Below are 72,089 nucleotides of genomic sequence, written 5' to 3' on the forward strand. Positions count from 1 at the left end.
AAGCCACTTATCCCAATGGCCTTCGCTTGATGAAATATGATTGACACAAATACATTAATTTTATCTACCTTGTAGGGAAGGTCAATGAGGAAAGGAAGCCTTTTTTTTTAGAGTATTGAGACACGTGATATAGGACCCATGTCAATATGAGACCCAAAACAATGATGCAGCAACTCTAATAACAGTGACACATTGACCGTAATTGAAGAGAAAGGGTTTACATTAGGCTCCCAATGCTCTCCTGGGACAATAGAGATGAGCCATTTCCTCATTCTCACAGTGAGGGGTTCAAACTGTGGTTCAAATTGCTTGGAGGAGAGCAAGCCACCCATAGGTCATGAGGGAAGCTGAGCCATTCACCCCCAATCTGCACTCTGAAGGAAAGAGCGGATTTTAACTACTTGTCCCTTTATAACAACTCCATTGGACTGGCTGGGATATATGCTGAATGGATTAGATAAAGGTATCTTATATCAAAGGATCAACTCAGAGGATGACGAATTGAATAATTATCTTGCACACTGAGCAAAATCACTGAGGTTAAATATGCTAATACTTTTGCGTTATCATTAGTACTGTCATAACTTGTTACTCCCTGTCACTGTCTACCTCCACACCACATATTAAAGGACAATTCCACCACTTTATAATAACCAGTTATTATGCTGTTAGTATATATGCACTACTGTCAGATTTGATACACATTTTTATGTTTGAACATTTTTGATATTCATACCTCGCAATTCCTTCAATCAACTGCAATACACAACAACAAAATATGTGAATGTAAATGGAACTTTTGGCATACTAACTATATCCATACTATGACCGATAAGCATACTACATACTCAATTTACATCACAAATAGTAAGTTAATGCGGTTAGTATGAGTATTCGAACACAGCTATACAGTAGTTACTGGATCTAGTTAGCATACTAGCTAGCACGACTGCTAAATCTGAAATAATAGTGCTTGCAACAATAACAATCTTAAACAACAGTTTTGAGTGTCTATTTAAAAAATGTCCAGATGTTATTAGATGAAGACAACCAGAGCAACATACAGCAGGCAGTTCCAATATGATTAGAAAACTACAGACAGGTTATACAGAATGCTGAAAATGACTGTACATAATTTATTTTATTAGTCATCTCAGTGATCCTATTCGAAAACAGCACTAAACAGCCAATAGACATGAAATCATAAAATTATACAAAAATTGTATATGACATAACTAAATACTTCATAATAACAACCCAAATGTAAAAGTGGTGAAGGTGTCCTTTAAACAGTTATCTCTTATCAATTTACTTCTTATTATAGCACTCCATGACACGTAAAGTGGCATTTTGATGCTGTATGCTGTATTGGGTGGACTTTGTTTAACACAATCTTAAAAGTAGTGCCACATCCTAGTATTGTAAAAACTCAATCTTCTTCCTGACAGGCCATTGATTGTTGTCCGAGACCAACTCATTGGTCAAATCAGCTTCCCAGTTGATTTCCCCAAGCTACAGGCCTGACAACATCATTCAGGAAATGTCCTTACAACGTCAAGACACATTTAGACTCTCATTAGTACATATGCATTACTATGGTGTTGCTTAATTAGGGCTGCAGTAAACAAATACACACTTCTAAATGAAGGCTGCATTCCAGATCTGGTGCTATGCGGTATGCATAGCACCAGATCTGGTGTCACTCTGTATGCAGAGAACGATTGGAAGAAATAAAATGGAGAGATGTGATGTAAAAGGCAATTGAATGTTTTCAAGCATGCAGTTTGCACAATCATTATCACATTGCCTTATATTCAATAATTGTTCATTTGTGATGCCGCTTTAGTTGAATTCCGTTTTATGAAGTTATGAAGGCTCCATAAAAGCATTCATATGGGCTTTATAAGCACAACATAAATGGTCACAAATCTATATGTGTATTTCATGGATTAATAAATGTTAACAAATATTTGGATGGTCATGTCATCTTTATAGAGCATAACACAGCGCACATCCAACCCGGAAGACAGCCGCACCAAGGAAACACCGTGCACTTGGCGACCTGGTTAGCGTGCACTGCACCCGGCCTGCCACAGGAGTCGCTAGTGCGTGATGACACAAGGATATACCTACCAGCCAAACCCTCCCTAGCCCGGACGACGCTAGGCCAATTGTGTGTCGCCCTATGGACCTCCCGGTTGCGGCCGGCTGCGACAGAGCCTGGCCTCGAAACCAGAGTCTCTGGAGGCCCAGCCAGCACTGCAGTGCCCTAGACCACTGCACCACCCGGGAGTCCTAGTGATTACAATTTAACACAATACAGCCACCACCATGGTTGAAACTACAGTATGGGTATGGAGAGTGTGGAGTAGTATTGTGGAGTAACTATGTTGGTGTTGATCCATCCTCAGTTTTCTCCACTCACAGCCATTAAACTCTGTAACTGTTTTTGTTACCATTGGCATCATGGTGAAATCGCTGAGCAGTTTCCTTACTCTCCGGCAACTGAGTTAGGAAGGACGCCTGTATCTTTGTAGTGACTGGGTGTATTTGATACACCATCCAAAGTGTAATAAATAACTTCACCATGCTCAAAGGGATATGCAACACCTTCTTTGCGAGGCATTGGAAACCTCCCTAGTCTTTGTGGTTGAATCTGTGTTTGAAATTGCTCCACTGAGCGATCTGACAGATAATTGAATGTGTGGGGTACGGAGATGAGGTAGCCATTAAAAAATAATGTTAAACACTATTATTGCGCACAGTTTTTCCATGCAACTTATGTGACTTATTAAGCACATTTTTACTCCTGAATGTATTTAAACTTGCCATGACAAAGGGGTTGAACACTTATTGACTCATTTCAGCTTTTATTTTTTCATTAATTAGTGGACATTTTGAAAACATTATTCCACTTTGACGTTATGGGGTATTTTTTATCAGCCAGTGACAAACAAATCTCAATTTAATCCATTTTAAATGCAGGCTGTAGCAGAACAAAATGTGGAAAAAGTCAAGGGGTGTGAATTCTTTGACGGCACTGTAAGTTTCCAAGATGATTGAAGGTAATCGCTCAGTGAGGCTAATACATCAATATGTTGGACAACATTTGATTTTCAATTCCTCTACTGAAGTGGTTCAACGGAATGCTTTCAACTCATCAAACCTTTTATAAAGTAAAATCAATCTTTGGAACAAAATGAAAATGCTTAGATTGAAGTGTAAAAAAATAAAAAAAATAACAGAAAAATACCGAATGTACTATGTAAACAAGTAGCCAGAGATTAAATCAGACAATTGTGGTATAAATGTCACTAGAATAATTGATCATTATTATGAATGGTCACTAGTGCTGATTGAATATATGGTTACAGTAAGTGTAATCTGATCATAACATTACTGATTTAGTATATGGTTACAGTAAGAGTAATCTGATCATAACATTACTGTTTTAGTATATGGTTATAGTAAGAGTAATCTGATCATAACATTACTGATTTAGTATATGGTTACAGTAATAGTAATCTGATCATAACATTACTGTTTTAGTATATGGTTACAGTCAGAGTAATCTGATCATCACATTACTGATTTAGTATATGGTTACAGTAAGAGTAATCTGATCATAACATTACTGTTTTAGTATATGGTTACAGTAATAGTAATCTGATCATAACATTACTGATTTAGTATATGGTTACAGTAATAGTAATCTGATCATAACATTAATGCAATCTTAGTCCGTTCATATACGTATTTCCCTCTGCTGGTTACCGAGTCTTGGGTCAATTTCAATAGCTACGATCATGTAGTCTGTTGCAGAATGCTAGAATGGATGTACTTGTTTTAGAACAGTAAAACAACTTGTACAAGTCTCAAAGTTCAATCAACAGTGCCATCATGATCCAGTTAGAGCTTTGTGCTGCATCTGGCGTTTTTACAGACGCTGCATGCTGACCTGCACAATATATCAAATTACAACGCAATTAGTCTCTCCCTTAAATGTTTACCTCGCTCCCTCTCTCTCTATCCAGAGTTTACTTGATACAGTAATGGTTCAGGAAACAACAGTCACTATCTATCCATTGTGTGTAAACACCTGGATCCCCGGTGTTGCTCACATATCAAAAGAGTCATCATGCCAACATCCTGCCATGTCGCGGTTTCTCACAAGCCTTAATTTCAGAAACAGAAGTCGTGGCGACTTGCACATTTTTAATCAACTCAGGCACAGGACCCAGATGACGAAGGCTCCCTGCTCAACACGCACACGCACACGCACACACACACACACACACACACACACACACACACACACACACACACACACAGACACTTCCTCCAGGAAGCAGGAAGCTTTTTGAGCGAGCGGCGGCTGATGAATGCTGGGATCCTGACAAGCTCAGAGTAATTACCCCTGTCCAATGGTTCCCGGTATGGGGCCCCCATCAGTCTCCATTATGGCCGTGGGTTGTGGCAGTCTTCCATTTTGTTTAGCAAATTAAATGCTTTTCCACCTGACTGCATACGCCGCAGAGCAAAAACGGGTTGAAAGTGGGCTGTGAGAAAGGCTGAGGAGGGTTGAGAAGGGCTCATGTCACCACAGACAGGCAGGGATGAACACGAGAAGCATGAGTAGCACATCTGACAATGCTCACTCCCCTACAGCATTGGATTATTGCTAAAGACCCACATCAAAGGGGAGAGAGGAAGGAGGAAAGGGTGTGATTGGTGTGTATCCATCCAATCAGCGAAAGCCATCATTTTGAAGTGATCTGTGTGAGTGTGTGTGTGAGTGTGTGAGTGTGTGTGTGTGCGTGCGTGTGAGTGTGTGTGTGTGCGTGTGAGTGTGTGTGTGAGTACATATGTGTTGAACGGCACCTGTTGCTTTAGTCAGTCATGAAAAAACTAAAAAAGTTATTTTAAATTGACCCACTTGTTTCTCACATGAACGGGGACAAGCAGGACTACATGTTATTGAGGGAGGCCAAGTGGAAGTCTTAGCCAATTGAGGCTATGTACAGCCTGTCTGGAAAGGACAATTCACTTCATACATTCAGCCAAGGTACTGTATGTACTTTGACACACACTTATGTCTCAGACGAGACTAACGTGTAAAGTACCAGTCAAAAGTTTGGAAACACCTACACATTAAAGGGTTTTTCTTTATTTTTACTATTTTCAACATTGTAGAATAATAGTGAAGACATCAAACCTATGAAATAACACATATGGAATCATGTAGTAACCAAACAAGTGTTAAACAAATCTAAATCTATCTCAACCAGCTTCACCTGGAATTATTAACTCCTCTTGAAGGAGTTCCGACATATGCTGAACACTTGTTGGCTGTTTTTCCTTCACTCTGCAATCCATCTCATCCCAATCTATCTCAATTGGGTTGAGGTCGGGTAATTGTGGAGGCCAGGTCATCTGATGCAGCACTCCATCACTCTCCTTCATGGTCAAATAGCCCTTACACAGCCTGAGGTGTGTTGGGTCATTGTCCTGTGGTAAAACAAATGAAAGCCCCACTAAACGCAAACCAGATGGGATGGGGTATCGCTGCAGAATGCTGTGGTAGACATTTTTGTTAAGTGTGCCTTGAATTCTAAATAAATCACAGACAGTGTCATCAGCAAAGCACCCCCACACCATCACACCTCCTCCTCCATGCTTCAAGGTGGGAACCACACAAGCGGACATCACCCGTTCACCTACTCTGCGTCTCACAAAGACACGGCAGTTGGAACCAAAAATCACACATTTGGACTCATCAGCCTAAAGGACAGATTCCACCGGTCTAATGTCCATTTCTCGTGTTTCTTGGCTCAAGCAAGTCTATTCTGTGTATATTAATATATACACAGTACCAGTCAAAAGTTTGTACACACCTGTCAGGTGGTGGGTGTAGCTGGTGCATGAAGTCAGGTGCAGGAGAGCCGAGATGAGTGAACAAAGCACTTTACTTAAGAAATAGCACAAGTAACCATACCAATGTGGGAACAAATAACGGTTGCCACAAAACACAAGTGAAAACAGCACCCGGACAAAACCAGCCGGAAACGTACCGACCTGAACAATAAACAATCACACAGAAAGACATGGGGGAAACAGAGGGTTAAATACATGACCAGTAATTGGGAAATGAAAACCAGGTGTGTGGGAAACAAAGACAAAACCAATGGAAAATTGGATTGGCGATCGCTAGAAGACCGACGACGTCGACCGCCGAGCGCCGCCCGAAGAGGGAGAGGAACCGACTTCGGCGGAAGTCGTGACAATACCCCCCTTGCCCAATGCCTAGAGTCCAGTATAGATCGACCTGAATAGGCCGGGGTCCCCTCGATGTCCAGAGGTGGGCGGAGGAATCTCCCGCACGTCAGACTCCTGGAGCGGACCAACCACCACCGGCCTGAGGAGAGACACATGGAACGAGGGGTTAATATGATAATCCGGGGGAAGCTGTAACCTGTAACATACCTAATTCAGTCTCCTCAGGACTTTAAATGGCCCCACAAACCACGGACCCAGCTTCCGGCAGGGCAGGCGGAGGGGCAGGTTTCGGGTCGAGAGCCAGACCCGGGGGCCCGGTTCGAACACCGGGGCCTCACTGCGGTGACGGTCTGCGATGTATGTCTGGCGCAGCACGGCCCGCTGAAGGTGAACATGAGCGGCGTCCCATGTCTCCTCCGCGCGGCTGAACCAGTTGTCCACCGCAGGAGCCTCGATCTGGCTCAGTTGCCAAGGCGCCAGAACGGCTGGTACCCCAGTACGCACTGGAAAGGGGAGAGGTTAGTGGAGGAGTGGCGAAGCGAGTTCTGGGCCATCTCTGCCCAGGGCCCGAACACCGCACACTCCCCCGGCCGGTCCTGGCAATAAGACCTCAGAAACTTACCCACATCCTGGTTCACTCTCTCCACCTGCCCGTTACTCTCAGGGTGAAAACCCGAGGTAAGGCTGACCGAGACCCCCAGACCTTACATGAATGCCCTCCAGACCCTCGGCGTGAACTGGGGACCCCGATCAGACACTATATCCTCAGGCACCCCGTAGTGCCGGAAGACGTGTGTAAACAAGGCATCCGCAGTCTGTAGGGCCGTAGGGAGACCGGGCAAAGGGAGGAGACGACAGGACGATCCACAACGACCAGGATCGTGGTGTTACCCTGTGAGGGAGGAAGATCGGTCAGGAAATCTACCGACAGGTGTGACCACGGCCGTTGTGGAACGGGTAAGGGTTGTAAACTTACATCTAGGCAGGTGCCTAGGAGCCTTGCACTGGGGGCACACCGAGCAGGAGGAAACATAAACCCTCACGTCCTTAGCCAAAGTGGGCCACCAGTACTTCCCACTAAGACAGCGCACCGTCCGACCGATACCAGGATGACCAGAGGAGGGTGACGTGTGGGCCCAAGACGTGCGGGCTCCTGTCTCAGCCTCCAGTATTTATGCTGCAGTAGTTTATGTGTCGGGGGGCTAGGGTCAGTTTGTTATATCTGGAGTACTTCTCCTGTCCTATTCGGTGTCCTGTGTGAATTTAAGTGTGCTCTCTCTAATTCTCTCTTTCTTTCTCTCTCTCGGAGGACCTGAGCCCTAGGACCATGCCTCGGGACTACCTGACATGATGACTCCTTGCTGTCCCCAGTCCACCTGGCCGTGCTGTTCAACTGTTCTGCCTTATTATTATTGGACCATGCTGGTCATTTATGAACATTTGAACATATTGGCCATGTTCTGTTATAATCTCTACCCGGCACAGCCAGAAGAGGACTGGCCACCCCACATAGCCTGGTTCCTCTCTAGGTTTCTTCCTAGGTTTTGGCCTTTCTAGGGAGTTTTTCCTAGCCACCCTGCATCTACACCTGCATTGCTTGCTGTTTGGGGTTTTAGGCTGGGTTTCTGTACAGCACTTTGAGATATCAGCTGATGTACGAAGGGCTATATAAATAAATTTGGTTTGATTTGATTTAAACAACTCCCGGTCCCCCACATTCTAGTTCCGCTCCACCGGGCTGAGTTTCTTCGAGAAGAAAGCACAGGGGCGGAGCTTCGGTGGCGTGCCTGATCGCTAAGAGAGTACGGCTCCTATCCCAGCCTCGGACGCGTCAACCTCCACTATGAACGCCAAAGAAGGATCCGGAGGGGCCAGCACGGGAGCCGAGATGAACAGAGCCCTTAGGTGACCAAAAGCCCTGTCCGCCTCAGCCGACCACTGCAAATGTACAGGACCCCTCTTCAGCAGTGAGGTAATGGTAACAACCACCTGACCAAAACCCAGAATAAACCTCCGGTAATAATTGGCAAACCCCAAAAACTGCTGCACCTCCTTTACCGTGGTGGGAGTCGGCCAATTACGTACGGCTGAAATGCGGTCATTCTTCATCTCCACCATGGGGTGGAAATGCGGTACCCTAGGATGGAGACGGCCTACAGGAAGAATAGGCATTTCTCAGGCTTGACGTACAGGTCATGCTCCAACAATCGTCCAAGCACCCTGCGCACCAAGAACACGTGTAGCGGAGTATATCAGAACGTCATCAATACACCACTACACCCTGCCCGTACAGGTCCCTGAAAATCTTGTCTACAAAGGCTTGGAAAACTGATGGAGCACTCAGCAACCCGTACGGCATGACGAGATACTCATAATGCCATGAGGTGGTACTGAACGCCGTCTTCCACTTGCATCCCTCCTGGATACGCACCAGGTTGTACTCGCTCCTGAGATCTAGTTTCGTGAAGAAGCGCGCCCCGTGCATTGACTCAATCGATGAGAAGTAGCGGGTAACTGTACCTCACCGTGATATGATTTAGACCTCGATAGTCAATACACAGGCGCAGACCTCCCTCCTTCTACTTCACAAAAAAGAAACTCGAGGAGGCAGGTGAAGTGGAAGACCGAATGTACCCCTGGCGCAGGGATTCGGAGACATATGTCTCCATAGCCGCCGTTTCTGCTTGTGATAGGGGATACACCTGACTCTTGGGAAGTGCAGCGTCTACCAGGAGATTTATCGCACAATCCCCCTGTCGATGGGGTGGTAATTGAATCGCCTTCTTCTTACAGAAGGCGAGAGCCAAATCGGCATATTCAGGGAGAATGCGCACGGTGGAGACCTGTTCTGGACTTTCCACCGTAGTATCACGAACGGAAACCCATAAACACCTCGAATGGACAGGTCCACCAGCTGATCGAAAGTGCGGTGTGGTGTCCCTGCAGGCCAACTCCCGACGGATGTCCTCGCGCAAACTGCAACGATAGTGGTCGATCAGGGCCCTGTCGTTCCATCCCACGACAGCGGCCAGGATCCGGAAGTCTTGAGCGAACTCCTGGGTGCTCCTCATCCCCTGCCTCAGATGTACGAGACGTTCACCCGCCACTCTACCCTCCAGATGAAATCTTTGAAGTGGTCCAGCGCCTCATCTCCTTCTCCCTACATGGCATTGGCCCACTCCAGGGCTCTTCCTGAGAGTCATGAGATGAGGGCGGACACCCTCTCTCGGTCCAAAGGCGCCGGGTGGACGGTTGCTAGCACCAACGACATCAACCACCCGAGCCACGGCCTGTTCATCCCGCTATCATCCAGAAGGCGAGGTCAGTACAGGTGCATCAAAGCTGGGACCGAGAGACTGAAAAATAACTTCTATCTCAAGGCCATCGGACTGTTAAATAGCCATCACTAATTGGCCTCCACCCAGTACGCTGCCCTGTACATAGTCACTGAGACGAGCTGGCTACCACAAGGTTACTCAGCCCTGCACTTTAGAGGCTGCTGCCCTATTTACATCTACATGGAACCATTGATCACTTTAATAATGGAACACTGGTCACTTTAATAATGTTTACATACTTTTTTGCTAATTTCATATGAATACAGTGCATTCGGGAAATATTCAGAACCCTTGACTTTTTCCACATTTTGTTACATTACAGCCTTATTCTAAAATCGATTAAATATATTTTTTTCCCTCATCAGTCTACAGTCGTGGACAAAAGGTTTGGAAAATGACACAAATATGAATTTTCACAAAGTCTGCTGCCTCAGTTTGTATGATGGCAATTTGCATATACTCCAGAATGATATGAAGAGTGATCAGATGAATTGCAATGAATTGCAAAGTCCCTCTTTGCCATGTAAATTAACTGAATCCCCCCAAAAACATTTCCACTGCATTTCAGCCCTGCCACAAAAGGACCAGCTGACATCATGTCAGTGATTTTCTCGTTAACACAGGTGTGAGTGTTGATGAGGACAAGGCTGGAGGTCACTCTGTCATGCTGATTGAGTTCAAATAACAGACTGGAAGCTTCAAAAGGAGGGTGGTGCTTGGAATCATTGTTCTTCCTCTGTCAACCATGGTTACCTGCAAGGAAACACGTGCCGTCATCATTGCTTTGCACAAAAAGGGTTTCACAGGCAAGGATATTGCTGACAGTAAGATTGCACCTAAATAAAGTATTTATTGAATCATCAAGAATTTCAAGGAGAGCGGTTCAATTGTTATGAAGAAGGCTTCAGGCCTACAGTTGATTCAGCTGCAGGATCGGGTCACCACCAGTACAGAGCTTGCTCAGGAATGGCAGTAGGCAGCTGTGAATGCATCTGCACACACAGTGAGGTGAAGACTTTTGGAGGATGGCCTGGTGTCAAGAAGGGCATCAAAGAAGCCACTTTTCTCCAGGAACAACATCAGGAACAGAATTACATTCTGCAAAAGGTACAGGGATTAGAGGACTGGAGTAATGTCATTTTCTCTGATGAATCCCCGTTCCGCTTGTTTGGGGCATCCGGAAAAAAAGCTTGTCCGGAGAAGCCAAGGTGAGCTCTACCATCAGTCCCGTGTCATGCCAACAGTAAAGCATCCTGAGTCCATTCATGTGTGGGGTTGCTTCTCAGCCAAGGGAGTGGGCTCACTCACAATTTTGCCAAAGAACACAGCCACGAATAAAGAATGGTACCAACACATCCTCAGAGAGCAACTTCTCCCAACCATCCAGGAACAGTTTGGTGACGAACAATGCCTTTTCCAGCATGATGGAGCACCTTGTCATAAGGCAAAAGTGATAACTAAGTGGCTCAGGGAACAAAACATCAATATTTTGGGTCCATTGCCAGGAAACTCCCCAGATCTTAATCCCATTGAGAACTTGTGGTCAATCTTCAAGAGGCGGGTGGACAAACAAAACCGAACAAATTCTGACAAACTCCAAGCATTGATTATGCAAGAATGGGCTGCCATCAGTCAGTATGTGGCCCAGAAGTTAATTTACAGCATGCCAGGGCAGATTGCAGAGGACTTGAAAAAGAAGGGTCAACAGTGCACTCTTTGCATCAACTTCATGTAATTGTCAATAAAAGCCTTTGACACTTATGAAATGCTTGTAATTATGCATCAGTATTCCATAGTAACATCTGACAAAAATATCGAAAGACACTGAAGCAGCAAACTTTGTGGAAATTAATGTTTGTGTCATTCTCAAAACTTTTGGCCACGACGGTACACACAGTACCCCGTCAATGACAAAGCAAGAAAAGGTTTTTAGACAGTTTTGCAAATGTATTAAAAATAACAAAACAGAAATATATTTGTTATGAGACTCAAAATTGAACTCAGGTTTATCATTTTTCAGTTGATCATCCTTGAGATGTTTCTATAACATGATTGGAGTCAACCTGTGGTAAATTCAATTGATTGGACATGATTTGGAAAGGCACACACGTCTCTATAAGATCCCACAGTTGACAGTGCATGTCAGAGCAAAAACCAAGCCATGTGGTCGAAGGAATAGTTAAGGGAGGGCTTTGGTAATGGAGGTGACCAAGAACCTGGTGGTCACTCTGACAGAGCTCCAGAGTTCCTCTGTGAGAACGGAGAACCTTACAGAAGGACAAGCATTTCTGCAGCACTCCACCAATCAGGCCTTTATGGTATAGTGGCCAGATGGAAGCCACTCCTCAGTAAAAGGCACATAAAAGCCCTCTTGGGGTTTACCAAAAGGCACCTAAAGACTCTTAGACCATGAGAAATAAGATTCTTTGATCTGATGAAACCAAGATTGAACTCTTTGGCCTGAATGCCAAGCATCACATCTGTAGGAAACTGGCACCATCATGGTGGCAGCATCATGCTGTGGGGATGTTTTTCAGCTTCAGGGGACTGGGAGACTAGTCAGGATCGAGGCAACGATAAACAGAGCAAAGTACAGAGAGATCCTTGATGAAAACATTCTACAGAGCGCTCAGGACCTCAGACTGGGGTGAAGGTTCACCTTCCAACAGGACAATGACCCTAAGCACACAGCCAAGACAACGCAGGAGTGGCTTCAGGACAAGTCTCTGAATATCCTTGAGTGGCCCAGCCAGAGCCTGGACTTGAACCTGATCTAACATCTCTGGATCGATCTGAAAATAGCTGTGAAGCGACGCTCACCATGCAACCTGACAGAGCTTGAGAGGATCTGCAGAGAAGAAAGGAAGAAACTCCCCAAATACAGGTGTGCCAAGCTTGTCGCATCATACCCAAGAAGACTTGAGGATGTAATCACTGCCAAAGGTGCTTCAATAAAGTACTGAGTAAAGGGTCTGCATACTTGTGTAAATATGACATTTCAGCTTTTCATTATTTATTAATTTGTAAAAAAATGTCTAACAACACAACTATACTTTGACATCATGGGGTATTATGTGCAGACCAATGACACAAACAGACGGAAACACAGCAAAATGTGGGAAAAGTCAAGGGGTGTGAATACTTTCTGAATACACTATAACTGTGTATTCACACTGTTATTATTATGTAAGTCTTATAACTAATTATTTTTACGTAATCCACCTAAATGTCAATAAAACACTTGCAAAGAAACCATGACATATTCTTACAGCAATAGAGAACAATAAAAAACACAACACAACAGGTCTACTCCACGGTAGTGCAGTTGTGGGCGACACTCTAACCAATATGTACAGTACAGAATGTGGTCAACCATATAGCATGCAGAGCCTGGGGACATGTTAGTCATGTTGTCCTTCCCCCCACTTCCCACAGTCCCCACACTTGCCACTGTATTCCACCCCAACTACGACCTTGGTTCCTTCCTCCCTACTCTTGATCCCCTCCATCCCTGAGCCGTTGTCCTTCATTGCACAAATACAGGTCATGTCTCACAGCCCAGTGCTCTGCGTGTCGCAGCTAAACCCAGGTGCGGGATGTGTACAGCCCCCCCTAGCAGTGCTTCTCTCACTGCTCTAATAATTTTGTGGACAGATCAAGGGCAGAACTCAGTCACTGCTCACTGTCAGGCAGGACAAGTGAGTTCATGCATGCCAAAAAAATACTCCCCAAAATGTACATTTTGGAAAATGTCTCACACGATCTTAGAATGTGTTTCTTCCACTGTTAAATTTTGATGCAGACACAATACTTGTGCTAACATTCTGCCAAATGTTTTGATAAATGTGTCACACGCTTCTCACTTATTGTGTAATCCTGCCTTTGATGTCTACATACAAATTCAGTTTATATGCCATATATCTTATTTTCACAATCTCTCACCTATAATATGCGTTGAAATTACATGTTAATGTTTGTTTTTCTTGGTCTGCGTTGTTGCAATTTCAATGTTCTCTCTCCAAACAGGGGAGCAAGCACAAGTTTGTTTATTTCTAATAATAAGACTCATTGACAAGAGTAAGGATCAGAGGGACTCTGCTGGTCTCAGCTGTTAAATGAGGTCCTCTGACACTAGACTTGTGGACCCTTAGTATTGACAAAAATATCTTCCTTCAGGCATTGTGGCTCCATGAGTGGAGTCACTAATAATTCAGTCCGTGGTCCCTTCTTAGCTCACTGAAACATAGCAGATTTACACTGACAGCAAGGCTAGGCAATGTGAAACAATTATGGATTAGTCATTAAGGGTTAGAGTTCAGATACGTTTATTATTTTTTTAATTGAACCTTTATTTATCCATGTGTGTCAATTAAGTCAACTAAGAAGAAATTCCTTTTTTACAATGACGTTCTGAACATTGCATGCAGAAATCACGTACAGCATTAATTGATGTGAGATTTTGGGTTAAGTTTTACTGCAGTTGTTCAAGTACTCTGATCAAGAGAAAAGGAATCACCATGGAATGTTCAACAAAAGATTTTCAGTGACAGATACAATTTCTTCTTCTGCAAATAGATCTTTGGTTACCTAGCAACACTACCTATCGACAGATAGACCTAACCCAGATAGACCTAACCCGGCCTTGGGCCGCACTTCATGTTCCCAGCACATAATATAACATCTCAGAACATTTCCTGGGGAATCATGTTCAGGTCTTTATCTTCTTCATTATCTGAAAGTGAATCATGTGACTCAAACCAACATAACCGGTCGGAATCGAAACCGCCCTCAAAGGTTTACCTGACATCTGAGCTTTGTCTTGATTGTCCAATAACTTTAACATTGGAAAGTGTCAAACTACATGTGGATCACTTGTCCTTTTCAGATAACGATATTTTAGACCATTAGACATAGGACAGAAAATGACTGAAGAGCATTGGGCTTCACATTGTGTGATGGTGGGCTCTGAAAGTCCCTTTCCAATTATGCAAATGGTGGCAGGTCTCTCAATCAGATGCCTTCCATTTCTCACAGCTATAGCTGATTGTTAGTTGAGGCCCAACATTTATTTCACAGGCTTTCATGAATTAAGTGAAATTAATCTGGGTCTCTGGTTCCAGGCAAGCATGCTAAACACAATCCCAAAAGCTATATTTGTGGACAGTGGTGTGTATTCATGGGGCCAAGGGAAGACAGTCTTCCCCCCCAAAATTGACAAAGACATTTTTTTTATCTTCCAACTCTTTGTGTTCCGCAATTTTCCTTCAATTCGCAAGAGGCTGAATGTTTCTCTCCGGAGAAAGCATCCTAGCAAGCAAAACTGCACATCCCCGTATGTGTAGCCCATCTATCTAATGCTGTCTGGTCAAAAAAATAAAGACATTTTTGCCACCCATTGCATTGAATGCAAGGGACTCCAGTGAGCATTTGGCCTCCCTCGATAAAAAAAAACAATAAAATAATAGCCAATCATCGTTGAGCTAAACTGAGTGAACTATGAATGGTCCTGGCGCACCAAAAGAAAGTGTAAATGGAAGCCAGTTTGCATTTGGCTTCACACCAATAACATCACAGAGAGCAAAACATAATTTCCAGAAATGTTTTTAATTGCTGCATCTCGTTATGTTGTCGTCATCGGTGGCTAGCTAGCTACATTTTTCGCTTTCATAAATTAGCCATGGATGGAGATATAGATTTGGTCTTGGTTTTACTTAATTCTCTGTACTGGCCAATGATAACGGTAAATCTGATCCAACCATAAATTCATACATTGTGCCCCTGGCCTGAGAGGATGGAAGTTCAATATGTAGCTAGATATGTAGGCTAATGTTAACTAGTTGGCTAATCGTTGCCCATGAAAGGAAGTTAGGCTAGCGAGCAAGCATTTTAGCCAGGTAGCCTAGAACAACAACAAGTAAAAGCTTGTAGTGTATGACAGAGTCATAGACAGTTTCGTCAACATGAAAGAGGAGGATGGCATTTTTTTCTATAAGAAGGGTGAGTCAGCATGTCATTACTACGTGCATGAACGCGCACACACACACACCCACACACACACACACACACACACAGAGAGAGAGAGAAATCAGGACCATGGACAGCCACAACATGTTTAAAACCTGTTGAGGATCTTGAGTCCCAATTGGGAACCAGCCCTCCCACCGTCAGCTGGAATGTGGCGCATGGAACGCAAAAATATTCTTAAAAATATTTAACCTCCACACATTAACAAGTCCAATAGCTCAAATGAAAGATAAACAACTTGTTTATCTAGCCAGCAAGTCAGATTTCTAAAATGTTTTACGGCAAAACATAGCACATATTTATGTCAAACCACCACCGAAGACACACCGAAGACCAAGCTAATTTCCATAGCCAAATTCAACAAAATATGCAATCACCAAACGCAGGATTAAAATAAAAATAATTTCACTAACCTTTTGAAATCTTCATCAGATGACAGTAATATAACATGTTACACAGTACATTTATGTTTTTTTCAATAATATGCTATATATATCCATAAATCTGTTTACAATGACGGCATGTTCAAAAAAATGCTACTCAAATGTCCGGAGAAATGACGATAGCTCCGCCATATGCCGTCAGCTAACATGGAATACACAACATAAACTTAGACTAAATATGCATGTTCTACATATATATAGAAAGATACACTTCTTCTAAATGCAATCGCTGTGTTACATTTATTTTTAACGTTACAGATTTCGTTCACTAGGCTATAATATGAGTCGGCGCTCAGGAATTAGCATTTTGGCTCCTCTACTTCGGAGTCCACAGAAACCCATAATAAACACATAAATATTCCCTTACCTTTGCTGTTCTTCCATCAGAAGACCTGGAAGGGTTTATACTTACCAAAAACAGCTTTAGTTTGGAAGTCTGTGTCTTTCGGTGATCAAACACGACACATTTCGGTTGAAATGCAGCCAAAAAGTCAAGTGGGTGCGCACCAAAACGTCGAAATTACATATTATATGTCGACTAAACTTGTCAAACTATGTTCAGAACACAGCGTTAGCATGTTATCTAGCTTCACAGCAATTCTCAGGACGATCAGAAACACACGCGTCGTTTAATCAATCTTGGAACAAAGACATCACCCGAGCAGAACGCGCATGAGAGTAACCTGTTTTCTCGCGTGACCGAAAGGTTTCGCCCGCCAAAACCCTCGTGAGCGTGCGATTCTCACAATGAGAAGCCCCATTGAAAGCAGACATCGCGCTGAAGAGATAGAAACTGTTCCCAGGACTGTAAGTGCTTGGGAAGGGTGGGGGCGATGACGTCAAAGTTGGGCCAACTTTTATGATGACAAGAGAGAGTTTGGGAGAATGAGTGCGCTGAGAGTTCTGCTTTACATAGAGACATAATTTAAACGGTTTTAGAAGCTTTAGAGTGTTTTCTATTCAATAATAATTTTTATATGCATATATTAGCAATTTTTGACAGATTTTTTTTTCTGTTTACTATGGGCACGCAATCACCCCAAAGGGGGCAGTAATCAGCCCTATCTTTAACAGGTTTTAACTTAGGTTAATTGGAATAAATAGTTGGCGTTTTTTAATTGTCACTATTAGACTAAGCAGAGGTAATTTGATGATGTTGAAATGTTGAAATTGAAATCATGCTGGAAGAGTGGAGGCAGCTCCTGTTTTCTTTGCAACTTGCAGTTACTCTCCGTGGTTCTAAATCAATAGTTGTTCAGTAACCCGAAAATGTCAGAAACATGACCCATGCAGCAGGTCATGTAACTGTTTGTTACATGAAATATGCGTTGAGGACTTCACCAGACAGAGGTTACTCTCCGGTTTCGTACTGAAACAAAGGTTGAATTTATTCTGCCACTGTATCTACTTACTGTCTCGGCCTTAGGCCTATATATAACGGTGGCAAGGCATCTGAACAAACAGGTTATAAAGAAAATAACGCAATTATCACAACTCATAGGTTTTAAATGGCTTATTTCTAAGTGATTTTACCCAAACACCGCTACTTTGCAGTGCACTTATCAAAGATGGCACCACTACCCCGTTCTTAGGGAAGCACATCCCTTTTCTTTCATTCATTGAGGAGAGCTCCTCACTTGCCCGCTCCCTGGCTCCATTCATGAGATCAGATCGTAAAAGTTCAGATGATAATCGTCTCCTGGATCCTCAAATCAATCAAAATTACCATATCGCTGAGGCTTCATCTAGGAGACTGACGCTCCTTTTTCAAGGGCTCGGAGACATACCCTGCCGGGTTTCCATGGATACAGCTATTTTCTTATGGGATGATTGGCATGAAGGGGAATCATTATCCATGTAGACCTTATGCAATTATAAACTGGGGTAGAGAAAACAAAAGTAGTTACATATACCCCCCCCCCCACCTGCTGCTCTCTCTCATGCTCTCAGCAAACAACTTTGATACCCCCCAGAGCAAAGACAGGTGAGCCACAAATAATAACACTGGAGTGAATTTGAGCTCATGGTGAAAAATTATTCGCTGGCCTTTGTCAGTGTCTTTGTACTGCACAGATACATAATAAACACAATTGTGTGTGTGTGTGTGTGTGTGTGTGCCAGTCATATCAGTCACAAACTCATAGCTCTGATGGAAATACTGAACATGATTTTGGCTCTTTTGTTGTAATCTAACACATTTTGATTGCAAATCCCTGTTGGACACAACGATGTATATAAACCCTGGATTGCAGAATCTATGTATTGGTCATTCAAAGTCTTTGAAGCCACCAGTCGGCCATATTGGCCCTCCCTGGTAGAAGCAGTCCTCCATAGGAATGAATTGAATTCTACAGTATTTCAATTAAATGTTTCAAGGACACAATTACATGTATTTCATTCTTTTTTTTGTTGTAGTGGGAACAGTAACATTAGTAATCTAAAAAAAATTGACTTCAGGGAAAACATTTCTATATTTTTTTATTTGTATGTTTAGTTCACATAATATAATTACAAATTATGCATTAAGGTGTCTGTAATAGAATAAGCGTGGCAAAAACCAATGTAGACATCAATGAATGCATTTCTATAGCTTCAAAAATATTATTTTAAACGGTGGGGGAGTGCCAAGATGGAGGCATGGTGGCTTCAACACTGAGCCCGCTAGTAGTCATCTAATGTATATATTAATCATTGGTTGGGCCCCAAAATCACCATACCAATTGTTTTTAAATAAAATAATGAACAACAAACAAATAATCATTCCTATTCCCTTTCCCCTGGGCAGGCTGCAATCCTGTTTTCTATTACACTGTAATCGAGAAATAATGTGGCGAAAGAAAGAAATTATAGCAATTTCTTCACAGATACAAGTATTACTCATTGCAGGGCATTTGCATCAGAACATTTGATAATGAGAACAAATGTAGAATATGAACTTATTCTCCATAGGTAGATGACTGTCATATAACGTAAAACAATTACTCTTTGAAGTCTCTGAAAGAACTAATGTAACCCCTGGGAAGGCAATAAAGAACCTTTCATTTAAAGCACATCAGTCTTTATAATTTGCTTTTCATCTGGGGAAAAAGTCAATAACCATTCAAACACATCCACAAGTTGTACATTGAGTCACAAAAATCAAGTTTAATGCTACTTTGCACATAAAATATAGATCATAAGAGATCATTGTATTACACTGGTACAATATACAGTTGAAGTCGGAAGTTTACATACACCTTAGCCAAATACATTTAAACTCAGTATTTCACAATTCCTGACATTTAATCCTAGTAAAAATGCCCTGTATAAGGACAGTTAGGATCACCATTTTATTTTAAGAATGTGAGATTTATTTCAGATTTGATTTCTTTCATCACATTCCCAGTGGGTCTGAAGTTTACCTACACTCAATTAGTATTTGCTAGCATTGCCTGTAAATTGTTTAACTTGGGTAAAATGTTTCAGGTAGCTTTCCACAAGATTCCCACCAAAAGTGGGTGAATTTTGGCCCATTCCTACTGTCAGAGCTGGTGTAACTGAATCAGGTTTGTAAGCCTCCTTGCTCGTGCACGCTTTTTCAGTTCTGCCCACAAATAGGATTGACGTCAGAACTTTGTGATGGCCACTCCAATACTTTGACTTTGTTGTCCTTAAACCATTTTGCCACAAATGTGGAAGTATACTTGGGGTCATTGTCCACTTGGAAGGCCCATTTGCGACCAAGCTTTAACTTCCTGACTGATGTCTTGAGATGTTGCTTCAATATATCCACATAATTTCCCTCCCACATGATGCCATCTATTTTGTGAAGTGCACCAGTCCCTCCTGCAGCAAAGCACCACCACAACATGATGCTGCCACCCCCATGCTTCCCCCATGCTTCATGGTTGGGTTGGTGTTCTTATTTTTCCTCCAAACACAACAATGGTCATTATGGCCAAACAGTTCTATTTTTGTTTCATCAGACCAGAGGACATTTCTCTAAAAAGTACAATCTTTGTCCCCATGTGCAGTTGCAAACCGTATTCAGGCTATTTTAATGGAGGTTTTGGAGCAGTGGCTTTTTCCTTGCTGAGCGGCCTTTCAGGTTATGTCGATATATAGAACTCGTTATTCCTGTGGATATAGATACTTTTGTGCCTATTTCCTCCAGCATCTTCACAAGTTAATTTGCTGTTGTTCTGGGATTGATTTGCACTTTTCGCATCAAAGTACGTTCATCTCCAGGAGACAGAACGCATCTCCTTCCTGAGCGGTATGACAGCTGCTTGGTCCCATGGTGTTGATACTTGCCTACTATTGTTTGCACAGATGAACGTGGTACCTTCAGGCGTTTGGAAATTGCTCCCAGGGATGAACCAGACTTGTGGAGGTCTACAATGTTTTTTTCTGAGGTCTTGGCTGATTTCTTTTGATTTTCCCATGATGTCAAGCAAAGAGGCACTGAGTTTGAAGGTAGGCCTTGAAAGACATCCACAGGTACACCTCCAATTGACAAAAATGTTGTCAATTAGCCTACCAGAAGCTTCTAAAGCCATGACATCATTTTCTGGAATGTTCCTAGCTGTTTAAAGGCACAGTCAACTTAGTGTATGTAAACTTCTGACCGCCTGGAATTGTTATGAAGTGAATTATAAGTGAAATAATCTGTCTGTAAACAATTGTTTGAAAAATTACTTGTGTCATGCACAAAGTAGATGTCATAACCAACTTGCCAAAACTATAGTTTGTTAACATGAAATTTGTGGAGTGGTTAAAAAAACGAGTTTTAATGACTCCAACCTAAGCTTATGTCCTAAACTTCTGACTTCATCTGTATATACAGAAGTATGTGGACACTTGTCTGTCCTCGGTTGCAACTCTCACTACCAAGTTCCAAACTGCTTCTGGAAGCAACGTCAGCACTTTAAGTGTTTGCAGGAACTTAATGAAATGGGTTTCCATGGCTCCACACACCTAAGATCACCATGTGCAAGTTTGATGGAGGAGGAATAATGGTTCGGGCTACCCCCCTTACTTCCAATGAAGGGACATCTTAACGCTACAGCATACAATTACATTTCACAGTGATTCCAACCATGTGGAAGGCCCTTTCCTGTTTTAGCATGACAATGCCCCCATGCACAATATGAGGTCCATTACAGAAATGGTTTGTCGAGATCGGTATGGAATAACTTGACTGGCATGCACAGAGCCCTGATCTCAACCCCATCGAACACCAACTGTGAGCCAGGCCTAATCGCCCAACATTAGTGCCCAACCTCATTAATGCTCTTGTGGCTGAATGGAAGCAAGTCCTCGTCGCAATTTATGTTTGTTTTTTTTTACCTGTTTTAACTAGGCAAGTCTTAAGAACAGATTCTTATTTTAAATGACGGCCTCGGCACAGTGGGTTAACTGCCTTGTTCAGGGGCAGAACAACACATTTTTACCTTGGCAGCTCAGGGATTCGCTCTTGCAACCTTTTGGTTACTAGTCCCAACGCTCTAACCACTTGGGTACATGCCGCATTGTTCCAACATCTCGTGGAAAGCCTTCCCAGAAGAATGGAGGCTGTTGTAACAGCAAAGGGGGGACCAACTACATGTTAATGCCCATGACCTTCGAATGAGATGTTCGACGAGCAGGTGTCCACATACATTTTGCTCATGTATTGTATATATGATTGTGGTGAAGCATCAGCCATTGGCCACTGAAGTTGTTCATGTAACAAGAGGAACTAGGAATAACATACCCCCTTTGTTACAGAAGCCATCAAATGCTCTGATCTGGCAACTGGAGGGCTACTGGGTTTACATCCTCAAGACATTCCCCTACCGTTGGGCCCTTGAGCATGGCCCTTAACCCCACAACAAGCTCTACATCCAGGAGAACTGCACTGCAGCCTAACCCTGTGCTCATCTCAAATGTGATGTGTCTTGTCTGGTGGGTGTGGGGTTGAAAGTGGAGCAGAAGAGACATATCCATTGTTTGATGTAACATGTGTTGTATTGTAATGCACCACATCAGATCAATGTTTAATCTTTCCTGTTTCATCCACTTTCTTGCGCCTGTACATGTGTATAGTCTAATTGTTTGATTATAATGTATGCCTGTGTCTGTGCTGCTCCTGGAGGGTATATATCTAATTATGTGTCTGCTCACACAATACCTTCTTAATTATCCCTCAGGGGATTAATATAGCCAGTATTGAATTCATTTTTAATAATTCATTGTTATTCTGTAATGCACTTCCAACAAGGATTGCGTAAGCTGGTTTGAGAAACTAGTGTAGGATGAGACGCTTCAGAATTCACGTGATGTGCACTACGATGGTCAGCCGCTCTCTGACTGTATACATTTTGCACTGGAGTTTAGGAAAGGTATGAATCACTGAAGATATAATTTGTACAAAGTGAACCTGGTTATCCCTTCCTATACCTTTCTAGTCAACACGAGAGAATGCTATGTTTAAATTGCTGTTCCATAAAAGCCTCAATATGCTGGTTTATTCATGTTTAAGTTGCTAGCTAAATCACCACACTCAAATGAGGATGCCTTACTATTCAGTATCTGAATTAACAAAAATGGCAAGAATATTCCTTTAACAATGGATAGGAGAATTTTCCTAACCAGGCCTCACCAAATAACCAAAATTGTAAGAATAGTCTTGTAACAATGTAGACATTAACCCCCCCCCCCTCCACTGACAAAACAGATCTATTTATTTTAATAATAGGAACAGCCCTGGATTTATACACTGGCCCTTAGTGTGGGACTGCCAAGTCTAGCCCTCAGTGCTCTGTCACAGAGAGAGATGAGCAGCATTCAGAATAACACCTTGTTTGGCAGGGCTAAACAAATAATGCCATTAGCCTCCACAGTTTTAAGAGAGTGGTAATGAGATGCTGGTATTGCACCACACACATGCATCACCACAGGCAGCAGAGTACACAGGATGTACTACACACACACACACACACACACGCACAAACACATGCACACACACACACAGACACACACACACACACACAAACACATGCACACACACAAATACATGCACAAATGCATTTGCACACACATACACATAAATTCACCCCTGCCCCCTCTCCCTCACACACACACACAACACACCAGGACAGGTCAACTGTTGCTATATATTATAATGTGATTACAGGGCTAGCTCCAGCATTGGACTGTAACTTAGACTTCTCATTATGCTCTCCTGAATAATGCAGGCTGCCCTGGCGAGATCTGATGCTTGAATTATGAATGGCCTCTCCTCTAGAGTCTTCGCCTGCTTTCCCCTGGGGCTCCTCTCTTCCCTGCTAAGGTCGGCTATCCGAGAGACCGAGACCTATCCGAGATATTAGAAGGCCAGCGATCAGTGAGAGAGGTCAAATTTTTATTTACTGTCTTGACTGTTTTACTAGAAGGACAGTGAGTTGGTGACGAAGGAGTTGGTCAGAGTTAATTAAACAAGCCTAGAAAATGGCGGCCATGAAAAGTTAATTAGGGAAGTAATGAAAGATGACGAGGAGGTGGGCTGGTCGCTGGTACAGTGTGTGAGAAGATAATGATGAAAAGTTGATTCATCTTCGGTCAGAAGCCACAGATATTGAGATGATCTGGTCTAAGCTGGTTTACAAACACAACAGCATTTGTCTAAAGCTCAACTGGTCTCAGATTACAAAAGCAACAGTGGGTTTCTTATAAAGGGTGCACAAACATAGTGCTAGATCAAATGCAGTGATGCAGCCCTATAATTATTATGAGAGCGTAAGTAGACAAATTGTAGCTGGTTCCATATTTGGCATAGCATTACTTACAAAAGCATTTTAAACCAAAAAGAATGAATCATACAAAATACTTAACTGTCAGCATAGCATATAATCATCTATCCCCCATCCACTGTACAAACAACTTCCTCTATGAGTCAAATATTTCAATACACAATGGTACCCACAGTTAGTGTCCCTGCCTTGGAGAAACCCCAAGGTTTACTGCCAGCCAAGTCGATTATTGAATTCAGGTTACTCCCTTCAAAAGGCTCTCTATTTTTTTCCCCCAGTGCCGATTGTGCACCAAAGATCAGTGGCTCTCATTAATAAGGGATTTCACTGTCCTCTTTCATAACAAACTCATTAAATCCCAAAAACCTGCCTTGGCCGTGCACCTACTTATTAGTAAATGAGAGAAAGGGAGAGATGGCGCCAGCTGGGGGTTGGAGAGCAGAGGTGAGCTCCCTGTCAAAGAGTGGAGAGTGATGCCTTTTATATATATATATATATATATATATATATATATATATATATATATATATCCTCTTAAGGATAGGCGGGAAGCAAATGTCTCAACTGGCCAATTGCCAGGGGAAATGCAGAGCGCCAGATTCAAATAAAATGCTGCAAAATTCAAACTTTCATTAAATCACACATGTAAGATACTCAATTAAAGCTACACTCGTTGTGAATCCAGCCAACATGTCAGATTTTTAAAATGCTTTTTGGTGAAAGCATAAGAAACTATTATCTGATAGCCTGCACCAGCAGTGAACAAAGGAGCTAGCATATTACAACCCTGCAGGCGCTACACAAAATGCTGAAATAAAAAAACATGCATTACCTTTGACGAGCTTCTTTTGTTGGCACTCCAATATCTCACATAAACATCACAATTGGTCCTTTTGTTCGATTAATTCCGTCCATATATATCCAAAATGTCCATTCATAAAGCGCGTTTGATCCAGAAAAAAAACAGCTTACAAAAACACAACGTCACTACAAAATATTTCAAAAGTTGCCTATAAACTTTGCCAAAATATTTCAAACTACTTTTGTAATACAATGTTAGGTATTTTTAAACGTTAATAATCGATCAAATTGTAGACGGGGCAATCTGTGTTCAATACAGGAAAGAAAACAAACCAACGCTGCTTTTCACATCTTGCGCAACTCACAAAAGTGTCCCCAGTTCCGAGTTGCCCTACTTCTTCATTGCACAAAGGAATAACCTCAACCAAATTCCAAAGACTGGCGACATCCAATGGAAGCGGTAGGAACTGAAAATAGGTTCCTATAAAATATCCCATGGCAAAGACAATAAAGGGAACAGAGAGGGGGGAATCAAAATCTGAACAGTTAGTCCTCGGGGTTTTGCCTGCTACATAAGTTCTGTTATACTCACAGACATGATTCAAACAGTTTTAGAAACTTCGGAGTGTTTTCTATCCACATCTATGAATAATATGCATATCTTATATTCTTGGCATGAGTAGCAGGAAGTTGAAATTGGGCACGCTATTTATCCAAAAGTGAAAATTCTGCCCCCTAGCTTTAAGAGGGCCTTTTAAAACGTTATCGGAAAGCAAAGGCCCAAGACTCAAAGAAAGGATGATACACAGAGTAGACCATGTTATCGAGCCTGTTGTTGTTGCAGATCTAACATGGCTGATGAAACCTTTCAAGGCAGGGGATAACAATCACGTTATTACCACTGCCATAGTCGTACTGTTCAATCAAACCTTGACAATTGCTTAGTCAGAGATGCTCGCTAAGTTACACTATGCATGTACCCTAAATATTTTGCATTTTGTTTTCACAACGGTGAATGCTATTCTCCTTAACCAAGCTGTGCTAAGGGAATAGGCCAATTACAGTCTTCTAGTGATTTTTTTCTCACACAACCATTGACAAACAGGAAATGACAGACCTCAAGATGTTTACACATCCTGCCATTGGCAAGCTTTTCAACTGACCCTTTCTAAGTTTAGCAACTATTTCCCTCATGCAGTGTTCCTTTGAAAGATACAAAATGAAGAAAAAGCTCACAGCTATTCCTTCAGCATTCGCAAACGCACATTATGACTTCAGGGACTTGTCAAGATAAACTGACACCTGCCTTCTGGCTGACTCAAGTGCTTTGCTTTTTGCATAGTGTCATCTCGTATTTGAGAAAACATCTCTCTTCCTCTTTTTATCTCAATTTAGCTGTCCAGAATCACTTGTTAACACTATAACACAATGCTACTAAAATAGCACCTTAGGGTTGATTGTGTTAGGCCTCTCTATTTGAGAGGGAGAGAGAGGCGATGTCTACTTTCCTTGTGGCATGAACAGTTCAAGCTGCTTCCTAAAAAGCACAATGTGACTGTGTTTGTATATGTGTTTGTCTGTGTAATTGCATGCATAGCTTGTGGGCCATAACTCTCACTCAGTGAAATTAAAAGTGCCATAGTAGATAATAAAAACATGAGACTACGCCAACAAAGAGGCAGGCCTGCTGAGCTAGCTGCTCGTGGTAGAAGTTGCCCTGATGAAAAAAATAAGGGGAAAAATGTGCTGGTGGATTTCTTAACTAAAGTTCTACCCAGGCAATTTTACTAGATATTTGAAAGTGTTTCTAATGGACAGTACATGTAGAGACATGTTCGTAAGCGTGTCGGGCTCCAGATTAAATGGACCCAAATGGATTGCTACTTTTACTTGGTCTGATGATGCAGAAACTTTTAGTATGACTGAACTGGAAGTCAATTTCGGACAAATTTCACATTTGCATGCAGAAAGGTATATTCTTGGAGTGCATTCATGCGTTTGATAGGCTTAGAAGACGAACTGTAGAGGGCTACACCAGCAAGCCAGCTTTGAGGGATTGAGAAACTAGCCTAAGCTCCTTCCTACTCCACCACTTCCACCTCCAACCCAAGCTACATTTTTCAAAGCGAGCGATTGTCTCGACTTGAGACCATTTACACACAAGGTAAATTAGCTGCATTAATTAAGGCTAGTCGTCCCGCTAGCGGGACAACTTCCAGTGACACTGGAGGGTGCGCAATTCAAATAAATAATTGTAAAAATTATGGATATTAAACATTTATGCACATACAAGTGTCTTATTTCAGTTAAAAGCTTACATTTTTGTTAATCTAACTGCACTGTCCGATTTATGGCTTTACAGCGAAAGCATGCCATGGATGACGCCCCACAGGATGACGCCCCACATCAAAATATTTTTCCAACGGCACAGGTTTCATAAATTCACAAATAGCAATGAAATATTCACTTACTTTTTGAAAATCTTTCTATGATTTGTCATCCAAAGGGTCCCAGCTACAACATGTAGTGTCGTTTTGTTAGATAAAATCCTTCTTTATATCCCAAAAAGTCAGTTTAGTTGGCGCCATCGATTTGAGTAATCCATTCGTTCAACATGCGGAGAACGGAATCCAAAAAGCTTCTGCAAACTTTGTTAAAACAAGTCAAAATACATTTCTATTCAATCCTCAGATAGCCAAAAATGTAATTAAACTATAATATTTCATATGGAAAGAAGTATGTTCAATAGGAAAACGATATTAGCAGGTGCGTGTCTTCTTCATCACGCACGCATACACTTATTTCCAATTCTGTGTCCCTGTACTAAAACTCATTATTCTTCCTCGTTTGAGAAGAAACAAGCCTGAAACCTTGAAAAAGACTGCTGACATCCAGTGGATGCCATAGGAATTGCATCTCGGGGGAGCTAGATACAATGTTTACCTACACGTTCCATTGGAAGAGCATTGGCTCTCAAAAAACAATATTCTGGTTGTTTTTTCTTTGAATTTTCTCCTAACATATCTATCGTGTTATAGACTCCTACATTATTTGAACATTTCTACAAAGTTCAGAGTGTTTTCTTTCCAATGGTACCAATTATATGCATATCCTGGCTTCAGGGCCTGAGCAACAGGCAGTTTACTTTGGGCACGTCAGTCAAGTGGAAATTGAGAAAAATAGACCCTATCCTGAAGAAGTTTTAAAAATTAATCGGCTTTGATTCACCAAGACCAAGTCTGGTGGAGTGCAACAATAAATCATTAAAAATGTGAAAGTTGGGGACATGCATTCTTCTAAACCCATAGAATATCAAAATTGTGAACAGCGTGCCTCAAATATGTTAGGTATTTTATGCTTTTCCCTCATGCGGTTAGTGAAGCTTTTATGGCTGCTATTGAGTCTAATAACTATGGCCATTAGAATCAATTGGCAATTTTGTCATACATAATGAATTAACCTCTAATTTGTAAATTCATTTCTGTATGCAAAGCTCATAAACGAGTATTCGGCCATGCCAGTATGCATAAAATGAATTAACATAATCAATGGTTGATTATGACCTTCAACATTAGGCCTATATACAGATTGAGATGCTTTACTTCCTCAGTAAAGCCATGTGTTCCTTGTACATTGATACTGTAAGTAATGTGTAACAATATGTGTGTTTTAGGCTCAAACACATTTCCACAACATCACATACTGAAATTACAGCAAATCCTGCAAGAGATCAGTTGGAATTTAACAAACAGCATGTAAACCATTGGCCCAGAGATGTGTCAGCTGTACAAAAACAGTGTGGAACGGGCACTGAATTGCATTTCCACCATGTGTCTGCCTGGTGTCTTAGTCCAGGCTAATTCCAATCGATAACATTTTTTGGCCAAGAAGCAGCATCTGGGGATTAAGCCAATGCTGGGGTACAAAAGATCGTTATTGTCCAGCTGAAAAATGAGCTGCTAAGTACGAAGGTCTTGTTGATAACTTTAAAACTCAGCTTGAGCAAGCAGGATATACATTGCATCTCTGAGAGACAGGCAGTGAGGTTAGTATAAAAAATTCTCAGTGGAAGAAATAAATGCTGGCGCGGAGGCGAGAGAAGGAAAAGATGAGATCAGTGTTCTTTCAGACCATTATTTATTTATCTATTTATTTAACCTTTATTTAACTAGGCAAGTCAGTTAAGAACACATTCTTATTTACAATGACTGCCTACCAAAAGGTAAAAGACCTTCGGTGGGGAAGGGGGCTGGGAATTAAAAAATTAATTTAAATTAAATTTAAATTACATATAAATATAGGACAAAACACACATCACAGCAAGAGAGACAACACAACATTACATAAAGAGAGACCTAAAGACAACAACATAGCAAGGCAGCAGCACATGACAACACAGCATGGTAGCAACACAACATGACCACAACATGGTAGCAGCACAAAACATGGTACAAACATTATTGGGTACAGACAACAGCACAAAGGGCAAAAAGGTAGAGACAACAATACATCACGCAAAACAGCCACAACTGTCAGTAAGAGTGTCCATTAGGATCCTGTGGCTGCAGGGAACCCCACTGCACATCAGGGAGGAACCAGACATTTTTTATCCTCTCGTCCCATTATGAGCGGAATACAGTGCGACAGCTCATTAATTTTCCGGAAAACTGTCACTCCTTTGAGCCGATGGAACAGAAATATGGAAGGTGGAAACATAAGGTAGACGTTTCCTAGCCCCCTCACATATGACACAGCTTCCTGAAACTCTGAACTTTTCAAAGTCATTGTTTTGACCAAAAAAATACAAATACACCACACAACATCATTAAAATAATGCTGCCCGTTTTATGTGAGAACTTTTCAGTAAATGTTTGGTATTATACTGCAACAACAATGACACTGCTACACTTAAAAATAAAGATCCCCATCCCACCACCTTTAGCAATGCATGTTTAGTAGGGTTGTCAAGCCATTAGCAGACATGCACATGTTTTCTATTTCGGTGTAACTGCCTTCAGTGTCGCCCCAAGTACAAGACTTGATTTGAATAACATAGAATAGGAAAGAAGGTCTGTAAATAAGGAAGTGAGACCGATGTTGGCTTTCGTCTTGAGAAAAAAAAAGATGATGTAAAATAAATTGCACTGCTATAGTTTATGGACATAATTTTCGACATTTAAAGAGGATTCTTTTAAAAACTGCATTCTGTAGTTACTTGCGTTTCAGGGCAACATATCGTCGCTGTCGGATGAGAACCTCTTGTCTCCAAAACAGGAACTTTTTAGGAAATGGAAAGACCATTAACATACATACAATTTAGGAAATTCAGAAGCTGTTTTGAATACATTATCCTGGTTCTAGACTCATGACATGTTCAGAGTACTTTGAAGGTAGTTACTGGTTTAAATACATGAAGAAAAAAATATGTTTCATAAACCTTATGGGGCTGCAGTGCCTTCAGAATGTGTTGACACCCATTGACTTTTTTCAAATGTTGTTGTGTTACAGCCTAAATTTAAAATCGATTAAATTGAGACTGGCCTACACACACAATACTTTATATTTTTTACTTGCTATATTGTATTGATTACTTTCTGAAGGCACTGTACCTTGTACCTCGTATATGCCGTACATACTAGTAGTTACATAACAAGGCACTTTTATCACCAATAAAAATTACAAATAAATGATTTTACCTTTATTTAAGTAGGCCGTAGTAGCGAAGTAATTATAATTTAGCAGATTAACACTGGAGTGATAGATGTGCAAGTAGAAATACTGGTGTGCAAAAGAGCAGAAAAGTAAATAAAATCAATATGGGGGTGAGGCAGGTAGATTGGATGGGCTATTTACAGATGGGCTATGTACAGCTGCAGCGATCGGTTAGCTGCTCAGATAGCTGATGTTTAAAGTTAGTGAGAGAAATATAAGTCTCCAGCTTCAGCAATTTTTGCAATTTGTTCCAGTCATTGGAGAACTGGAATGAAATGCGGCCAAAGGAGGTGTTGGCTTTGGGGATGACCAGTGAGATATACCTGCTGGAGTGTGTGCTATGGGTGGGTGTTGTTATCGTGACCAGTGAGATATACCTGCTGGAGTGTGTGCTATGGGTGGGTGTTGTTATCGTGACCAGTGAGATATACCTGCTGGAGTGTGTGCTATGGGTGGGTGTTGTTATCGTGACCAGTGAGCTGAGATAAGGTGGAGCTTTAAATGCTAAATAATTACTTAAAAAATCATACAATGTGATTTTCTGGGTTTTTGTTTTAGATTCCGTCTCTCACAGTTGAAGTGTACCTATGATTAAACATTTTTTTACAGACCTCTACATGCGTTGTAAGTAGGAAAACCTGCAAAATCGGCAGTGTATCAAATACTTGTTCTCCACTGTATGTGACTCACCACCTGGATTTGGTCTTATGTAGCAAAATTTCTAATGTTTTTTTTTTACATTGGTAAAAACTAGAGACTCAGAGATGTAATATCATACACTGCATTTTTGAGGAACAGTGGGAAAGTAATTCTGCTTTGAAAGTTGATACACTTAAAAACTCACTTTTGAGAAAAGGGCATTTTAGTGTTTCGGTGAGAAGGCTCTTCTTTGTCTACACCCATTCAGCATTGTTCACACCCTCTTAAGCTTTAGCAAGCTTTAGCCCCATCCATATCCTTGCGTTTAGAGTGCACACTTGACGCTCTGGCCGATGATTTGTTTACCCCTGGATAACATGAAAACAGCCTAACCAGCTCTGGTGGCAACAATTTAATTAATTTTTTTTTGCCAACGTTTACTGACACCGGCCACATTCAACAGGTGTTGTACACTTTAGCTTAATAAGACATGTAAAAAGCTACCTAGGTAAACAATTAACCTTGCTAGGTAAACAACATGTAAGATCACGCACATCCCGTCATGCCACCAAACTTTAGCCAGGGAGCCAGCCAGCTAACGCTAGCTAACAGTACACTTTAGCTACAAATGAAACAACTTTCTGTCAACATTAGAAACGTGTAATATCTGAAAATGTACTAATGTCATGTGTGACCTACTTTGTAACTAAATATTTAAGCCCATCATTCCAGCATTGTCTATGTACAGTCCATGTAAATGTGTGAATAAAAAACCCATTCTGTAAACTGTTCCTGGGGATGACCAGCGATCCATGCAAATCCCTCACCCACTCAGTCCATTAATAAGCAACAACTTGTGGCCACATAATCTGAAGAATCTATGTCTTCCATCTCTGCTTCACAGACCAGTGGGGTGAGTGATGTGTGAGGACATGCATGCTAAGCAGTTTCCTACCCAGGCCTACTCCAATACCCCCCACCCGCCCTCCCTCATAAACCCTCTGGCAAGAGAGGTTGAAGGATAAGCCGGGTGAATCTCATTCTAATTAACTGCATGGTAAATAGTGTAAAGTCGCTGGGCTTGGAAGAGTGGGTCCTCCATACTCGTCGTTAGCGTAATGCGGGCTGAGGTCGCCCGTTTGCTCAGTTTACTTTGAACCCATGTTAATGTAACATATCAAAACAAAAGGCCTTGAAGGGCTTGCTCTGTGCTTGTCTCTGCCAAATGTAATTTAGCAAGAGGCCTGAGGGGTGAGGAATGAGGATGAGGGTATCTTGTAGTGAGCCAAGATGTGCTTCTATCTTTCTATCCTCCCACAGTGTTCTGGTGATACTCATATATTCCCCCTAGAAATTCAGTGTCAGCTGATGTTCCACCGTTTGAATTCCCTCCTGATGAGTCAGAAGTCTAGTGTGTTGGTGATGTAACTGGACCTTGAAATGACAGTGTCCCTGAGGGTCCAAAAAGGTCTGGCTATGTTCACCTCTGACCTGATTCTGTGGAGTCGTCTGCCATAATAGTGAGTCACATTAACTGAGTAGGTTTCTTTTAGCTTTAGGAGTATCTTCTGAGTGATTACTGACTCGCTCTGGTCTCCCACGGATTTAGTCCATGCAGAGAGTTATATAATTTACTTATCTTTTAACTGAAGACAATTATTATTCGCCTTTGGGAGTAATTTAAAGGTGTAGTATCCAGCTTCTATTCCATGTCAACACAGTGGACCTAACATTTGTTTTTGTTTTGGCGGATTGGGGGAGAGGGTCCTTGCTAGAGCAACATCAAAGGGTAACATTAATCAATTCAGTGTTTGTTTTTATTTCAGCAATGATTATGTAATTGGTCCACAACCACACAGGGTTGAATACTGTGGTGTGCCCCTTTAATGTCCCTGCACACAAACCTTACGCACATCACATTACATGCTGTATAATCTTCATTTTTCTTCTAGTAATGCTTTCCCAGTCTTTACCTCTATCTGACATGCCCCCCCAATACATCTCACGCTATACAATAATACCTCTCTCTACATTGCGATCCTATTTATCAGGAGAATATTCAATACTTATTTTTAGATCATAAATCACTGGACCAAACATTTCACTAAATAAAACCTTTGGGCAATCATACCAGTTTACAAAAGCCAATACATCTCCTGGATTGCTGTAATTCATGTCAGGAGAGCAATGATTAGATGCACATAATTCAAAACACCCTATCATCAGCAACTATTTCACCAGCCAATATCCGCAAAAGGAACAACACACTACACTTAGCCCGTACGGTAATGCATTACCGGTTACAAGTTCCATTGCAAGAAAACCATTCAAAGTGCTCTCAAATGAAAATAAACATGGAAAAATGAGTGTGGTTTAAAATGAACTCTTGTTGTTGAGATGAGACATAGAGAGGCTAGAGTATACCGGAGTCTATTTTTTGAAATGTTCATATTTTTTCCATCCATTTAGGTGTAACCTAACTTCTGCTGTTTTTCTCTACTGTTATTTTGTCGAAGCCGGAGGTCCAATCCAACCTTTAAAAGGTCAGATAACCCTATTCTCGCTCCAAAGAACAGATTGAGATAATAAACAACATTCCAAAAGCAGGAGGTGCTACTTTGATTGCGTCTCCTGCTCGACACATTGCCCAGTTCTCCACCAGCCTTCTCCAGAGCCTTCCCTAACAGTCCCCCTGGGTGATAGCCAGTCAATTGGTAAATACATAACAACCTGTCAGCCACAGTAAATACAGAATACCTCACTCCATCACTTACATCTCCAGGTGTTCGCCAGATAAATAATTCCCTCCATCACTCACATGCACACTGAAGGTGACTTACAGCTAAAGCTCAAGTAAGCCCCATTCTAACTATACCCAAGAGGGAACTGGCTTATCAATAGCAGACCACAGAATTACATCCCCTTGCTGTTGGCAGGCATCTTCCCGTGTTGCTAGCATGCCCTTGGATAACGTGCAATTGGACTGATCGTGACGGTTAAATTGATCGTTGGTTAAATTCTATCGCTGTGATTGCACCCTGCGCCTAATCTCGCCTGATTTCAATTGATTGTCGGTTCAATTGTAGCACCGTGATTGCTCCCTGCTCCAAGTCTCATCTGATTGTGACTTTTCTTTGTTACAATCGGTCCCCGATTTTGTGATGGAACCCTTCACAGAGAATTCAGGAATTCTAGGAATGTGTAAGTACTAAACTTTTAATAACATACCTGGAGATGTATGCATCTTAAACAACATACCATTTTGTTTGCAATTACAATCATATTATAAATTAGTCAAACAGATACATGTTATGGGTATTTAATCTGGCCTAAAGGTTTTGCTTTTAACACCTTAAAATTGCAATATCATCATCCACCATTAATTAACCATAAGCAGCGACATCTACACAAAGCTCTTACAACTTAGGTCATCTCCCCCACCCCCATGCCAATGAGAACTCCTATTGTCTGTGTCTCTCCACCAACCTAGATGGGTGATTTAATGTTACTACCTAATTCCACACTCCCACCTGCCCCTTGCAGAATTAATGTCCCTTTACTATGAATCTATATTGTCTAGCGCTCTCCATTAGTGGCTAATAGTGTCTTTATTTCATGCTTGGTGACATGTCAGCATCAGATATAATTATGATCATTATCTCCACCTTTTCTTTACTAGGATAGCCTCAGGGCAGAGCAAGGGGTGAGTTCGACATGTATGATGAGCCATAAAAATGGTGGAGAAGGACCAACATAGGTAAATACTTTTGCTTTATGGGGAGAAATGCAGCTCTCTGATTGTCAGATCATGTTTTCATTATGTAAGCCTACAGCGCTGGTTCTCCGGACCTCAAGGTCATAAAATACTGCAGATTGTCATTCTTTCCCTCAAATCAGGGACTGATTCAGGCCTGGGATACCAGGTGGGTGGAATCTATCAACTACCAGTGAAAGACGAAAACCCCAAAAAGAGGAAAGTTGGACTGTAATGAACCATCAAATCACCTATTATTACAAACTACACAAGTTATTACATACTACACAAGTTATTACATACTACATCGAGACAGTACAAATGAATAATGTGCACAGATTTGAATTGGTTCTGTTTAAATCAAATCAAATTGTATGTGTCACATGCACCGAATACAGCACCTTACAGTGAAATGCTTACTTACAAGCCCTTAATAACCTGTTGACGGGTTAGGGTTCCCTTTTGGGAACGACCCCTCCCCCGTTCAGCTGGAACGTGGCGCATGGAACGCAAAAATATTCTTAGAAATATTTAACCTCCACACATTAACAAGTCCAATAGCTCAAATGAAAGATAAACACCTTGTTCATCTAGCCAGCGAGTCAGATTTCTAAAATGTTTTACGGCGAAAACATAGCACATATTTTTGTCAAACCACCACCAAAGACACAGCTAATTTGAATAGCCACGTTGAACAAAATATGCAATCAACAACCGCAGGATTAAAAGAAAAATAATTCACTAACCTTTTGAAAATCTTCATCAGATGACAGTAATAGGACATGTTATACAGTACATTTATGTTTTTTTCAATAATATGCAATTTATATCCATAAATCTCTGTTTACAATGACGCCATGTTCAAAAAATGCTACTCAAATGTCTGGAGAAATGATGATAGCCCCGGCAGATAACGTCAGATAACAAGCAATACACATCATAAACTTTGACTAAATATACATGTTCTACATATAGTTAGAAAGATACACTTCTTCTTAATGCAACCGCTGTGTTACATTTATTTTTAACGTTACAGAATTCGTTCACTAGGCTATAATATGAGACGGCGCTCATAGATTAGCAATATGACTCCGCTATCTTGGAGTCCACAGAAACCCATAATTAACACATAAATATTCCCTTACCTTTGATGTTCTTCGATCAGAAGACGTGGAAGGAGTTATACTTACCAAAAACTGCGTTTGGTTTTCAAGTCTGTGTCTTTAGGTTATCAAACACGACAAATTCCGGTTGAAATGCAGCCAAAATTCTAGTGGATGCGCATCTAAACTTCAAAATTACATATTATATGTCGACTAAACTGGTCAAACTAAGTGCAGAATCAAACTTTAGCATGTTCTAAACGTGCAAAACAATCCTTAGCTCGAACAGACAAACCTACATCGTTTGGTCAATCCTGGAAGAAAGATAGCTCCGGACCCGACGCGCGCATGAAAGTACATGTATTTTTGCGTGACCCGGAGATTTCAGCCCGCCAAAACTCGAGGGAGCACGTGATTCTCACAATGAGAGGCCCCACTGAAAGGGGACATCGCGCTGAAGAGATAGGAACTGTTCCCAGATCCGTAGCTGGTTGGGAAGGGTGGGGGCGATGACGTCAAAGTTGGGCCAACTTTCATGATGGCAAGAGAGAGTTTGGGAGAATGGCTGCCCTGAGAGTTCTGCTTTACATACAGACATAATTTGAACGGTTTTAGAAGCTTTAGAGTGTTTTCTATTCAATAATTATTATTATATGCATATATTAGCCATTTTTGACAGATTTGTTTTCTGTTTAATATGGGCACGCAATTCCTCCAAAGGGGGCAGTAGTCAGCCCTATCTAGATGGGTGATTTAATGTTACTACCTAATTCCACACTCCCACCTGCCCCTTGCAGAATTAATGTCCCTTTACTCTGAATCTATATTGTCTAGCGCTCTCCATTAGTGGCTAATAGTGTCTTTATTTCATGCTTGGTGACATGTCAGCATCAGATATAATTCTGATCATTATCTCCACCTTTTCTTTACTAGGATAGCCTCAGGGCAGAGCAAGGGGTTTGTTCGACATGTATGATGAGGTATCACGAGCCATAAAAATGGTGGAGAAGGACCAACATAGGTAAATACTTTTGCTTTATGGGGAGAAATGCAGCTCTCTGATTGTCAGATCATGTTTTCATTATGTAAGCCTACAGCGCTGGTTCTCCGGACCTCAAGGTCATAAAATACTGCAGATTGTCATTCTTTCCCTCAAATCAGGGACTGATTCAGGCCTGGGATACCAGGTGGGTGGAATCTATCAACTACCAGTGAAAGACGAAAACCCCAAAAAGAGGAAAGTTGGACTGTAATGAACCATCAAATCACCTATTATTACATACTACACAAGTTATTACATACTACACAAGTTATTACATACTACATCGAGACAGTACAAATGAATAATGTGCACAGATTTGAATTCGTTCTGTTTAAATCAAATCAAATTGTATGTGTCACATGCACCGAATACAGCACCTTACAGTGAAATGCTTACTTACAAGCCCTTAAAACTTGTTATGGACCAGGTCCCTGTGGCGGGATCAAATCAGCGGAAATTTTAGAGCGCCACCTAATAGTTTTCGATAAAACTCAAACTTTCATTAAAACACACATACAAGGTACTGAATTAAAGCTACACTCGTTGTGAATCTAGCCACCAAGTCAGATTTGTAAAATGCTTTTCGGCGAAAGCATGAGAAGCTATTATCTGATAGCATGCACCCCCAGAATACCAGACCGTCAACAAAACAACAGATTTTGTGGTAGCCGGCGCTACCCAAAACGCAGAAATAAAATATAAAACATTCATTACCTTTGACGAGCTTCTTTCTTGGCACTCCTATATGTCACATAAACATCACAATTGGGTCTTTTTCCCGATTAAATCCGTCATTGTATACCCAAAATGTGATTTGCTGAAGACCGGTCTGATCCAGAAAAATGCCCCTTTACGAGACGCAACGTCACTTTTTAAAATTACAAAAGTTGCCTATAAACTTTTACAAAAGACTTCAAAATTCGCAGCCTCCTTAACAGGTTTTAACCAACAATGCAGTTTTAAGAAAATACTAACAAAAAAAAGATTTAAGAGATAAGAATAACAAATAATCAAAGAGCAGCAGTAAATAACAATAGCGGGGCTATATACAGGGGGTACCGGTACAGAGTCAATGTTGATGCAATAATGTGTTTGCTTTGTAATACTTTTATTAGGTTAAATGTGTCGATTTGGCTCCACAGTCAAATATATCTCTATTTCCTGTTTTGAAATATCTGGACTCAAGTGATCTCAGCAGCACGGTTGTTCTCATTTCAAGGTTTTAGAGTTGTTGAATGCTTGGGCGATGATCGGTAGGTAATATTGCCCCTGTACCAGCGATGCCATACAGCCACAGGGGTGTCATTGGATTTGTGGTTATTGTGGATTAGATGCAGATCGTGTCACCGTGTCAGCTTGGCTACAGCTGTGGAGCGTTACCCAGGGTGTATTGGGCCAGTCTCACTCCATTTGACCATAATGGTCTCGTTTAGTCCACGGTGTGGGAATGCACATCACATGAGGATAATTGTGCATGTACAATGGGATGGCCTTTAACGTGCTTTCCATTTGAGAGAGAAAGACCTTAAAATGTACCAGAAGGTCCCAAGGATCTATATACTATAGCCTTTTCCAGAGCACTTGGCTTACTGACATACAGGTACATGCAGTACTAACTGCTTCTAATTTTTAGTTTATTATTTATTTAACCTTTATTTAACTAGGCAAGTCAGTTAAGAACAAATTATTATTTACAATGACGGCCTACCAGAGGGTAAAAGGCCTCCTGCAGAGACGGGGGAATAAATACAATACAAATATAGGACAAAACACACATCACAACAAGAGAGACAACACAACGCTACATAAAGAGAGACCTAAGACAACAACATAGCAAGGCAGACAGCACATGACAACACAGCATGGTAGCAACACAACATAACAACAGCGTGGTAGCAACACAACATGGTAGCAGCACAAAACATGGTACAAACATCATTGGGCACAGTCAACAGCACAAAGGTCGAGAAGGTAGAAACAACAATTAAGCCTATGTCTAATCTATATGAAAAAATGCACATGCTTATTCCACTATGGTTATCCTGGAATGAGGCCACTAAGATATAGCAAACTTTTCTTTTTCTTTTTCACCACATTATACAAGTATGTTCCTGCAATAATCCATACTGTACGGAAATCTTTAAGGCAGATGCAAATACAGGCCCCTTCGCATACAGTAATACTGAAAACAATCCCATTTCCCATGTAGTCTTGTCAACAGTGGGGTTGTGAAATCCCAGTGCACCATAGATCTAGGCATCTTAAACCCATTATCCAATGATGGAGCACCTGGTGCGGCAGAAAGGAAACCGGCATAATACATGAACTAACATTTGGCTTTGAGAACAGTGCGATTGGCCTGACATTCTGTGACATTTGCAATCCCGCAGGGGTTTTCGTTTGAAAATGGACATGATCAGACCTAACAGGAGAACAAGATCCATTGGTTAACCTCGGACAGGGTTAGAGCCACCCACAGCAATGTCAAACAGTTTGACAGCTGAGACTTATTAGCATATGATTTTATGAAGAGCTTTTTTAATACCTGTATCAGTCAGACATGAAATATAAGCTGTGGACAACCTAGGCCTATATCTGCACTATAGGGTACATAGCTATGAACTGCCGAACAGGGCTCGTTTAAGGATTCAAAGGTGATATTTTATTAATTTTGGAGGCATTAGGGTGTGCTACAGTCAAGATTCTAAAATCCACTTCTCAGATTGTGTTCCCCACTGTTTTAACCACAGTGCGTGGTGTTATACTACGATTAAATATTCACGAATGCTAAATTAAGTATCCGCTGAAGTAGTCCTATCATCCATTATGGAACAACACTAGAACCAAATATTATCAGAGCTATTCAACAGACAAATTCCCAATCAACTCCGTTTTATCGTCAGCATATGGTATATACTGTGGTCATTCTTGGTGAGAATTATGTCTGGTGGACATGTGATAAGATCACGTGGACAAAAGAGTGACATTTTATTGTCTCCTTTAACGCATGGCTGCTATTTTTCACATATGAAAACATATCATGCAACTGCACTGCTGTATTTTTCCACGACAGTAAAATTGTGCAAGTGGAGAAGCACTCTCTATACAGATTGCCAGACACCCACCCGTGCCCTTCTAAGGGAGGTTTGGAGACGCATCACAAATCAAGATTCAATTCAGACACAGTTTTGTCCATGTGCAGCATGATGAATGTCTATCGGAGAATGTCTATGTCTACATGTAGGAACTCAGTCGTGCATTTGCTATGCTGCCACACAAAAGGAGTCTTTCAAAACTTCATATCAAATACACATATACAGTGAGGTCTGAAATGATTGACACCCTTGATAAAGATGAGCAATAATGACTGTAGAAAGCAAATCATTCAAATACCGAGCTATATCGCTGTCACACTCTGACCATTATTTGCGTTGTTTCTTTCTATGTTTTGTTTGGTCAGGGTGTGATATGAGTGGGCATTCTATGTTGCATGTCTAGTTAGTCTGTTTCTATGTGTTTTGGCCTGATATGGTTCTCAATCAGTGGCAGTTGTTTGTCGTTGTCTCTGATTGGGAACCATATTTAGGTAGCCTGTTTTGTATTGTGGTTGGTGGGTTATTGTCTATGTGATGTTGCATGATAGCACTCTGTTTCTATAGCGGTCACGGTCGTCTGGTTAGTTAGTTTGTTTTAGTGTGTTTCGTGTTTTTTCCGTCAATCATTAAATCATGCATTCACACCATGGTCTTTGGTCTCCTCAATACGACGATCGTGACAATCGCATATAAAAAAAATAAGAAATTATATTATTTTAATCTAATTACAATTGCTCAGAGAAAATAGATGTTTTTTAACATGTAATATTATCATAATCTTTTTAAATGTATGGTTCAAAATGATTGACACCTCTAAAGATTCTCATAAATAAAGTAGTCAAAAGTATAGTATTTGGTCCCATATTCCTAGCACACCATGACTCCATCAATCTTGTGACTCTACAAACTTGTTGGATGCATTTGCAGTTTGGTTTGGTTGTGTTTCAGATTATTTTGTGCCCAATAGAAATGAACAGTAAATCATGTATTCTGTTATTTTGGAGTCAATTGTACTATAAATAAGAATACAATATTTTCTAAACACTTCCACGTTAATGTATATGCTACCATGATTACGGATAATCCTGAATGAATAGTGAATAATGATCATACCCCCCAAGACACGCTAACCTCTCACCGTTACCATAACAGGGGAGGTTAGCATGTCTCAGTATTTGAATTGTTTATCAAGGGTGTCAATAAAATCGAGACCCCACTGTATGTACCTCAACTCTCCACCATAAGGCCTACATAAAGCTGTCATGAGACTAAAATAACAGATTTAATCTAGAGTAATAACATCTGACGTCAGCTAAATGACATGCATCACCAATAGTTATGACCAACGCTGACCAACCCATTTGGCCTTGCATGACTGAGTCTCTCAATTGGCCTGTATGTAGGAAGAAGGTTTATAGTATGACAAGTGCATTGATTGTTATGTCACCTAAACTATAGAATAAATTACACGGAGGCATTAGAGCAGATGGGGACTTGAGTATGAAGACGTGAACTGGAAGACGACTTGAGTAAACAGAAAGACGTTCTATGTGCTACTGCATAATACATCTATGTAAGGAAACTGTCATGTCAACCTGTGTCATAATCTGTCTGAATACGTTGTTGGTTCTGTATGACGCGTTCTTTTACTTTTGCTAGAACAATTCGCCCAACGTAGCTAGTAGCAGCAGGTAGTATAATGGAATGTACTGCTTCTACACCTGCATTGCTTGCTGTTTGGGGTTTTAGGCTGGGTTTCTGTACAGCACTTTGAGATATCAGCTGATGTACGAAGGGCTATATAAATAAATTTGATTTGATTTGATTTGATATAACATATGGCATTACACCTATTACATGTTTCATATTCAAATGACTTAACAACAGTTATCATCCACATGAAATTGTGTTTCCTTAGTTCAGTTGGTAGATTATGGTGCGTGTAATGCCAGGGTAGTGGGTTCGATTCCCGGGACCACCCATATGTAAAATGTATGCACGCATGACTGTTGGATAAAAGTGTCTGCTAAATGGCATACATTATTATTATTATGATAATTGATATGAATTTTGTGCACTTTGCTGGGTTTTAGACTTCACCTCAGTCTTTGCAACAGTTTTCTCGCCACAAATGCACCTGACTAATCAGCACCTCTATTGTGACTAACAAACCAGCAGGATCTTGGTACTATCGATGCCCCTTTCTCTGTTTGTTGTTTGCGTCAAGAGTGGTGTGGCTCAGAGTGGCGAAAGATGAACACAACTCATTAGATTTCTGTCCTTTAAAGCCATTTCAGGGGTTGAAGTAATGAATCTGAACAACATGTACCTCTTCGTGTTAAGTGGATCTTCACATTGTTTGTGTCCCCCTTTGAAGGTTTTCTACTTTCCATTTAGAGTTGTATCATCATGAGAGTGCTTTTGGGAAAAACCAAAGAAACGGACATATTTCTCTGAAAATAAGTCCAATGGCACTTATTGAAAAATGCTGTAGACCCATTTCCTGCCCGCATCATGAAAAGTTGGGGGGGGGGTGGGGGGGGAGTTTGTCATCAGAGACCTCTGTTTGCCTAGCAGTGGATACGATCACATGCAATTTCAAATACAGCTCATGCAAGTTAACAAACAGGTAATCAGATGGTTATCATCTACAACACGGCAGATTGATTACCTAGCAAGCCAGCCAGGCAAGGTAAAATATCAGAAATAGACCTACATAAACCCAGAAGAATAGTGCACTTGTTAAACATAGCTATAGCCACCAGTCTGGTGTGTGTTCATGGTCATCACTCACTCAAGGTGCCGACTTGAGCGTTATCTATTCTGCTACAGAGCTTTTTTGGTTCCGGAATGTGTGCACATCACTCGAACGTGACGCTTGCTTGTAAAACCAAAAATTTTAAAACACAAACACAAAATTAAAAGACACCAAAGCCGCAACATGGTTTCTCTATGCGTGAAATAACGCCTGGAACGACATGAGGGATTTGGGAAATAGATGAGTGAGCAACCAGCTGCCTATGTCATAGATGAACACTTTCAGAGTGTCATGTAATTCTATGTAAATTACGCAGATTTTCTAAAAACCTGTTGTGAAGCTGCTAATGAGCTTGAAATGTTGATTCCTCGCAATGGAATGAGCCCCAAAATGGCGTCCTTGTGTTCGTGTTCTATTTGCGACTAATCAATAATCCACCGACTCAAGCGCTGACATCTAGCCCTGACCAAGGAAGGAAAAGTGTTCTCTGTGCGCTTTCATCTTTTTCAGACGTGACCTTTAGATCAACAGACATTACACATGAGAAAAACTCAGGAAATCAATGAAGACAGCAAATAAAATCATGCTTTATATTAACCCTGCGTTGTTATGTGGATGGTTCTTTTTTTCCCCTGTCTCCTCTGTGGTATGCATGATATTACAGAAGATTGATAGCGGATGCCATCACAGTTTCTGATAACAATTTACTTGATACCCAGTGTCATGACACGTTATGATACAGTCATAACCATGTCAAATGTCATAACCTGTCATATGGTCATATCACTGTCATTACCCATATATGTACGCCTGCTGTGACATATATTGAGTTATTTTATGGCTGGTTATGACACCTACATAACTACAAAGCCCACATTTATTCAAATGAGCTTGTTCCTTGCCAAGAAGTTTCCTTTTGTTTTAAAGTTTGTTTCTCAAGTCGTTTGTTGTTGTTGTAATACATTCTTTACAGTCATTTTTCCATCATATTTCAAATATCTTGTAGAAAATTCACTTTATGACACTGTCAAGAAGCATTATGACCATCGTAATCCTATAAGCCAGAAAGGCCTGTCACGTACACGCCCTTATGTCAGTCATCAGTCACAAAGAGGGTGTCTTGTCCTGCTCCTGAAAGCTGCTCCTTCATTCATCCCAGTCATCAGCAACAGAGTATTGGGGTAAATGCATGTCTGACATCAATGTGTCGCAATTACAATGATTATTATATGTTGTAACACAAACACACTGCATACATGTAGGCTATGGTGTACTGGAATGTATTTCCTTGTGGTTTTGTGTGTTTTGACACCCTTATATAGGTGTCATAACCAGCCATAATATAACAGGTTATGACATATGACATGGTTATGACCGTGTCATAACTTATGACGCTGGGTGTCAAGTAAAGGTTTGACAATAATTTGAGGGTAAGTGTGTCAGCATAGGGTAAAAAAAGACAACATACTGGCTGGGTAACCTTGCTTAAAGGCCTGAAGACTTGTGTTGGCTTCCCAAGGCATTACCTAGGCTTTACCTCAGTGGGCTAACACAGTCTTGCGGTTCGCAGAAGACCCTGGTTTGAACCCTGGTCGGTCACAAGCGCACAAAAGGTCTGTAGAACCTAATACTTTGCATGACTGCAACTCAACATCTCCTTATGTCAAAATAAAAACGAGATCAACATTTGGATTTGCATTCTTATTAATTTTCATTTGATAAAGCTTCATGTAATAAGTTAATTTAATTATTCTCAGTATAAAACAATGATCTAATTAGTGTATACTAATCTTAACTGTGTTCCTTAAGCATCATTAACTCAAATGTAAATGTTCTTTTACAATATGGACATTGAGGAGGCATGAAATTGGCTTATCTGTAGGAAACATATGTTCATCAATCATATATAAAATGGATTCAATAAAACTCTACGTCTGGAATATGTAAGTAGCTACATCAAACTGTTGTTGGCTGTTGTATCGTATTCCCACACACTGCAATGTGACGCAGAATCTAAAGATATTATGCTATTAGATGATGCCCAAACCTGTTTTTTCTTTTAGCATTATCTTGGCTAAATGTAAAACAATTTAGTTCCCCATCACAAGGCAGCATTTTGCTTTCAGGTGAGAGGGAAAAATAACGTTTGAACAGTCCAGAACGATCTCTGGGCCCCTGGGCCATTTGTATGCCTTATCTCTACCCTTAATGGAATTCAATTCCCTCATATTTGTTTTGTTATCTCAGCCCGGCAGAGGTTATTTTGACAGTCTACAACATTTCTACACTGATCAACTGTACTTTAGGAGCAAATTAGTTTGGTCAATTTTCACAGCACATATGAGGAATTATTGGATTAAGGCTATAGCTACAGCAAAGTGCATGAACAAGCTAGCATTGCATAAACTATGCTTTATCCAAGAAGACGTATCCATCTTCACAATCAAAGTGTCTGCAGTTGCTGCATCAATTTGTGGACTTGTAAATTCATGACATGTACCCATTGATGAATGTAACTTATGCCTTTTGAGTTTAGCTCAACTGTCGTACCTTGAGAAATAAGCTTGTTGTACTCCAATATTTGTCAACAAATTAAATATAAACAAACACTGCTGAGCCTCAAAACATGGTTAGAACTATAATTTTGATATCATGAATGGTCAGTCTTTGCAACCATAGCTCTGTCTATGAATGTGAGAGTGGGTACGTTTCTCCAGCCCCACCCCTCAGCTTTTTACAGAAACAGAGGAGGGGAAGGTCACTGTTTTTGTTTCATCTGCAGATTGTATGAAATCCTTGAGGGTACTGTACATTTTGTGAGTTTAAGACTGGCCTTTATGAAAGAATGGTGATTGCACTGTACATTTTGTGATACGGTACGTGATAACAGAGTCATTAATGATTCGACCCTCGCAAGATTTACCATCCATTACCCAGATGTTACAATCCCTCTTCCACACACTACAGAAACCCCAACATAATGCTCCTGTTTCAGTAACATCATAAAAATGGAATAGAATGCCATCTGACAGCCCATTGTTATTTAACCTAGGGGCGGGTGAAAGGAAAAGATGGCACCTTCTGGATGATCCAGCAGAGGCTCGGTACACCCCCACAGGGCAGACATTAGGATCAGTGCCTCTCATCCACTTGATCAATGATTTCCACTGAAGGGTGTCCTTGGCCGGCCAATGTCTTGCTGAGATGCTTGAACATGTACTGTAACTTCAGTTTGAAGTAGGAATCGAAGCAGGGAGTAGCACTTTTAGAGTTGTTGGCAGGTCTACAATCCAGCAGACAGTTCATGTAACTGCCAAAATAAAGAAAACACTTGAGTAAATGAGGGATACAAAGTATATTGAAAGCAGGTCCTTCCACACCAATGTAGTTCCTGAGTTAATTAAGCAATTAACATCCCACCATGCTTAAGGTCATGTATAAAAATACACAACTGCCCATTGTTTTGGCTCCAATGGCACAAAGAAGAGATCTCATCATCTCACTGACTTTGACAGAGGGGTCTCACCGTCATCAACAAAACACCAAGTGATGGAATTTCTTGTGGAACAATGGTGTTGCATCCCTCCAAAACAGTTCCAGACACTTGTAGAATCTATGCGAAGGTGGATTGAAGCGGTTCTGGTGGCTAGTGTTGGCACTTTATGTTGGTGTTTCTTTTATTTTGTCAGTTACCTGTAAGTAAGCCTTGTCCGAGCAGGAACGGCCCACTGGGCAGGAACCGATCTGCTGTTTTTGTAGCGTACAGCAGCTTGATGCACAAGTCCACCACGTAGACAGGAACGCTAGTCTGTCACAACACAGTCGTAGGTCTTAGTGAATTTGTGTGGTACACTAGTGTCTCGGATTTCGTACCTTCCGCAGTCCAAAACTCCTCAACCGCACTTCCTGCTTGTCATTGTGTCATGCATCCCATTATCACCCTTAGATGACTTCACATCACCTAAGTCCCGGTGGTATGAGCAGCAAATTGCCAAACATTTCCGACGTCACATAAATAACTTAAAGTACATGTTATGCAATGTGACTCGGAAAACTCTGAAGGACAGCAAGAGAAGAAGGAAGGTCCCTTGGGGTATACACTTCGAAATCTCTGGGGTGTCCTAAGACGTCTGGAGTTGATGTGCTGTGCTCCGTTGACAAATCAATTGTGATAACGGTGTCCAGTTTTGGACTCAAGGTCGTCCCAGACGGTCTCTGGCTGCATGGTTACTCATGAGACCCAGGGTCCAGTCTGGAAGAGTCAGCACTAATTACAGTAGACATCACAGACAGATTCCCTCTGTCAGAGTACTCAGAGCCTTTAGGACACTCAACCTAGACTGTGAGAAAAGGACACAGTCAACAGAGGGGGAAGGGTCTAGCTGGCCCAAATCTTTACTTTGAGGCTGCCTCGGTTCACCTAACTTAGTCTGTTGTAAATACAAGTTTCCTTTCATTTTAGATTTGCCACTTTATCAAAGGCCATGACATATGGTAATGTGGCAAAAATGATTTCAATTGTATGCATGACTGTCTGCATTTCACACCTGCAATTATAACAATAACATTTAAAGGCTGTCTAAAGCCTAGAAAACGTCTCATATGTTTGGTCATAAATTAAACTGAACAAAAATATAAAGAAAACATGCAACAATTTAAAATATTTTGCTGATGTACAGTTCATATAAGGAAATAAGTCAGTTTAAATAAATCCATTAGGCCTTAATGTATGGATTTCACATGACTGGGCAGGGGTGAAGCCATGCGTGGACCTTGGAGGGCAAAGGCCCACCCACTTGGCAGCCAGGCCACCCATTGGGGAGCCAGTACATGCTCCCTCAAGACTTGAGACATCTGTGGCATTGTGTTGTGTGACAACACTGCACATTTTAAAGTGTATTTTATTGTCCCCAGGACAAGGTGCACCTTTGTAATGATCATGTTTAATCAGCTTCTTGATAAGCCACACTTGTCAGGTGGATGGATTATCTTGGCAAAGAGAAATGCTGACTAACAAGGATGTGCATATGGGAAATTTCTGGGGAGGGGGGTTTCAGCTCATGAAACATGGGACCAACACTTTACATGTTGCGTTTATATTCTTGTTCAGTGTAGCTACTGTTTCTCTGATTTAGGATTTCTCCCACATTAATCCCATTGTATCCATTACTTTGAAGAGCCCGGAGTTTAATTTGCATTTTTGTTTCAATTATTTATTTACTTGCAACAGAACAAACCTGAACATTGGTCTCACGACTTCCACCGAAGGTGGCTCCTCTCCCTGTTCAGGCGGTGCTCGGCGGTCGTCGTCGCCGGCCTACTAGCTGCCACCGATCCATTTTTCCTTTGCGTTTGTGTCTGTCTGTATTGTTTATACCTGTGTCTTATTAGTTGATTTCGGTGGGTATATCTACCTCCGCTGCCTGCTAGTCTTTGTGTGGGATTGTAAACTGTGGTTACGTTATTGAGGGGTGCGTGTCTGCACCCCAGGGTTTCTTTTCTCACGGCAGTGGTGCCGTTTGGTATTGAGTTTAGGAGTAGAGGTTTCTCCTCCGTGTGCAGTGCTTTATTTCCCTGTGTGTGTTGCAACCTGGTTTGGACGTGTTTTTAGTCCCATGTTGTAGTTGAGTTGGGACTGCTCATTAAACTATTTCGCCACTGGGATTTCCTTGCTCTCCTTCTCCTGATCCCTGCACCTCCCTCTGTTAGGAGGCACGTAACAATTGTGCACTCCAAACACTAAGTAGTTAGTAACATCTTCATCGAAAGTTATTGCAATGTTCTCTTACACTTGCGACAAATTATGAAAAAAACATGTTCCTACCAAGCACACAGTGGGATGGTTTGTTTCCCACATTCTACTACACTTTAGAAGCATTTAGCTTAAGATATTCAGTAAAATTTATTCATCATTATAATAAATACATTTCCCAAATTAATAGGAACTTCTTGAAAACTATTCATTAAATGTGGTTATTTCCAGCACACTCTCTAGATGTGTGTTAAAAATCCTGTAAGCACTTGAGGAGCAAAAAGTTCTTACAAACACACATTAACACACACCCTGACATACACACACCCTCACATACACACACACCCTCACGTACACACACACACCCTCACATACACACACACCCTCACGTACACACACACACCCTCACATACACACACACCCTCACATACACACACCCTCACGTACACGTACACATACACACACGTACACTTACACACACACCCTCACATACACACACCCTCACATACACACAACCTCACGTGCACATACACACACCGTCACGTACACATACACACACCCTCATGTACACATACCCACATGTACACATACACACATCCTCAGAATACACAGACACCCTCACATACACACCACCTCACATACACATCACCTCACATACACACACCCTCACATACACACACCCTCACATACACACACACCCAGACACTCTTGTTTACACTTGTATCTGACGTCAGTTAGCCTAATAACAGTGCCTATATCAAGTGCATTCTTGGATCAACGCCCAGCCTAAATGTAATTGTTATTACAGGTTGTCAACAAAGACAACTTCAAGATGCCATTCAACAAACGACTTACCTTATGTTAAGCCTTATCCAGCTTGGTGTTTATCAAAATGAATCTGGTACAGAGTGCATTATAACACTGTCTATTACCATCAGTATTCAACTCCCTCTCCCTTTCAGATAGATACATAGTATGGGTGTCAACCATGGTAAATATCTGCATAACATATCATCTAAGCCAGTAAGAATATAGCACGTGTTGCCAATAATCATGTATGGAAGAATGAATGGCACAATTTCCATGAGAACCACCTGTCTAAACTGCTCTACATGTGAATATATAGGAATTGATGTAAGAAATAAATCACAAAGGGCTTTGCAGTTAAAATATGGACATAAACCTGGCAAAGGGGTGTAAAGTGATCCTAAGAGGTGCTAAAGGGCTGTTAACCAGCCTGGTGAAGTACTGTAGACATTCTTCCCCTCGTACCCATCCAGACCCCTTTTAGTTTGATAAATTCCAGATAGCATGACGTCACGTGCCTTCATGAAGCTTTCATATTGTATACTCTCTCGACAAATCAGAGGCACATATTTTGTGTAAATGTAAACCATAAATGTGACCATCTCTATAAAAATGAGCCTTAACTTTATTAATAATGCATTTTAGCTATCAACCTAATGCATTTATAAAAGGATGTTATGATGATCTATAAGAAGTTATGAATGTGTATAGCAAGTTGTGTCATGTGTTACAGTTAGATAAAGAAGAACTATGGCACTGAGATATGTCCCTAAGTATGGAGCACACAGAAAAGAGAAAACAGACGACTTATAGCTGTGCAGCCTAATTAGCAGTGCCTTAATTACAGTCTCTAACAGTGCTGAGCCCATGCTAAGGCTTTTGCGGTAACAAACCCAGACTGTTGTTCAAAGTTACCAGGCGAGTGTCAGACCGACAGTGCCACGAAAAACGACATGCCTGTTGGAGCGGAACCCTGGCTCCAGTCCCCGGCGAGACCGCTCTGGGCAAGCACAAATGTGGGACGGCTTGAAATATTAACGGGTGAGAGTCACGCCCCATAACTCCCCCTCCCCTGCAGTGACAACCCGAACAGGGAAGGCTTTTCACCCACTACGCTGACACCCTGTTGCAAACATCCCCCCGGCTAACCAGCACACTCATCTGCAGAGTGGGGAGTTAGACAGATACTGTAAGAGTTGCTTTTGTTTTTAAACCACCAACAGGGTTTTGATAATGTGTCATCGCCTTTATACGGTGCCGTTTATGCGAGTGTGTGTGTGTGTGTGTGGTGTGTACGTGTCCAGGGTTTTGTGTGCGTGCTAGAGGTTGTTCACCATGTTTACCACAATGACAAGGCGATAAGTGATTCACCTTTTGCTACCAGCGACAATACTTGAACAGGCAAAACAAATTCAGCCATGAACTCCTGAAACATAATTAAAGATGATGTTAATTTGAAAACACACGTTTGGGGGTGTAGCAATTAAGATGTATTTTGACGAAGTAAACAGTGCAGTATTTTGCTTGATTGGGGTCAATCGAAGTCTCATAGAATGTTTTTCTTTAACCTACAGGCTAAGTATGTCATGGTTGGTTTGCAGTATACTTAGGCTTTCAGCAGAGTACATTGACGTTGTGAACGCAGATATTTACGACGAAGCTCATCTAAGGTCAATTGTAAATAATCATGATGCCAATCATGCATGATGATTCGCAATAGTGCTTCCTTCGGATATTGTACACATCCTTTAAAAAAACACCATGGCATTGATGAGAATGCACTCTGAAGGTCATTGAAAGGTCAAGCTTTTGCAGATAGTACAGAGCTTTGTACTCTGAACAAACAGCTTTGTGTTCTTTCAATAGGCAGACACCATTCATGTTTTATACATACAGTAGGACAGATTTGATGTTTAGATGAGATGTATTTATATCAGAAGAAGACCGATTGTTTCGCCTCCGATCATAGCTCATAATGCGATCACCAGCCATGGCTCAATATGCGATCAGCTACAAGTACCACAGGATTTCATAGATCTAACTTTGTAACAAATCCCCCCCAGTATTTGATTAGTAGCACAGCTAATGCTTTGTGGGGCATTATATCCAAATTGTTTAATTCTTCCCCTTTCTTGGAACAAGGCCGACATCCAAAGATGTTTTCCAAAGAGCCAGCTGGGGTATGATTGAGATGGCTGCTTGCTGTAATCTGTGTCTCCCCAATGTCCCTGCCAAGCTCTCCCATCTGAAGCCTCAGAGCTCATATCTCCCAATCCCTCATGCACTTGATAATCACTCTGTGAAAACATTTACAGATCTATCACATAGGTCAGTTTGCTATGCCATTCAAGATTAACACATGGAAATGAGATCACTCCGCTTTTATTACAGCCTTGGCATATGAGCTGCGCCTTGAGTAATTACACAACATGCTAGAGACGGCCAAACACCACAATGTACACAGACTACGCTCTGACTCCTCTGGACAATTAACAATGGGCTAGCATTGCGGCAAAGGGAGGCTGTGAGATTTGATTCCGTTTTTTAAATGGTTGTGTTTGATCTATCTTTACACTTATCCCTCTTCTGGCTCTCTCTCTTCCTCTATCTATCTGCCTCCCTACCCGTCTAATACAGACCTTCAAAGGCATCTCTTTTAGCATCAAGTGTTGACTCAGGTCTGAGACACAATGCAAATCAAATCTGAAATGGCCCATGCAGGCCATCCGTGGCAGTTGGTGGGGGGTAGGCTTTTTTTTTGGGGGGGGGGTTCAGTTGTGGAGGAGAAGAGTTATATTGGCGTATTGAGGGGAGGGGTGCTGAACGAATAACTCTTGCTTTAAAATACTGTGAGTGGACTCAGGCAAGGGGGGACATAAATCTGTGCGTGACACCCTCAGTGAAAGTCATTAGTCAGCTGTCAGAGTCTGGCCTCCTGCCATGCCACAGGAACAACCTCCATCCCCGGCCGCTCGGCCTGCTCTGGCCGCTCGGCTTTACAACGACAGCCATTGTCCTTTAGCCTCATTCATATAATGAAGGCAATGAGTATGTTTACATACACTCTAATAATTTGATATTAGGACATGTAAACGCCTTAATCAGAGTTACTGTACATAAAATATTGTTTATTTTGCTCAAATGAAGCGAGTTAGGAAAAACTGAATGTATGCATCTTAGAAATTGTTTTCACATACAAACGTTCCCGAACTCAGAATTAAATAGTTTCACAAAAATGACATGGTCGCTGTGGTAGAACGATTATTTTGATTGCCGATTTTCTGCATTTATCAAAGTCCATTCAGGTAGCCTGGTTTCAGATGTATCCATGTAAACAGGATTATTAGGGAAATCGTTCTTCTTGCAAAGCATGTCAATGTTTAAATCAAATTATTTTATTAATCTTGAGCTTGAAAAAATGATGGAATTTGGATTATTAATTGTTTATTAATATATCATAGCATGGATCAAAATTGTGGCTGAGGTCTTTTCTGTAGGAAACATGATTCAAGTGATTATTAAACAATAATAATTGATCCACATCAATGGAATTACTAGTTTTTTCTCGTTCTCTCATCTGTGTCTTGGTAGCATGCTAGGGGTTTAAAGGTCAATGTCAATGGTTACTAGGTGTTACATTGGTTACACATAATGGAGTTAGGATTTTGTCCCCAATACCAATAATCCACTGAACACACCAAATGGTTTGTCATAGGTCTGACTCCATATCTTAGAGGTCAAGCTACTGTACAGCCTCTTCTACCTGCTCCTCCCCGTCATATAGACAGAGAGAGAGACACAGCGAGAGAGACAGAGACAGAAATAGAATAAAGCCAATTGAATTGAGAGAGAAAGAGAGAGAGAGAGAGAGAGAGAGAGAGAGAGAGAGAGGAAAACTTTTAATTCCAAGCAAGAAAGGAAATACGTTTACCAAAGCAAGACCAAATTCAATATGACAGGGCTTTCAGGGAAGTGTAATGCAGTGTAGCATGACAGAGTTCAAAAGATTTTAAGAAGGTCTGTTTGTACCCTCTGTGAGTGTGATTGATGCTCGGGATTCTTTTTAAGAGAAATATGGCTCATCTACTCTATTTCCAGATGAGTATGCAAGGATCTCACATCAGTTAGGTACAATAAACTGAGAAACACTTATTTAGTCATTAGAAATGTAGCAAAGGGAAATTAGCAGCTACTGTAACTGTGTTGAAATCTGCTCTCTAGCAAAAACATTTACCGAACCACTAAGAACTGAATTATTGTAAATGTACTGATTTACTGCGATAGGGGATAGAGTGTGTTTATGTACTATTGCTGAACTGATTATTTTGTAAATAGCTAACATTCTTATCTCTTCAGAGTGATTCAGATTGAAAGAGGCAAAGCTGTTAAGAGAACTTGATCCAGAACATACACTACCATTCAAAGGTTTGGGGTCACATAGAAATGTCCTTGTTTTTGTCCATTAAAATCATATAAAATTGATCAGAAAAACAGTGTAGACATACGTAGTTAATGTTGTAAATTACTATTGTAGCTGGAAACGGCTGATTTTTAATGGAACATCTACATAGGCGTACAGAGGCCCATTCTCAGAAACCATCACTCCTGTGTTCCAATGGCACATTGTGTTAGCTAATCCAAGTGTATCATTTTAAAAGGCTAATTGATCATTAGAAAACCCTTTTGCAATTATGTTAGCACAGCTGAAAACTGTTGTCCTGATTAAAGAAGCAATAAAACTGACCTTCTTTAGACTAGTTGACTACTGAGCAAGAGGACAAGTACATTCGAGTGTCTAGTTTGAGAAACAGACGCCTCACAAGTCCTCAACTTACAGTTTCATTAAATAGTACCCACAAAACACCAGTCTCAACGTCAACAGTGAGAGGCGACTTCGAGATTCTGGCCTTCTAGGCAGAGTACCTCTGTCCAGTGTCTGTGTTATTTTGCCCATCTTAATCTTTTATTTTTATTGGCCAGTCTGAGGTAAGGCCAGCATCCTGGAGTCGCCTCTTCACTGTTGACATTGATACTGGTGTTTTGCGGGTACTATTTAATGAAGCTGCCAGTTGAGGAATTGTGAGGCATCTGTTTCTCAAACGAGACACTCTAATGTACTTGTCCTCTTGCTCAGTTGTGCACCGGGGCCTCCCACTCCTCTTTCTATTCTGGTTAGGGCCAGCTTGCTCTGTTCAGTGTTGTACGACATCTTCAGTTTCTTGGCAATTTCTCTTATGGAACCTTTCAATGTGACCCCAAACTTTTGAACGGTAGTGTACATGCATTTAATACAACATTGAGAGAGTTCAAACCGTTCCATCTGTAGAATGTGCATTCCAAACATGTTAAATGTGGAGCAAATGGCACTTGATTATTGAAATATGTCTGTTTCAAGGAATACCATTCTACGAAAGCAAAACAATATTTTCTAAACAGATTTCTGCTGCTTTGTATGTAAAGACAAACAAAGGTTTTCTGAATATGACGTGTTTACTCTATTCAACCATGTTGTTACCATTGTCACCTACAACATGCATATCTCATCCTCTCCATGAGCCAGTAGTCACCTGGCATGCATTTCAATTAACAGGTGTGCCTTCTTAAAAGTTAATTTGTGGAATTTCTTTCCTTATTAATACGTTTGAGCCAATCAGTTGTGTTGTGACAAGGTATGGGTGGTATACAGAAGGTAGACCTATTTGGTAAAAGACCAAGTCCACATATTATGGCAGGAACAACTCAAATAAGCAAAGAGAAATGACAGTCCATCATTACTTTAAGACATGAAGGTCAGTCAATGCGGAACATTTCAAGAACTTTGAAAGTTTCATCACATGCAGTCGCAAAAACCATCAAGCGCTACAATAAAACTGGCTCTCATGAGGACCGCCACAGGAAAGGAAGACCTAGAGTTACCTCTGCTGCAGAGGATAAGTTCATTAGAGTTAAAGGCACCTCAGAGTGCTGCCCAAATAAATGCTTCACAGAGTTCATGTAACAGACACATCTAAACATCAACTGTTAAGAGGACACTGTGTGAATCAGGCCTTCATGGTCAATTTGCTGCAAAGAAACCACTACTAAAGGACACCAATGATAAGAAGAGACTTGCTTTGGCGAAGAAACACGAACAATGGACATTAGACCGGTGAAAATGTGTCCTTTGATCTGATGAGTCCAAAATTTAGATTTTTGGTTCCAACTGCAGTGTCTTTGTGAGATGCAGATTAGGTGAAAATAAGATCTCTGCATGTGTGGATCCCACCGTAAATCATGGTGGAGGAGGTGTGATGTTGTGGGGTGCTTTTCTGGTGACACTGTCTGTCATTTATTTAGAATTCAAGGCACACTTAACCAGCATGGCTACCACAGCATTCTGCAGCGATATGCCATAGCATCTGGTTTGCGGGGCTTTCATTTGTTTTTCAAGAGGACAATGACCCAAAACACATCTCCAGGCTGTGTAAGGGTCATTTGACCAAGAAGGAGAGTGATTGAGTGCTGAATCAGACCTGGCCTCCACAATCACCCGACCTCAACCCAATTGAGATGGTTTGGAATAAGTTGGACCGCAGAGTGAAGGCATATATGGGAACACCTTCAAGATTGTTGGAAAATAATTCCTCATGAATCTGATTGAGAGAATGCCAACAGTGTGCAAAGCTGTCAAAGGCAGATGGTGGCTACTTTGAAGATTTTACAGTATAACAAATATTTTGATTTGTTTTACAATTTTTTTGGTTACTACATGATTCCATATGTGTTATTTCAAAGCTGTGATGTCTTCACTATGGCAATTTAGAAAATACCAAAAATAACGAAAAACCCTTGAATGAGGAGGCGTGTCCAAACTTTTGACTGGTATTGTATATAACTATATTGTCACATACCCAGGATAGGTGCAGTGAAACGTGTTGTTTTACAGGATCAGCCATAGTAGTACGGCGCCTCTGGAGAAAATGAGGGTTAAGTGCTTTGCTCAAGGACGCCACAGATTTTTTTTACCTTGACGGCTCGGATATTCGAACCAGCTATCTTTCTATTACAGGCCCTACGCTCTAACCACTAGGTTACCTTGACACAGCCTGTCACCTGATTATGTTCTTTGCCTGACCACGCTCTCTCTCTCTCTCTCTCTCTCTCTCTCTCTCTCTCTCTCTCTCTCTCTCTCTCTCTCTCTCTCTCTCTGCTTCCTCAGTTGATGCAGCTTTGCTTTAATTAAAGTTAGCTGAGCCTCAGTCTAGTCAACAGGAGGCTCAAAGGCCCAGTAAATCAGCCAGAGCTATGCTGCTAAGTGGCATGATTGGCATCACTGTGGTAAAGGGGGTTTACATTGAGTTGTATGTTGTATAGGCAGATTGTGTGCTGTGTTACGTCACGTATTGCTATGTGGCAGCACATTACTAGCTGCTGTTGGATAAGTGCAAAGATCTTTTGCGCCACATGATAGTTACTAACCAGAGGTGCCGTGGAAAGCATAGAGAATGACGCTTGCATGAACTACAAAGCATTCAAAAATGTTTGATCCACTAATATTTCAACATTCTTAACACTGATAAATAAACTATTGAGGCACAAGGCGACACCCAGATGCAGATGGTTGGAGTCTTACAATGCTTATTGATCCAAAAAGAGGTAGGCAAGAGAATGGTCGTGTAGGTACCGAATGGGTATTGAAGGGCAGGCAGATTCAAGGTCAGGGCAGGCAGGATGATCAGGCAGGCGGGAAAGTAGTCCAGAGTCAGGCAATGGTCAAAACCCAGGAAGACTAGCAAAAGGGAATAGAAAATGAGTACGGGGGGGGGGGACACACTGGTTGACTTGACTAAACATACAAGACGAACTGGCACAGAGAGACAGGAAACACAGGGATGAATACACTGGGGAAAATAAGCAACACCTGGAGGGGGTGGAGACAATCACAGGGACAGGTGAAACAGATCAGGGCGTGACATAAACTGGCATCAGTCAACAGTGTCTTCCTCATTTTATCATTGCTCTGTCATGACAAAATTAGAGACATCCTAAGCATTTTTTGATGCTGTGTTCCCAGGAGCCCGCTAGTGTAAGCTGCAAAGAGAGAATGGACTAACACACTTGGCGAAGTGTTACAATTGCAGGAATTTACCAAGGACTGCAAATGAAAACATCTGTCACATCATTAAGATGCTGTAGAAGGATGAATAGAAAGTGGGTCTTCAAAAGGAGGGATGCATATGAGGGACTTGTGGTGAGGGATCTTTCTATGGTTTCTTTTTCTCCATTAGCTAACCCGGGAAGTCACTTTGAAACTCACATATTTTTTTTCCCAAGTGAGTTCTGAATGTATGTTTCGATTCACTGGGAGGGCATGCTATTGATGAAGATGTGATTTGATTTTGATATGATGACGCAAAATTATTATGATCATCCAATACAGAAGTTGCAATTTATCCATAATATTCTACATTGTTTATCAGTGGCAGATTTATCTATGGAAAACCCTGTAGACCTATGTATCAATACTAGCTACCGAAGACTGACTGAGCAAACACGAGTAGAATAGTCAGCATCATTTATGTATAAAAATATCTCTGTACATAAAGGATCTATCTAGTCCAGCGTCCGTCTCTATTTCTGTTCTACAATCAGAATTGATTGTGCTGCTCTTTAGTATCTTTAAAATGACCAATACAAGTTTCTCTGTATTGTAGCATAGCATTATTGTCACGAACCTCGTCCTCCTTTTCTGAGGAGGAGTGGCGAGAAGGATCGGAGGACCAAAACGCAGCATGGTAAGTGTCCATAATTTAATAAAGCAAAATGAACACTGAACAAAAACAACAAACAAACAGTTCCCTAAGGTGAATGACAAAACACTAAACAGGAAATAAACACCCATGAAACCCAGGTGGAAAAAGGCTACCTAAGTATGATTCTCAATCAGAGACAACTAACGACACCTGCCTCTGATTGAGAACCATACTAGGCCGAACACAAAAACCAACATAGAAAAACAAACAGACTGCCCACCCCAACTCACGCCCTGACCATACTAAAGCAAAGACAAAACAAAGGAACTAAGGTCAGAGCGTGACAATTCTAGGGAAAGCATTGAGTGCATGAAAGACAATGTCCTTGCTTCATACTTGCTGCTCTCAGATGGTCATGCTTGAACCATGAATACGAAATAGTGTCAAAGAAAGTGGGCAGCAGCGGGGGAGAGACCTAATTTGATCTGTGTGGATCACAAAGGTTGTATAATAAGCGAGGGCTTCGTTAGCTGAATAGAAACTGATTACGTGCTTGCTCAATTTATTACTATCCCTCTCAAATCTCCTTGGTCTGTAGGGGATGAATACATCTAATTATTACAAGAATATCAGGTCAGACTGATAATGAATGGTCCTATTGTAGCTCTGGAGCACAGTTGGTAATCTTGACTCCAGTGACACCTCTTGTTGGAAAGTAACACTTACAGATGTAGGATCTTAATTCGACCAGTTTCTCACAGCAGGAAAATTATGCTGCAGTATGTGAATGTAAATTATTGTGTGGATTATAATTAATGGACATTTTTGTAGGAGTTTACACATTTTCTGTTGGGGCAAAACAAGTCTGACATTTTAAATTGGAAATTCCCAACTTTAGAAGCCTTTTTAGACTCCAAGTTTGCATTTCCTGCTATGCAGCAAATGTCCTGCAAATGAAGATCCAACAGCTGTACAATGCATGAATCAGCCCCAAACCTCAGTCACCATAATAATCTGTATTACGCTCTTTTTACCAACAATGAGGGTGAAAGGTGTGTAAATGAGAAGCATCTGTCAAGAAGCCAAGGTAGGAGATACTCTCTACTGTCCTCCCAACCGAGCTGTGCCCTCATATTCCTATGTGAGTGCTAAACATCCTAAACCTGTCAGAAGGCTGTTAGTCCCAGTACAGTGGCTTAATTTCCCCAAATGCAATGATGACGGAAAGTAGAAATTAAACATGAATAGGGTAATGAATTCAATGTTAATGCATAGTCAGCTATGAGACACTGCGGACATTTATATCATTAAAAATAGAATCATAAATTCATCTCAAATAAAATCAAATTGTATTGGTCACATACACGTGATTAACAGATGTTATTGCGGGTGTGGCGAAATGCTTGTCCTTCTAGCTCCGACAGTGCAGAAATATCTAACAAGTAATATCTAACAAATGACACAACATATACCCAATACACACAAATCTGAATTAAGACCATATACATATGGATGAGCGATGTGGGGCCTCTCGGTGTCATTTAGCCTTAAAGGGATACTTCGGGATTTTGGCAACAATGACCTTTATCTACTTCCCCAGAGTCAGATGAACTTGTGGGTCCCATTTTTAAGTCTCTGTGTACAGTATGAAGGAAGTTAGAGGTCATTTTGCGAACTAATGCTAACTAGCACATTAGTGCAATGACTGGAAGTGTATCTACTAGCATGCTAGCAAATTGGTAAATTCCCACTTAAAGGCAAAAGTGGCGATGACTTTGAGAAGCAATGGATGTTATTTTTCCACAAAGGGGTGATGTGTGTGGAATGTATCGCAGCCTAATTGTGAAGAGAGATTGGATTCACAGGAATTATACGGAAAAGGGATTACTTGGGTCTGCCAAGAAAGTCAATAAAGCCATAATTAAAGGCAAATGAGGAAGAAACATGGAGGGTGGAAATGAGCTTAATCAGCAGTGGAGCCCAATAAATATGAAAAATGTCTTCAGGAATTGATTGGTGCATACCAATTTAGCAGATCTTAAAAATTGGGCCTTGAACCCACACAGTCAAAATATGATAAAATATTTTAAGGGATGTTTTTATTCACATTACCAGTTGTGCATTGTTTGTACCATTTAGCATACTATTTAAATAATAGTATATTGTAAGCCCATACACAACAACGATGCTGTTCTAGGCATCGTAGTCAATTTCTCATCCTAAAGACAGTAGGATTACCCACAATCCTCTAGAGCCGTAGTAAGTCAAAAATCACCTGATCTCTGACCTCATCGAGAAATGTTAAGTCCGGCCTTTGACACAAAGAGAGCCGTGGGAGCTAGTTGGTGTTTTTTTTAGCTTGACCTCTGATACAAGGCCGGAGGTCACATAAATCATGCATTGATATTAATGGGAGCTTTGCATGGACTTTTGAGTAAAGAGTACTTAGATCTAAAGTATGGATTCGGTCCCCATTGATTAACCAAACCTTGTAGTCAATTAAAATTGGATTCACCTCAGTCTACCTTTCAAGACAGATCTGCCCTAAGCACAAAGACCAATTGCTCATTATGCATTGCAAATTATCCTGGAAATGTGAGGATTTTTGGAGTATGGCTGCTAAACCACACACCAATTATCAATAGGGGTTGTATTAGTTTTCATGGCTCAGAGATTTCCAACTGTAGATTTCTGCTGTTTGACTAATTAACGTCAGTTAAATGAGGTCCACCATCTTTTTGAAAGGTAATTATATCGTTTTACGACTCACTGCCCATATGTCACAACTGAGCATAAATTAGGCCTCGTCTCCCTAATTGTGTCTAAGAACACTGAGCAAAGTATGTGGAGGTGAAAGAAATGATGGCAAGAAATAGCTATACTTATGTTCTGCTGGAAGTTTCAGACATCCAATGAAGGCGACGTACCCAGGGCTTAGGCTGTAGCAAATTAAAAGGAAAAGTTTGTAATGCCTCAATTTTATTGACAGGGTTTGTTGAACTTGCGGACTGTGGGATACGGCTAGTGAAACAGCCGAGATGGCCACTGAATTGTTCATGTTAACTGATAGTCACTATTATTCAAGGCATATATCAGTTGTCCAAGACGAAAATACTTGCCTGAAAACACTACTGCGTTTAGACAGGCTGCCCAATTCTGATATTTTTTTCCATGAATTGGTCTTTTGACCAATCACACTAGAACGTTTTACATCAGCTCTTTTTCAGGGCTGATCTGATTGGTCAAAAGAACAATTAGTGAAAAAATGGTGGAATTGGGCTGCCTTTCTAAAAGTAGCCTACGTGACTCACAATGCAACATCATTTTAACTTAGTTACTTCCTCGATGCTATACCTCCTGGAAAGTGGGAAGTTTATTAAATTGTGTCACCTTCTGAAACATAAGCAGCCAAAGAGGCCTTTCAAACATGAGTGATCCCTCCTCACTCTTTCTACATGCATTGACATTTGACGTATCATTCATCAGCTACCATTTTCCTCAAAAGTCTGAACGTTTTGGCATGAAGCACATCCCTTGTCAGGCTTTCTGGCGTACACCTTCTCTGTGGATATACGTTGGCTTTTTGGCTGTCTTGTAGTCTACGGCAGATGTAAGGTATGTCTGAGGTTGCCTCATCCTGAAAATATGTGTGGGGGGGTGGCGGATTCTCACGTTGGGCCATCACTGCCTGCTGTTTGATGTTTGGAGGTAGACAGGGAAGATTTTTGGCACACCACATTTTTGGGTCAGCAAAGTGTCCATCAGAGGCCCCTGTCAAAATACCATTACAGTTTGCTTATCACCTCTCGAAATGTCATCAGTACACTTAGAAGAAACTCTTTACAGGAGAGTTTCCCCTGACTTTTGGACAACTTGTTCTTTTTTTATCCTCTGCTCCCTGCTGCAGCTGATATAGCTGGAGATTGAAACTCTTTGTGAGTCTCTGACAGGGTGTCTGTCACTTTTTGTCTGGCTTTTTGCCCTGCACCTCTTCTATCCCAGAGAAGTGTGTTTAAGAGATACAGGGGAAATTTGGGGGAAGTTAATGTTACAGCTAACTGAGGTTTCTGTAAGGTAAACAAGGTATTGTGGACCTCAAAAGAGCCACCCACAGTGACAGAAATCCACTGCATCATTTTCCCAAAGGTGTGTATCACAAGGGTGCAATAAAATCCAATGCAGTTTTACTTTATTGACTAAACCCTAATTGTGTAAAGTTATTTCTGTTGAAGATAACGGTTAGAGTTAATTTTATTCTGATTAATGTGCTAAAAGAACAAGCCTTTGTCTGTGCATTTATATTGTAGCAAGGGTTGAAACTGAATAAAATGCCCAGTGGGAAAGCTCAATTAGGGGGCAGTATTTGATGAGTTTGCGAACAAAGCTGTCGTGTTACAAGTTGAAAATTGGTTATCGGCTGGAAGGCCGTTGCCGTAATTTGGTCTTGGCTGTGTTCAATGCTTCAGCCCAAATTGCTCTGTCACTTAAGATTATGAAAAAAAGGGAGACCTGAAAAGAAACTAGAATGCCTCTAATTATCCAATTCGCTCTGTTTGGGTGACATTTTGGTGGATAGATATACATAGAGATAGACAGGGAAGATAACGTTTGTCAGCGATTCAGCCAGTGCTTGTCTGACGAGGCTGTTTGCTTTAAAGGTTCTGTAAGATACATGGCCAAGTCAATGGACTACTTTGCCTGATAAGTTCTTAAAGTTCTGCTGCAGAGATGCCTTCCCCAAGTGAATGCACTCTGTCATTATTATGCCCAGACATTAGCAAATAGCATGTGATGCCCTGGTGTTTGCAAATAACTCCTAGATCAAAATGTGACACAAACAGTGATTCATTTTGCTATTTCCTTTGGGTATAAAATGAATATTTTGCCTCGCTGCAGGTTTTCCAGATAAATGCAGAATGTTAACACAACAAGACAAATTCAGGTATAATACATGTTAAAATGCTGCTCATAGGAAAAACGTACTTGGCAGTGTGTCCAAATTAAATTGTTATTGATTGATTTCAATATACCCTGCCAAAGTATTATCACAATGAATGGCCGGAGAAGAGAACAAACAACCTAATTCTCAACCTGTGTAGAGGCGGGAATGACATCTAGTCAGTGAACTTGCTCCAGTTCTTCACTTGAATTACATAATGTCAACAATACATCCCCTTCCTGTGTCCTCCCTCTTCTTAATTTAGGCATTGTTCTCTGTGTCTCTGGAACAGTCAGAGAAAAGGGGCCTGATAATGCAGCAGCCTAGGGGTTTTGCCCTGTTGTATTAATGGATTATCATAGTTGACATTCAATGCATTTTTTCCCTTCTGATTAAAAGGTCACTCTTGACTTCAGCAGTGGAGGCAGCAATCTAGCACAGTGTTCACTCATGTGTTATGGAACTGTAAAATATCCCTATATAAGGTTGTATTTATATGGTGTTGTCAACAGAAAATCGCAAGACCCTAACACGGGGTCAAAACGTAGGCACACAGGGGTCAAAACGCAGGCACACGGGAGATTTCAGGCAATATTTCTGGTTCTCAGAAGAAAGTAGTCAGTATCGATCAGCTCACTGCATAGTAACACGTTGATAGCCTTGGTGAGGTCATAACAATTTCATATCCGGGGGCGCCAATGAAAGGAGTCACATTCTTGCTAACCGGAGCCATGCCAAAATAGATCCACTTTATAATACTGCATTGGGGGGTATTGACACTGTAGAATTTCTTATTACGTTTTGTTTTCCATACATTGAGATTCTGTTTCCTTAGACTGCAATTTTAGCCAACAAATGCTAAAATTGTACAAGGTCAGATAGATCAGTACAACAAATCCCGAAAGAATTTGTGAAAATGTGTAAGTCAGAAGACGTCTAATGGAACAGAATATGAAAACTACGAGCCAGAGGAATGTTATTTCCTCTTAAAGGAAGATATTTTGAAATGTTTTGACATCCCCACAATACTTCCAGCACATGGCAGAGAGAAGACCATTCAATGCAGTAGCTTATCTGACCCAATAGACTGGGGTTGTCATTATTCAGGCTTATGGGACTTACCACTGTTTGGATGTCCATAATAAATTGTCACTAAGATTTACAGACATATGGGGATTGGGAGGTGGACAAGGTTAGTGGATTTCTCCTAGGAATCCCCTATCCGACTGGATCCAAGTTTTAAGCTATCAGTTCTCTCCGGGTTAACAAGACATTTGCAATTCTGAATAAGTAAGCAGGCAAGAGATGCCTTGGGAATGGCTACATATTGATGTACATTATGAATATCACAGAATTTTTGACCCAGACCTGAGTAGACCTAATTAGAATGGACAAAGGCAGGTTCTCGGAGGCAGAGGCTGTCAGATAACTTTAAAGCAGCTTTTTAATGACAATGAACAAAGAGGAATCCAGCATAAATTGTGTTTGTAATGCATAGTTAAGCATTTGGCCTGTGGCATGAGGGGGAAAAAATTACCACTCATGGACTATGTTTCACCCACATGCTCAGATAAATAAGACAGTCCCTAGCCAAATTTCCATTCAATGAAAAGTGTATTTTATAAGAACATATTACATTGCACTAAATCAGAAAATATAATTGGGATATACAGTTGAAGTCGGAAGCTTAAGTCGGTTAGGTCGTCTACTTTGTGCATGACACAAGTCATTTTTCCAACAATTGTTTACAGACAGATTATTTCACTTATAATTCACTGTATCACAATTCCAGTGGGTCAGAAGTTTACATACACTAAGTTGACTGTGCCTTTAAACAGCTTGGAAAATTCCAGAAAATGATGTCATGGCTTTAGGAGCTTCTGATTACATCATTTGAGTCAATTGGAGGTGTACCTGTGGATGTATTTCAAGGCCTACCTTCAAACGCGGTGCCTCTTTACTTGACATCATGGGAAAATCAAAAGAAATCAGCTAAGACCTCAGAAAAAAATTGTAGACCTCCATAAATCTGGTTCATCCTTGGGAGCAATTTCCAAATGCCTGAAGGTACCACGTTCATCTGTACAAACAATAGTACACAAGTATAAACACCATGGGAGCCGTCATAGCACTCAGGAAGGAGACACATTCTGTCTCCTAGAGATGAACGTACTTTGGTGCGAAAAGTGCAAATCAATCCCAGAACAACAGCAAAGGACCTTGTGAAGATGCTGGAGGAAACAGGTACAAAAGTATCTATATCCACAGTAAAACGAGTCCTATATCGACATAACCTGAAAGGCCACTCTGCAAGGAAGAAGCCACTGCTCCAAAACCACCATTAAAAAAGCCAGACTACAGTTTGCAACTGAACATGGGGACAAAGATCGTACTTTTTGGAGGAATTTCCTCTGGTCTGATGAAGCAAAAATAGAACTGTTTGGCCATAATGACCATCGTTCTGTTTGGAGGAAAAAGGGGAATGCTTGCAAGCTGAAGAATACCATCCTAACCGTGAAGCACAGGGGTGGCAGCATCATGTTGTGGCGGTGCTTTGCTGCAGGAGGGACTGGTGCACTTCACAAAATAGATGGCATCATGAGGTGGGAAAATTATGTGGATATAGTGAAGCAACATCTCAAGACATTAGTCAGGAAGTTAAAGCTTGGTCGCAAATGGGTCTTCCAAATGGACAATGACACAAAGCATACTTCCAAAGTTGTGGCAAAATGGCTTAAGGACAAAGTCAAGATATTGGAGTGGCCATCACAAAGCCCTGACCTCCATCCTATAGAAAATGTGTGGGCAGAACTGAGAAAGTGTGTGCAAGCAAGGAGGACCTACAAACCTGACTCAGTTCCACCAGCTCTGTCAGGAGGAATGGGCCAAATTTCACCCAAATTATTGTGGGAAGCTTGTAGAAGGTTACCCAAAACGTTTTACCCAAGTTAAACACAATAAAGGCAATGCTACCAAATACTAATTGAGTGTATGTAAACTTCTGACCCACTGGGAATGTGACGAAAGAAATAAAAGCTGAAATTAATCATTCTCTCTACTATTATTCTGACATTTCACATTCTTAAAATAAAGTGGTAATCCTAACTGACCTAAGACAGGGAGTTTTTACTCAGATTTAATGTCAGGAATTGTGAAAAACTGAGTGTAAATGTATTTTACTAAGGTGTATGTAGACTTCTGACTTCAACTGTAAACTGGTTGACACCAATCCCAATAGATAATTTTTTGGAAGAATTTTGTCAAAGAAGCAATCAGCAGTAGAAACAATTACACAGCGTCCTCCCCGCCCCTGTTTCGGTAAATAGCTGAGGAATGGGGCTGGAGAAATTTAATCACTCTCAAATTCATAGACAGAGCTATGGATGCAAGGACTGACCATCCATGACCACAAAATTATAATTTTAAACATGTTTTGAGGCTATACAGTGTTTGTTGACTTTTACTCCATTTACCAACATTGGAGTAAAACAAGCTTATATTTTGGGTTCTGGTGGGATGCGACAGTTGAACTCAGCTCATGAGCCTTTTATACATTATATTTGTCAAGGATCAATGGGCACATATTATTCATGTTTAAGTCCAAAAATAGAATGCATTTCCATACAGTGGTGATGGAAGTGGTGTAGCAGCCACTCTAAAGAATGGCTGAGTAATATCTCTGCATTTGACTGTATCACAAGGTTTTTTTTTTTCATTTTAAGCTCCATCAAATCAAAACATTGTCACGGTGGGTGTCCATACTTGTCATGACCATAAAGCAAACATCTGAATTCTGAATAGGTAGTTACTTTTTTCTGTTACCGCAGGGCTCTTTTCTTCAGCCAAGCGTTTTATTAACTACCATTCTTTATGGACATCATTCCAAGGCACTCAGACCCAAAGATACGTGACGCCATAACCCCAATGGAAACATCAGCACACAGTGGCTATCCATCAAACAATGAATGCAACAGAGAAAGTAGGGAAATCAACATGGCCTTCTCATCCCAACCCCGCTACTTGTCATCTCCTTTCGAGCTACAGACCGAACGCCTGGCCATGGACATGATGTTCTCAAGCGTTCTGTATATATCAAAGACTGTGGATCAAGTCCATGAACAGACTCCACTTTCCGGTTAATAAAACTGACCTTTTAAAGGTAGGCACACCCTAAGCGAGAGCTTCAGGAGCGGAGGAACAAAGTGATCAGTGATGAAAAACAACAACGCAATGAAATCTCCAGGCCATTTTGGGCTTGTAAGTAGTGTAACATATGTGTTGTCACATCCACGGAAAAGGGGACTGTTACGTGATACACTGCCCTGTGGAGGGGTCCTTCTTGTGAAGTGTAATAAGCAACAAAGTGATCCACACAGTGGTATTAAACAACGATAAAGGCGTTTTGTGTCTGAACATACAGGCGTCACTACATTTCTGGTGCGTGCTGCGAGATCTGACGACATCATACACAGAGTGCGTAAAACATTAAGAACACCTGCTCTCTCCGTGACATAGACTGACCAGGTGAATTCAGGTGAAATCTCTGACCCCTTATTGGTGTCACTTGTTAACTCCACTTCAAATCAATGTAGATGAAGGGGAGGAGACAGGTTAAAGAAGGATTTTTTAAGCCTCGAGACAACTGAGACGAGGAATGCGTATGTGTTCCATTCAGAGGGTGAATGGGCAAAACAAAAGATTTAAGTGCCTTTGAATGGAGTATGGTAGTAGGAGCCAGGCCCACCGGTTTGTGTCAAGATCTGCACCGCTGCTGGGTTTTTCACGCTCAATAGTTTCCTGTGTGTATCAAGAATGGTCCACCACCCAATGAACATCCAGCCAACTTGTCCCAACTGAAGCATTGGAGTCGGGGGGTGCAACTCAATATTAGGAAGGTGTTCCTAATGCTTTGTGCACTCAGTGTATATTCAGAGGCCTCAAAGTATGCAAAAGGCCACACATTTGAGCACTTAGAAAAATAGAGCAGTGACAGCCAGGGTACTGTGTCTATGTCTACAGTATGAGTCATGTATGCACACTGGTGTTCCTTTTAACCACTGTTGTCTTCTCTTCAGGGCTTATGTCAAATGTTGAAATGTTCTTATCCTATTCAGAATACATTTGCTCTTAAAGCGTTGTGCAATGCGCCAGTATTACTGTCGTAGCTAGAAGGGATACCACTTTTGTCAAATGAACGTCAAAGTTTTATTTATGCATTTTAGCTAACCCTAACCGTTTTCCTAACCTTAACCTGATTCTCCTAACCTGCTGCGTAAGTTCTCCTAACCTGCTACGAAAATCTGGCGAAAGCTGTATCCCATCTAGTCAAAACTCTGTATGACCTCAGACAAAGTGTAACGCTGTTTAACAATGACGTTGGACATCTATGGTAAACCACCCACACCATCATTCAAATACATGCCACCCATCTAGGGTTAAATGGCTAGCAATTTGCAGAGTAGGGGCAAACAAACAACTCAAATCAAATCAAATCAAATTTTATTTGTCACATACACATGGTTAGCAGATGTTAATGCGAGTGTAGCGAAATGCTTGTGCTTCTAGTTCCGACAATGCAGTAATAACGAACAAGTAATCTAACTAACAATTCCAAAAAACTACTGTCTTATACACAGTGTAAGGGGATAAAGAATATGTACATAAGGATATATGAATGAGTGATGGTACAGAGCAGCATAGGCAAGATACAGTAGATGATATCGAGTACAGTATATACATATGAGATGAGTATGTAAACCAAGTGGCATAGTTAAAGTGGCTAGTGATACATGTATTACATAAGGATGCAGTCGATGATATAGAGTACAGTATCTACGTATGCATATGAGATGAATAATGTAGGGTAAGTAACATTATATAAGGTAGCATTGTTTAAAGTGGCTAGTGATATATTTACATAATTTCCCATCAATTCCCATTATTAAAGTGGCTGGAGTAGAGTCAGTGTCATTGACAGTGTGTTGGCAGTAGCCACTCAATGTTAGTGGTGGCTGTTTAACAGTCTGATGGCCTTGAGATAGAAGCTGTTTTTCAGTCTCTCGGTCCCAGCTTTGATGCACCTGTACTGACCTCGCCTTCTGGATGACAGCGGGGTGAACAGGCAGTGGCTCGGGTGGTTGATGTCCTTGATGATCTTTATGGCCTTCCTGTAGCATCGGGTGGTGTAGGTGTCCTGGAGGGCAGGTAGTTTGCCCCCGGTGATGCGTTGTGCAGACATCACTACCCTCTGGAGAGCCTTACGGTTGAGGGCGGTGCAGTTGCCATACCAGGCGGTGATACAGCCCGCCAGGATGCTCTCGATTGTGCATCTGTAGAAGTTTGTGAGTGCTTTTGGTGACAAGCCAAATTTCTTCAGCCTCCTGAGGTTGAAGAGGCGCTGCTGCGCCTTCCTCACGATGCTGTCTGTGTGAGTGGACCAATTCAGTTTGTCTGTGATGTGTATGCCGAGGAACTTAAAACTTGCTACCCTCTCCACTACTGTTCCATCGATGTGGATGGGGGGGTGTTCCCTCTGCTGTTTCCTGAAGTCCACAATCATCTCCTTAGTTTTGTTGACGTTGAGTGTACGGTCTGAGGAAATGACAATGTCACTTCCCCAAGCCACAGATTCTCAAGCATCTCTGTCTCAGACGCTCAACCACATCTCTTCATTGATGTCCTGGGCACAGAGGAAACATATGGACCTTCAAAGGCTCTTCACTCAGTGAAAAAGCTGTCACTACTATAACATTTAATGGGCACACAAAAGACAAAGGGGACATATCAGAATATACTTACAAGGGGGCTTATAGCGGATAAAAGCACTTAGTCATCACAGACACACATAAACTAGTTGCTAATTAGATACTTTTAATTATGGATAATGTATCCTATTAGAGACAGAGAAATACTGAATACATTTTCAATGTGCCTGACATTGTAGCATAACAGCTTTTTAATTGTAGGTCATAAATGGCTGTAATTAGATTGGTTTATTAGCCGAGAATAACCCCTTACACCATGAAATTAGTTATTCATTAGCCTATAATAGGGAATCCCATTAATTACTTGTTGAGTGCCATAGGTGCACTCCGATACAGTCTTGTGGCACGAGTACTATGGGTAAAATAAATGATGAAAGAATTACGCCCTGCTTGATATAACCAATTCAAGGATAACATACTAAACAAATGCATCTCTAAGTATTTGGGGATGGGAATTATAATTGCAAATGTAACTAAAGCATTGTTTAAAATGGTTGTATGTCATTAAATAGTTGTTTTGAACAGTTTATACAGAGTGTAAAACAATGCAGGCAAAAGAGTGACCTTGGTACGATGCCCCCCCCCGCGCTTACAATATGTTATGCAAACTCCTCACTTAGCCAGCAAAATTATCCCATGATGGTATCTCTCTCTCTCTCTGTGTGTGTGTGTGTGTGTGTGTGTGTGTGTGTGTGTGTGTGTGTGTGTGTGTGTGTGTGTGTGTGTGTGTGTGTGTGTGTGTGTGTGTGTGTGTGTGTGTGTGTGTGTGTGTGTTTTCTGCATTGTGTGCTGGCGGACATGTACAACAGATTGCATTTGTTGATTCACTCTATCCACTCTTTAAAACAGGCAAATTACTGAAATTAATTTCTGGGTGTATAAACTGGGGGCAATTTTGTAATGTTTGATTATCAATGTTCTAAACCTCTCATTGTCCTTGAGATGGTGTAAACAATGAAATTATTGCTAAAGTGCTTGCTGAATGTCTCACTTCAAGTGATTTATTTCCCCTGGCATATTCATACAAAGTGACGGTTGACTGCCTTGAAAATGTGCCCTCACTATACAACAGTAGTAGGACTAGTGGACTAGGTCTAGAAAGGTAAGTGAGTTTAACACATATAGTATACACTAACGGTCAAAAGTTTTAGAACCCCTACTCATTCAAGGGTTCTTCTTAATTATTACTATTTTCTATATTGTAGAATTATAGTAAAGACATCAACACATATGGAATTATGTAGTAACCAAAAAAGCGTTTAAACCTCTTAAAGGTTTTTAAAAAAAATTCACCTAAAATGACATTTCGAATCTCACCATACACTCTCTGCTATGCAATCTGGTTTCAGAGCTGGTCATGGGTGCACTTCAGCCACGCTCAAGGTCCTAAACGATATCTTAACCGCCATCGATAAGAAACATTACTGTGCAGCCGTATTCTTTCGACTCTGTCAATCACCACATTCTCATTGGCAGACTCGACAGCCTTGATTTCTCAAATGATTACCTCGCCTGGTTCACCAACTACTTCTCTGATAGTGTTCAGTGTGTCAAATCGGAGGGTCTGCTGTCCGGACCTCTGGCAGTCTCTATGGGGGTTCCACCTCTACGCAGACAACACCATTCTGTATACTTCTGACCCTTCTTTGGACACTGTGTTAACAACCCTCCAGGCAAGCTTCAATGCCATACAACTCTCCTTCCGTGGCCTCCAATTTCTCTTAAATACAAGTAAAACTAAATGCATGCTCTTTAACTGATCGCTGCCTGCACCTGCCCGCCTGTCCAACATCACTACTCTGGACGGCTCTGACTTAGAATACGTGGACAACTACAAATACCTAGGTGTCTGGTTAGACTGTAAACTCTCCTTCCAGACCCACATCAAACATCTCCAATCGGCTAGAATTGGCTTCCTATTTCGCAACAAAGCATCCTTCACTCATGCTGCCAAACATACCCTTGTAAAACTGACCATCCTACCAATCCTCGACTTCGGCGATGTCATTTACAAAATAGCCTCCAATACCATACTCAACAAATTGGATGCAGTCTATCACAGTGCCATCCGATTTGTCACCAAAGCCCCATATACTACCCACCATTGCGACATGTACGCTCTCGTTGGCTGGCCCTCGCTTCATACTCGTCACCAAACCCACTGGCTCCATATCATCTACAAGACCCTGCTAGGTAAAGTCCCCCCTTATCTCAGCTCGCTGGTCACCATAGCATCACCCACCTGTAGCACGCGCTCCAGCAGGTATATCTCTCTGGTCACCCCCAAAACCAATTCTTTCTTTGGCCGCCTCTCCAGTTCTTCCAGCCTTCCAGTTCT

The sequence above is a fragment of the Oncorhynchus tshawytscha genome, linkage group LG14 (genome assembly GCF_018296145.1).
Source record: "Oncorhynchus tshawytscha isolate Ot180627B linkage group LG14, Otsh_v2.0, whole genome shotgun sequence".
Taxonomy (NCBI): domain Eukaryota; kingdom Metazoa; phylum Chordata; class Actinopteri; order Salmoniformes; family Salmonidae; genus Oncorhynchus; species Oncorhynchus tshawytscha.